General features: G+C 45.0%; 1 protein-coding gene across 1 annotated transcript; it reads right to left on the reverse strand.

The window, feature by feature from the left end:
* Window positions 1-5523: 5523 nt before the first annotated feature.
* SAMD8 (sterile alpha motif domain containing 8) lies at window positions 5524-55839 on the reverse strand. The gene is made up of 6 exons (XM_066600379.1): window positions 55797-55839; window positions 25813-26393; window positions 18216-18311; window positions 16793-16910; window positions 13124-13274; window positions 5524-11167 (listed from the first exon to the last, which is right to left on the reverse strand). The coding sequence occupies exons 2-6, from the start codon at window positions 26376-26378 to the stop codon at window positions 10863-10865; spliced, it is 1236 nt and encodes a 411-aa protein (XP_066456476.1). The 5' UTR covers window positions 26379-26393; window positions 55797-55839; the 3' UTR covers window positions 5524-10862.
* Window positions 55840-72089: the final 16250 nt, after the last annotated feature.

Here is a 72089-nt window from a genome sequence, read left to right on the forward strand (position 1 = left end):
AAGTAGGTGTATCTGTCTCTAAGTCAACAGTAAAGAGAAGACTCCATGAAAGTAAATACAAAGGGTTCACATCTAGATGCAAACCATTCATCAATTCCAAAAATAGACAGGCCAGAGTTAAATTTGCCGAAAAACACCTCAAGAAGCCAGCCCAGTTCTGGAAAAGTATTCTATGGACAGATGAGACAAAGATCAACCTGTACCAGAATGATGGGAAGAAAAAAGTTTGGAGAAGAAAGGGAACGGCAGATGATCCAAGGCACACCACATCCTCTGTAAAACATGGTGGAGGCAACGTGATGGCATGGGCATGCATGGCTTTCAATGGCACTGGGTCACTTGTGTTTATTGATGACATAACAGCAGACAAGAGTAGCCGGATGAATTCTGAAGTGTACCGGGATATACTTTCAGCCCAGATTCAGCCAAATGCTGCAAAGTTGATCGGACGGCGCTTCACAGTACAGATGGACAATGACCCCAAGCATACAGCCAAAGCTACCCAGGAGTTCATGAGTGCAAAAAAGTGGAACATTCTGCAATGGCCAAGTCAATCACCAGATCTTAACCCAATTGAGCATGCATTTCACTTGCTCAAATCCAGACTTCAGACGGAAAGACCCACAAACAAGCAAGACCTGAAGGCCTGGCAAAGCATTAAGAAGGAGGAAACCCAGCGTTTGGTGATGTCCATGGGTTCCAGACTTAAGGCAGTGATTGCCTCCAAAGGATTCGCAACAAAATATTGAAAAAAAAATATTTTGTTTGGGTTATGTTTATTTGTCCAATTACTTTTGAGCTCCTAAAATGTGGAGTGTTTGTAAAGAAATGTGTACAATTCCTACATTTTCTATCAGATATTTTTGTTCAACCCTTTAAATTAAACGTTACAATCTGAACTTGAATTCTGTTGTAGAGGCTTCATTTCAAATCCAATGCGGTGGCATGCAGAGCCCAACTCGCGAAAATTGTGTTACTGTCCAAATATTTCTGGCCCTAACTGTATGTTTAGTCCTAGTGCGCACCTGCAGTTACCATCCCTCAATAGTGTTTGGGATCCATTAACTCCTGGTGTTCCAATATTCACCATCTGTGGGGTATGTATATGAGCCTCGATATAGAGAGAAGTCTGTTATACCATATTGGTATTAACATTGATTGGTGGATGGAGTGGTGTTTTGTAGTATACGCCGGCCTTGTCAAATCATTGAAGTGTCAATAGAGGAAAGTATAGTGACCATAAGCTAGCACTTAACACAACAGTATACGTATTTCAATTTGTGGTGGTATAGAAGTGAAATATATCTAGTGAATCACAAACATCGACCCACACAAAATAAATCATTAACTTGATAAAAAAATACTCCATCTCCCCCTATGTCTTGTCTCTTATATTTCAATGAAATAGTAGGAGTACAATAATTAAAAACATTTTCACACGGAGAGACAACTCCACATCAGCCGTAGAGCTGACTAGTAAGGATCATATAGAGAGATTTGGGTTTTGATGCTATTCATTTAACAGTTTAGAGACTAGCCCTGTGTTGTCAGCAGGTACAGGGAGACATCATCGTTATAGTAGTGCCACTGGTATATCTATTGCGAGTATGAAAGACTGATAACCAAGTTACCAACTTACACGCAAAGATGATTGCTCAAAATTTGTTCAAAAGATAGAAAGACTGACAATTTGAGTGATCATTTTGCATAGGCTGCTAATGGGCACTAATGCCTATTAGCAGCTTATTACCTTCAATTGCATTTCAACGAGCCTCCCTGAGTTGTATGCGGAGAATAGCAGGTGGTCTGTTATCTGCATACAGCCCCTTTGTTCTGCTATGGGACTGTAGCTGAATACAATGTTATCAGCACTCCTGTACAGAATCACAGCGTGTGGTCCCTGTTATCCGCTCTCTGGCCAAACAATGGATTTTAAACTCCACTAAAAGTCATCGTTCAGACGAAACACAAACAATGGTAGCATTTACACGCAATGATTATCGCTGAAAAAACACCATTTGAGCGAATTTTGAGCAATAATTGTGTGTAAATGGGGATATAGAGTCTAAGAGTTTTTGGATTGCGAGGGATTGATGGGTATAGGTGTTGCTTTACTCATCTAAGTTGTATAGATCTCAGTAGTGTGAGCTGAATATTTTTGCTATATCTTTCTTTATGTAGCGTAAACAATAGTTTTTAATTTTGGTAGTGAAGGTTTTAAAATTTAGTTTTTTTCATTAAGGCTGCTAAACCTTTCCCACAATTGTCCGAGTATGCGTACTGTTTAGATCTTGCATAAAAAAGGTATATTTTCATTTTTAGATTGAGGAGTTCTCTTAGTTGAGTACGAAGATTAAATGGTTCTCTTTCTACTAGGGGTAAGTTATTTTATTTATTTATGCTGATATTCTAGAGTTTTTATTTGTTCTAAAAGGGTGGTCATCTCTTTTTTTCCTTCTAGAGCCAAGTTGAATTAAAAGTCCTCTAATAACTGCTTTATGGGCTGTCCACATAAGTGCAGGATGTGTTGTATGGATTTCATTTTCTCTAAAATATTTTTTAGGATGTTTTGTTTAATGCCTTTAATATCCTCCTTTCTTTTTAGAAGACTGTCATTTAACACAAGATATCCCAAAGGCATGAATTTAAAATCTGATCTTTTTTTTTATATCTATTAAGAATTAATGTACATTATAAACTGATGAATTGTTAAGAGATGAAATTATAAATGAACGGATTTTTTCTATAATGATTTTTTATGGTTATTAGTTTACTGAAATTTAATTCATTTTTATACCATGCAAATAATTTCTCTATATTTGTACTTGAAATTAGATGAGGTTTATGGATTTTGATACTAATAATTTTGCCCAAGGTGTTGGATCTTGCGGAGGGATCTAATTAATGGGCATGTAATACCATTTGTTATCTAGGGGTTAAATTCACATTTGTTCATTTAATTAACTAATTAAGTAAAAGGTTTTTAAGAAGGTTCAACAGGATATGATATAGAGGTGAACAAGGCTCTGACAAAAGCTGAAATGCGTTCTCCATTATCTCTGTGAATTGCACATTTATCGATAAAGCAGGAATTTGTAACCTACAAGCATTATCCGGACTATGAATTCTACTTGCACAAGTCATAATAGACCTCCCATCATAGTTTCAACCTCTGAAATAGAAATTGTTGCAAAAAAAATAAAATAAAAGCATTTTGTATTAACACAATTGAAGAACTAGTTTTGGCTTTCAGGTCTTGTTAGTGCTTTGTCTAATGCGAGGTGACTGGTGATCTTAGGCATTTTCTGTTGTGTATCCTCTTTTGGTTCAGAATCCAGTCTTCTCACTTTTTTCTCTTTATTTGGAGTGACTCGAGTACAGTTTTCTGGCTTTTGGGAGAACAGGTAAACTTAGAGTCTTCTGCGGTTGTCCTGTCTGGGATTTGAATATGCAAAAGTTCCAATTTGCTCAGGATCAATGGTTTAGCCCCATTTACACCGGACGAGTGTTGGGCAAACAATGCCAGACATTTGTCCCTGTGTCTCAGCGCTCCCGTGCTCCTGCATGGGAGCTAGCAGGGCAGGCTGGTTCACGGAGCGCCCAGCAGGGGGGCAGGGCAGTGCAGGAGATTTCTCTCCTCTCACTCCCCTGCCCCCCTCCATTCACATAACACAGCGGCCATTCACTACTGAACGACAGCTGTTTAAACTGCAGGATGAGCTTCATCGCTGATCTTTTATGCTGTGTTATGTGAATGGAGGGGGTGGAGGAGCGAAAGGAGAGAAATCTCCTGCACTGTACCGCCCCCCCTGCTGTCAGCTCCATGAACCAGCGTGCAGGAGCATGGGAGCGCGGAGACACAGGGACGAGTGTCAGTGCCTGATACTTGTCCTGTGTAAATGCGGCTTAAATCTTCTGGTGTTCTAATAGTCCAGGTTCTATTGTAGCTTGAAATAGCAAAACTAAGGCCGACTGTCCACGGGTGAGGTGTCATTGCAAGATCCGTGGCAATAAATTGCACGCGGAGTTCGCATAACACGCTTTCCATAGGAGAACTATGAAAAGCACAGCCTACTGCTCTTGAGCAGAGAATTATAGAGATTTTCTGCGCGCGTGATTAAAATCACGGGATGCCGCGATTTTCCGCAGTGAGCCTATCAATGATATAGGCTCGTCACAGAGACCTTGTAGTGCTCCCACCTCCTCCCCCCGTGGTGGAATATCGCTAGCGATATTCCATCCCAGCTGTGGACAAGTGGCCTCAAAGGGGAAAAACCACTTGTATGAGAGTTCTTTTTCTCTAAGGATTCTTGCAAGAGGTTGAAGTTGTCTCCATAAATCAAGCGTAAGCTTGTAGAAATCCGGAAAGATTTGTATGTCTTGCGTATCATATTCAATCTTCTTCGTGAGTCTTGCTTTGTGGAGGATCTCTTATTTTGAAACTCTGGAAGCAGCAGAGAATTACCCCCTGGTCTATCTGTACTCAGGGATCTCGGTCCAAATATGTGAGCTCTTTCCGATCAAAGCTGCATATTTTTGTCTCTTTTCACGAGGCTATTGAAGATCTGAGATAGAGTGATTGATATTTCTTTGCCTGGGATAGGCTCTGGAAACCCCCAGATGCGTAGGTTTTTTTTGATGATACAGTTCCTTATGTTCCTCTATTAGGATTTCTTTCTTTTCAGAATGGTTAATTATTTTATCACTGGAATCTTCAAGAGTGTGAACTCTGGTGAAACTTCTTTAACATCCTTTCTGAGCTCCCAGATCTCTAACTGTATGGGTAAATTCCTTAAAAAGGTCTTTAATACAGTTGGTAGAGCTCTGATACATTCTTCTAGGTATGGGTCACTGGTTATTTGTGAGTCATCTCCTAGGTTAATTTCTGGATCTGGGGATTAGGTAGTAGGCATTTTATTTTCCTCCTCAAAAGGAATTTATCTAGATTTATCAGCATGTAAATATTCGATAGATTGTTTTTTGGTTGTTTTTTCCTGGGGTCTCTCTAGTGTCTTTAAATCTCGGCTGCTCTCTGCATTTGAAAGTTTGGAAGGTTTTCCCATTTTCTGTTATTGATGTAACTACGCTGGGGGAGTATAGAATTTTTGAGTGATCCCATTCTAGTTGGGTTTATAAATTGGATAGATAATCTCAGCCTGAGGTGGGCCTGGTGCGATTATCTGTTTGAATTGGGGTGACAATGCGAAGGTTTATGGAGTTGAGCTTCTTTTAACGTCAAAATAGCTTTCTTGTTGATTTATAACGATTGTGGCGTTCAGTTACAGGAGCTGGGGTACATCAACAATGTCTGCAGCTCAGGTTCTGCTTATTTATTTTTGCCATTTAGCTATGATAACGTTTATTAGGATCAATTTTACCCCACACCTTCAGATGGGACGCTAATGTAGCAATAAAGTAATCCAACCTAATACAGTTCTTGGCCAAACAATCCCATTAGACTATTAGCAACAACATCTGGTAAAACATTTCAAGCAGAATACAAAGAGTAGACAGAAGCATGAAGTCAGTCTCAGGTTTAATACAGAAATGTAAACAATACACACGTCTCATGGTAGCTTTTGGGTTATGGAGTATAGTGTGCTGTAGGCAGTAATAAGGTGTGAAATGAATAAGAACCTAACGAAATACTGTCAAAATAGGTCAATGCTAATCAAATGTAAACAATTCAAACATTTTCTACTAATCAATAAATCAAGAGACGCACTTTGGGCACATGCCGGTACATAAATGCCACATACATATCTGAGTAACTAAATTGGGGGTCATCATTTAGGAAAGATTTTTCCTGGCAATGTGTACGCATTAGGGTGGCCCTCATTTTTCAACTTTCTAAAAAGTTCAGCTCTATCTTGTTCCATTCAACAACAAAAAAAAAAATCTGTGCAAAATTTTAGCTCAATCAGACAACTGTGAAATAATCCTCATAGACCATGAAGTTTTGACATTTTTTCGCTTGGAAATTCATATTTTCAGATAAAAAAATATTTTTTAGTTATTTTATTTATAATCATGTGTAAGCACTAATAATGGAAACAAATGCGAGTTTTCTTTAATTTAATTAGCATTGCTATTGCTAGAGGCCTATTTACACCAGCCGATAATCACTTAAAAAAAAAAAAAAGCTAATTGTTTTAGCGATAATCTTTGCTTCTAAAGGCGTCTTTTGAGCGATAATCGTTGTGTGTGAATGCTCGCCCACCATGTATATTTCGTTAAGCCGTTGCTCATCGTTGTCTTTCAGCGTGCTGAAAGACGACGATGAGCAGCCTTATCAGGGATTCACAACGGGATACAGCTGATACTATTGTTTAAGCTGTATCCTGCCCCTAATAACAGGCTCGATATAAAGAACAGAGCGGTCCAGCTCTGTTTTCCATACCTGGCACGGAGCGCTCGGCTATATAACAGCTGGGCTCTCTGTGCAAAAAACATCTGGATGCATAAGACAAACAGGGACACCCCGCTTGTCTTCTGCATCCTCCGCTCCCAGCGCTCGGCTGTATAACAGTCGGGCGCTGAAGCGGGGGAACAGCTGTATGTGGAAGACAAGCAGGGACACCCGGCTTGTCTTCTGCATCCTTTGCTCCAAGCACTCGACTGTATAACAGCCGGGAGCTTGGAGCGGAGAACAGCTGGACGCAGATATCAAGCGGGGACACCACGCTTGTCTTCTGCATCCTCCACTGGCAGTGCAAGGTGATCGCTCATCTTGAGCGATCATCTTGCGCTGTAAATGACAACGTTGATCTTCAAAAGTTGCTTGAGCGACATCTTTTGAGCGATTATCGTTGTGTCTAAATCAGCCTTAAATGTGCGCCCATCGTGCGCTTTTTGGGCACTGCTAGCTGATCGCTCAGTTCAGTCCAACCTAAAAATCGTTTGTCAGCCTTATCAGCAGGTCTCCATGGAGAGTGCTGATAGCATTATTTCCCCATGCGGAACAAAGGATCTGAGCACAGATAAGAGCCCTTCCAGCTATTAACTGCATTCAGCTAGGGCTTCATTTGCTCACTTAATTGCTCTTAAGTAGCTACTTAATAGTTTATGCAAAATGATCGCTCAAAGCTGTCACTCAAATTGTGATTTGAGCGATTTTTTAGCGATCATCGGCTGGTGTAAATGGACCTTAAGCCGGCGCTACAATTGATTTAACAAACTTATGTTAAGCGATTTGCACATTGCACAATAACGTTGCATGCAGAACTTTTCCTGTGTTAAAAGTAACGTCGCTATTAACAGCAGTGTTACTTTTAACATGGTTCCCTATGTATAACACTGCAAATTTGGCCTGAGAGTTATGTATAAGGAACATTATCAGGCTTAATGACTGAGGTGGGAGGGGCGGTGCTGTCCAGCATTTTGTTTTACAGATCATTGCCAGAGACCATTAAAATTACCCAATTACTACAAAATCCTTTCAGGAAAAAATAAATGTTTACTGTTTTTTTGAATGGTTTCTATTAAACAGTTATGGCATGTTATGTGAATATGCTGTAGAAATAAAAAAAAAATAAAAAATACTCACCCCCCCCGCGGCGCAGCTGCAGGCTGTCGCTCCCTCCTCAATGCCAACAGAGCATTGCTTTCTGGATGTCTGGCGTCATCCAACGAAAACCGGCGCTGCGTTAACCAATCACAACCATTCAATTCATAAAATGTGTCCTGACCACATAACACCCGCTGATACAGCATGAGGCCGGCTCCCACCGTCGGCGAGGCGGCTCCCCACTTTGGCCGAGTTAGCGGCGTTCCTACCCGGTCGACAGATCCTAACCCTAACCGTAAAATTAACCCTCACCCTAACTGGCAGCTTTTTCTCCGGAATGGCAAAGTAGGACACCTGTATGTGGTGTCCTGTTGCCATAATAACACGCCGACAGCTAGGTGAAGATGCGTCTCTGCAAGCCAATCCGGAGCAGTCAGCGTTCACTGCAGCTCCAGCCGGCCAGCCCATGTCTCTATCCATAACTCTGGTGGAGACAAGATACACCAGTACCTAATGCTACTGCGCACTTCTGTGTCTAATGAAATTAAATGCACTGTGGAGCATCAAGACCAAGCAGAACATGGGAGGGAAGAAAGCGGACAAGCTTTGCATCTCTGCTCTTGCTGCCCTCTTTACAACATGGATGCATCTCCCAGTTCACTGCAGCACATTCTGTATATGACATCAGCTTATCAGCTACTGCACAGCCGGCAACTACTTCTGAGCAAGGAGCCAAGATGAGGACTGAGGGATGTGAGAATACAGTATTCTATGCTATACTGTAGTGTTCTTAAACATATCTCTCAAACTATTATGAAACCAAAACTCCAAGACCATTTTTTGAGCAATTTGATTGGTTGTGTCAAAGAAATTTCACTGTATTTGTAAGATAAAACAGATCAACTTTTATGGATTCACATTAAACTAAAATTACTTATGCAAACAAAACTAAATCTCTTAGAGAGGTTTGACATCTGCACAGAGATTCTGCTTTCCTGCTCCTTTCGGGGAGCAGGAAAGGGGAATCCCCATGGCCAAACGGTTTCGTTGACTTTAATGTAGTTCGCCTGCTTTCCGCTCAGAATTCAAAATTTTTTCTTCCAGTTTTTCAGCTGCATCTGTGACGGACCCTCCGTCCGGACATGCCAATGTAGATGTGAAACTGACCTTATTCCAATATCAAACGGTATTCAAGCAGAAATATAATACAACCGTTCCTAAACTGTTAATATGTCATTTACTACGTATGAACTTTACTGTTATTTCACAGTTTATGGCCTTATAAAGGCAAGTAATCTGTCTGTGCGATTGCTGATGGACAGTAATTTGCAAAAATTAAATTAGAAATACAGGTCATATTCACATGAAATAGATATTTTAAGCTGAGGAGGGCCTGAAATCTCCAACAAAATCCACAATTTTGGGGCTTTCAAAAATTGTGTGTATAAGAGGTTTGAACAAGAATGGGGTAATTCATCAAGATTCATGCCAGTTTTTTGGAATAAAAAAGGTGCTAATTTTGGAGTAAGTCACATTCTTCAGCTAAACCTTTTTTTGCTACATTTCAAAAATGGCAAAAAAGTCACGAATGTTTGTGCAAAACTGGCGTGTGCCAAAGTCTGCAACTTTAATTCGAGTGCACATGCCTAAATAAATTCCCTCAATGTTTTTATTTTTCAATTCCTTGTAGTTTTCTGCACAGGCAAAGTGTTAGGTTGGCTTAACACGAGCGTATGCGTATTTGCGCGTAGCATTTCTGTAGAATGAACTACGCTGTTTTGCGCATGCATCTCCATATTTTACTGTACTTTTGGCAGTCGCAAGGTATGTTCATTTGCACATGGCAAACACAGATGCGCCAATTGAAAGGGCCAAGTAGTCTTAATGAGTTCCAGATGTGTTTTTTCCTGGACAATCATGCAGTGTTTGTCACACATCCTTACATATTGTGCGTGCATTTCCACACACCCCATTGACTTTTATTGGGACCTTTGGTGTGCTAATACACAGAACAATAGAACATGTTCCATTTATTTTTTTTCACAACTAATGCGTACGATGTGCGCAAATAGGTCAATGTAAAGTGGCCTAACCTACAGATTTAGCTGCAGATTTTACAAAAATGTCTGACAAATATTTAAGCTCTTGAGTTTCAGAAGTCTACACACACACGCTGGGAATTTCCCCACCAGGGGGAAAAGTATGTGGATTTCAGGGCATGCGGCAGATTTGAAGATGCCTTGTACTTCACACGTGCTGACTATTGGTACAGATGCTGCAGACAGGAAACCTGCAGCTAGTCTGCAGCGTGTGACCGAAGATCGTGTGAGGGGGCAGACGTAGAGCGTGGCAGTATTCTGCATCAGTATTATAATCCATCATTGGTATTCAGTACAAGCAGCCGACACATTCGTCCACCTTATATTCTTCTGCGTTTGTTCATCTGCTAATGTTGGCTAACAAGTACTAATGTAAAATAACGACCAATCCACTGCAGTGTGACCAGGGCCAAAGAGAGAAGGATGTGACCAGCTCCAATGACTCCTGTTGCATCTCTAATTGATTGCATGCAACATACGTGAAATTGCAGTGAACATACAGCAGTCATGTTAGTGAAAGCACTAAAACAAATTCTTAACCCCCTGCATATTTTTACCCAGCAGTCTGCTTTCGGAGTGCTCAATATTGAAAGGTTGTTTTCAAGCCAAGTGGCATTTATGGAAGATTATTTTAACAGCAGCCAAACTTCATAACTCCTAAAGAAAGGAGGGATCACCCCAAACTACTCCCCTCCCCCACCAACAACAGTTACAGGGAGTTACTCCCCCTTTCCCCCGCAACAGTATTGACTAGAAAACAGAAGTAGAAAACAGAAGTAAAAAGTGCTAATTGCATCTGTTGTACCAGCCTTCCAGAATGAGTGGGCTCTTCTACCATATTACATATATAGCACGTTGATGATATACCTTATGGAAGGTTTGCAGAAGAATATAAATACCTAATAGAGAGTCAGAGTGCTTATGGGTAAGACTTCCATGCATGTTGCTTATTTAAGTATGCCAAAGTCATGTTTACGTCAGGCCTCACACTGGTGTATGCGACCTAGTACGCTTTCAGAATGGTCTGACGAGAGAAGGATGTCTTTATGCTTCTACATTTCGTCCATGAAGAAATATTCACCTTTCATAAGGTCAAGTTCTGCAGCCAGTATAAGAGCTTCATGCTTCCACGTACCCATGTGATCCCAGACGAGGCAACAAAGGAATAAGAACGCTGCAGCTTCATACTAAAGGTCATTTTGGTGGGTGTAATGTGTTTCCTTTTGAATCCCTGGTAGTTTTCTGAACGGAATACATTAACTAAACAAGTTCTTTAGAAACACGGGCCTAGAGAAAGGCCAGCAGTACTCGTTGGGGACAGGTCCTTTTACATTGCATTCAAAGAAGGAGAACATGGGAAACCAGATTCGAGCCCGTCGGCTCTGTTGGTATGCACGTGTGTTGGCCAAAGTGTGGTAGTACAGGAAGAGTCTTGTGGTGATGTAAAATGCAATGAAGACATCAATGGAATAATGTTCATGGGCAGCCAAAATGAAGAAAATGCCAAACAGGTTGAGAACCCAAGAAAGAGTGTGGAGGAAGTTCCAGCTCCGAGGAGTGTCTGAAAAACAGAAGAGCCTTGGTAATTATCTGCACATAAACGTCTGTTCCTCTCATGTTCCCCTTTCATGTACTGCGTGGCCAGTTATCCAAAACTGTATAAGGGAAAAAAAAAACACCCTTTTAATGTCCCGCTGCTTCAGCATTACTGCTCTGGTCCCGAAAAGGGAGCTCCTGCAGTGATGACGTCATGATCACCATCCACTTGACTGCTACAGCCAATCACCGACTTTGGTGGTCATGCACCGTTCATGCACACAAGATTGCAGAATACAGCAAAAGGCTGCAGCAGTCACATGGCAGCATGTGACCAATGTAGGAGCTTCTGAAACCAGAGCAGCAGGATGTTTAAAGGGGTATTGCGGAGGCTGGCACAATTTTCTTTAACGATTCCACTTATTGCTAATATTCAAAACATCCATCTGAGCCATCAAACTGAACTTCAGTACATTTTTTGATGACCTCCGCTACTTTCCAACTTCAGATTTCCACATTGTTATTTAAAATGGCCATCAGGGAGTGCAAAAACTTCATCTCCCACAGTGCTCCACTGCCAGTTACTGACGAGTGGGCATTCATGACTATAGAAACTCTGTCATCATTACAAAATCTGAACGCGCTGCGCATCCTGACTGGTAAAACAGCGCAGTGTACAAGCCGTAGCCACTGGATACCAATGGAGAACTAAAAGAGGGGCGTAGGTAAATAAATATCTCTCCAGCTTTGTAAAACAAGTAATAATATTACATTGCAAATTTACATATTATTGCCACATGCAGCATGTAACTTTCACTTTGATTCACCAGAATGCCTCTTTGATTCACCAGAATGCCTCTTTGAAAGCAAAGTAATGTTTTTTTATCTCTTTTATACAGATATCTGCTTGAAAATCCCTTTAAGCTTTTCGCGCGCTACACCAGCTCGCCCTTCGCACCTCTTTTCGCGCGCTACACCAGCTCACCCTTCGCACCTCTTTTCGCGCGCTACACCAGCTCGCCCTTCGCACCTCTTTTCGCGCGCTACACCAGCTCGCCCTTCGCACCTCTTTTCGCGCGCTACACCAGCTCGCCCTTCGCACCTCTTCTCGCCGCTACACTAGCTCGTCCATCACACCTCTTCTCGCTGCTACACTAGTTTGTCCTTCCCACCTCTTCCCACTACTACACTAGTTTGTCCTTCAAACATCTTCCCACTATTACACTAGTCTGTTGTAACTGACCAGCATTCAATAACGGATGGCAGTCCTCCACAGACCACAATGTAAAGCACTTACCAAATACTGCAGGGTGTAGGGCAGCCAGGATGCAGCTTTTTGTGGCTGGTAGGGTGCACAGAAAAGAGGCCCCCACTTACGTTCTGGGATTTTTTTTCATCAAATGAAAAAAAACTTTATTCTATCAGTGTAAAACTAAAGAAGGCTGTGGATGTTAAAAGGCCGGTTGCCATTGCGGTAACCTAAATCACAGGACCGTGAAAAAAGCCACAAAGATCATCAATTCCAGTGAGGATCCTGCAATTACCCATCAGCCGTGGCCTGTGCATAGGTTGCATCGCTTGTTTCCAGTTAGCGCATGCTTCACTTAGATAGTATTCCATGTATTAATGAACACTACATTTCCTAATCTACAAGAAGTTGATTTTTTTTTTTCATCACGGATAGGAGCCAGCCAAAGGACTCATTTTCCTATCCACCTGTCTACATCGCCCTAACAGGCCTCGGATGCGGCTCGCCAGCTAAGGCCGTTCCTGGCAGCAAAGTCCCCAGTATTATCAAATAAATGTGCATAAGCGTTGTGTCTCAAATCAGACCAATCTGAAAGCGTGTTTCTATGTTCCTCGCTGCCTATTCCTGTTTTCTAAAGGCTCACTACAGTAGAAGCACCTTCTTCTGCCTGCGTCTGCCTCTCTAGAGACCCAGGAGTAACACGCAGGTTCACATAGTTTAAGTTAAACTTACATTCCGTGACAAAAAAGTTCAGCATGGTGAGGACTACAGTATGTCCACTGAACATGTAGTCTCCACACGTGTGCACTCCAGTTAGTGTCATGCCAAATCCACTCCAGATTGCGAAGGCGCGCTGAAGCTTTGCCCACATATTATCATAAAGCTGAAATTAAAAATCACAATATTACAACACATAATATGGGACATTTACCAACAGGACCGCAGCTGCCATGAATTGGCAGAAGAGGAGACAATTGTGCAAAATATTAATATACTACAATATAGTTAGAGAAACTCCACAGGCATGTTGGACAGTTTTCTGTTGTTTACACCTTCTAGTGGACGGTGTACATGGACACCAATAATTTGCACCAAAATACATTGAGTCTCTAATTTCTGAAATAAGTAAAGAAAGTGTCTAAATCACACAAAAAAATTGCTGCACGAAACATTTCATTAAATCACCACCAAACAATATACCTGGACTTAAATATATACAAATAAACTGTGGAAATAAAAAATGTAACCCATGCAACTGTTGAACACCTGTCACCCGGGATATCGAGGATAAAAGGGTTTTGTCATTAAAAAAAAAAAAAATTATCTAAAAACTTACCTTTTCCTTCCCTGTCTGTCTCCTTATCACATCTTCTCCTGGTTGAGCTTCTCCAGTGCCCCAGGCTAGCTCACTGCAGGCTGGGACCAGCTTGTTATGAGAGCTGCTTATCTCAAATTCCTTCCAGCTGGGTCAGTGAAGGTCACATCCCTGTGCTGTAGCTTCACTGCCTAGGAAGGAATTGTAATCTATTTCAGAGATAGCTCTCTTGAACAATCTCTAAAGAAGATAGGCAGTCCCCCTGCTGGCCTGTGAGCTGTGACCTAATGTTCATTGGTTGGCAGGCAGAAGGCGGCAGAAGACTGCCAACCAGATGTACATAACCTCACAGGAAGGAGAGGAATCAGGCAGCTGAATCCCAGATTGCAGGAGGCAGGAGAAGATAGGGAAGGTGAAGATTGGGTAAGTTGACTGATAAGGGAGGAATAGAGAAGTATAGAATTTTTCTTTTTTAGTGACAGAACCCCTTTAATGTGGAATGTTACATATAATTAAAGAGTAGCTGCACTATTTTAATGTACACAGTGAGAGATTCCAAGATTTCTGCAGTTGGTTCATCAGCCTATTCTGTACACTTTTCATACAAAACCCCTCTTCAGCTATGCACTCGGGCGAGACGGATTTCTCAGTCTCATTTCCAACCGGCTATATAGCAGAAAAGGGGTTTTGTATAGTCTCTCATTGAGTACATTAAAAAAAAAAGTGTAGCTACTCTTTAATCAATACTGTTACACATACTCACTAAGCCAATGCTCGGTAACCGGAGGATGTTGGAGTCTTTCCTGTGGGCACTTGACTTTGCAAGTTTCAATAATTATGTTTTAAAGAAGAAATAATGAATGCGAATAACAGGTAGCAGCATAGAGTGAAGCAGTCAGACCCAGAGACTATATACTCAGGCAGGGGCGTGTGGGGTCCGCAGTTGCTAGATGGCATCTAGTTGAGATAGTCAATGTAATTCATGAAATGTGCAGTCTTCAGATGGAGTCCTGTCGGAGGCCCGAGATGTAGAAGGTGCGTGCACAAGGTTTCCAGTAATGATGAAGTTATAAGACCTTTCTTCTTTCTAAATGTAACTATACAAGGTCAGCCTGGCTATCTAGTAGCCATTGTGTATTGGGTGGACTGATAATTTTAGTTTTCACTGTAATCCTCCTGCACTACCAGTATTTAGCGGACAACTACTAGGGTTGCCATTGTGCGTTCAGGCAAAACAGTTATCGTTCAAAAGTGAACAATATCGTTCGGTTTAAATGCAGCCAACAACTGAACATGATTCATTTGCTTCTCATTCATTGTTCAGCTTCAGCCAGAATGAAAATCCTTACTGTTCCGTTCATTTCTTGTTGCATCGCAACAGCAATCATTCAGCGCTTCACATACTGAACGAGTCAACAATGAATTTGCCCGTCTAAACCTTCTGCGCTGGGGAGGAGGTCAATTTATTTTACAAAGCATACTGCGGCTGTACATTCTTTACGACAATTTATTTCAGATTTCTTTTGAGATCTGCAAACATTTCTATGTGGAGAAAGCTGAAGGGTTGGGAGACGTTTTTAACCTCCCTAACAGAGGGCTCTATATTGGCACACAACGGATACTTAGATTTTACTGGGGCGCAAAGGTAACAAAAGAACCTGTTCATCAGCCGCCGTCTCCAGCTGTATAGTTTTATGGGTGCGTTCCCACGTAACAATACTGGTGTGCAGTCGAGAGTCCGTCCACCTGAGGCTACCAATAGCCGCATGATCTTATGGGCAAGATAGGATTCCCATTGGCAAAGGCGACAGTGTGGAACCGCAGCTGTAAGCCGCTGCCTGTTACGTGGGAACGCACCCTTAACACATTTATGGGGTAATGAAATAGTCTAAAGAAATCTCTCTTTGCTAGCAGGAACTTGACAGACACACCATAGCCTTATTCAGAGGAAAAACGGTGAAACGAAATAGTTTTGTTGTGATTAAATTGGGTTACGAAGCGGACTAGAAAGTCCATCTAGTAACCAGGTTTCGCTTTGTGCTCTTCATTCACGCTTCAGCCATCTTCATGCACTCGATGCTGACAGGATCGGCTTCATCTCACCCTGTACTGTCCGCCCTCTATCAGTCTATGAAAGAAAGGCATATAAAGCAGCCAACAAGAGCAGGGTAGCTTCCTGCCAGCAGAGAGAACTGCGGAGTCCTCACTACCATGACGTAGGGGGCTGCTGTGACAATGAAAAGAGAGAAGGGGAGTACGGGATACACTCTTCACCACTACTCTGACCTAAAATGATGGTCATAGTCCACAACTGATGGCCATTTCTTCTTCTTTCACCATCAAGGACGTATATAGCGCTTCATGGCTTCCAACACTCACCTCAGCTGAAACATGGAGCTTGTCAGGCCCCCAGAGAGGCTCAGGACCCTCATGTGTCTGGGAGAAGCGTAAGAGGTTTGACTTCTTGGTCTCGAAGGAAGGCTCCGGAGGGATGCTGCAATGACATCTCCCCCCTACTGCGCCCAGTGACCCCCACAGAGGGATACAGAGAGTTTTGCATCATGCAATCACCCCACTATCAATCCGGGAGGACATGTGCCCTCCGCTATATACTGTGTAACACCTAGATCCTGGAAACTCTTCTTCTATCTGGGTCAGGAGATTGTGGACATCTGTATATGCACATAAATTTTTTACTTTTAAAAAGGTGCCATGTGTCCCAAGATTTTGCTGAGATCAGACTGTATTACAAATATGCACTTTCATGTATTTATATACAAGCGTTATGAAGTGCCAGAGATCCTTAGAAAGATTAGATGGACGAATAATATTCATTTTATCATTTAGGTTTTGGTGTTTTTCAAAAGTGTAAAGATTGCCCTGGCAGCAAAAGGGTTAAATGTGAGCGGGCCCTACATGTAGTCATTGGCTCCTAGATCTATGAATTGTCATGACTAGGTCAGTATAGACAGGATATACAGTAAGTGATGTGGCCGGGGTCAGGGGGGGGGGGGGGGGGTCTTCTCCAACGGTCACATTCAGAGAGATCTGAATAAGTAACGGGATAAGTTAGAAGACGTCTTTACCTTTCCTGAACACTGCAGGTGTTCACCTGGAACAGACAGAGATGTGACAAACATGGTAACACATCGCAGAAGAAAGACCGTTCCCATCAAGCTACAGAGGCGACGCAAGAGGATAGATCTGGAAGGAGAGGAAGACAAGTTATTAGTAAGAATAAAGTGCAGTTCTGAGGTACAAGAATGCGTCAGTACTCCAACACTGCCGTCAGGGTCCTATGTCATGTACGCCGATTAATCCTTTTTCATCCCCAATGCTCTGTGCAGAAATGGGAATTTGCTCTTAGTTAATTAGGTTTCCACGAGTTCTCCGTGACGACATCTACAGTGCAAGGAACAGTCAGTGTGTAACAGCATCCCTCCCCGCTGAGACCCCCCATTGATCTCCAGAACAGGGGTCCCATGTCCCACTCTGCCTGACACTGTGCGGTCACTCCAACCCCTCCCCGCCTGCAGTGGCAGCAGAACGAATCGAGTGTTGGCCACATACGAACAGTCAGCACTCCATTCATTTCAATGGGACTGACAAAGATATCTAAGCGCTAGGCTATCTCTGGCAGTCACACTGAAAATGAACAGAGGCAGTGCGACTGTGGGACCAGCGCTCCCTCCAGTCTCCTGTTCACTGAGACAAGTGCAAGAAGCCTACAGTGAACTGGAAGGCAAAACGGAAAGGTTTCATTTTTAGAAATCCACCAAAATAATACTGATCTCTGCTGTGAAGAATCCGGTTCTGTGGCTTGTCCCCTTCAGAGTCTGCATTCCGCACTTTCCTTCCAGCTTCCAAATCAAATGACCAGCACTCTGACAACCCTCTGTGTCCCGCAATTAATTGGGAAACTAATCACAGTGCAACTTTCTGCTCTTTACTGCACCGTGATTGGTTACTATGGGATTGGTTACAATTGTCAGTAATCTGCCCACTCAACGGCAAGACACAGCGTTGTCAAAATGCTGGTCATGTGACTGGGTGGCTGGAAGAAAATAGCAGAATGGAAAGCCTGGAGAGGACAAGCTACAGAACTGCAATCTTCGTAGAACCCTTCACACCAAGTCACTGACGAAATTGTACTGTACCACTGAAATCTCTGGAACAGCAAAGAATAAATATTAACTCCGTACACGCTGCTCCAATCTAGGAAGTGCTACAGCCCATTTAATTGGACAATCAACACTTCAGCCATATTGAGATAGTGGTACGCTAGGGCACAACTCACTTCAGACAGCGCAAGGACATCTCGTTCGTGAAAATGGGCATGAACAGGGCATGCAGCAATTTCTTTCACATGGACGGACCATGGCTGGGTTATGCTACCTTATACTGTCTGTGGACCACATGCACATCGCACAGCCCAAGTATATGGCTGTCTGAATGGCAGTTTACATATAATGAGACAAAGTCAAATTAAAAGTTAGCTCCTTCTATTACCGGTGTTTGTGGAGAAGTAATACAAGCAGCCAGATATAACAAAGAACCACTCCACACATCTCAGTCATTGCGAAGGCCCAAGGTATTCGAGGGACACTGCACAGAAAGAGAGAGGAAACATTAACTACATTAATGCAACAAGTGGCGCTCCATGTGACCAATTACTTGGAATTGCCTGTAATTGAAAAGACTTTTAGATATGAAATTACACAGGATAATATAGTAACATAATAATATGCAAGGACAAAAAAAAGCCATGTTCCTTGGGTTCAGCCTGTTACCCTTCAATGTTGATCCAGAAGAGGGCAAAGAAAAAACTCAATGAGGCAGAAGACCACTGCCTTCATTTTAGGAAAAAAAAATCCTTTCCAACTTCAATCTGGCAATCAGAATAATGCTTGGATCACTGACCCTTCTAAAGTAATCAGTGATATAACATGTATTATTACACGTCCAGACCCTTCTTGAACTCTTATCAAGTCCCCATCACCACGTCCTCAGGATAGAATTCCAGTCTCACTGCTCTTGCTTTAAGGAACCCCCTTTTATGCCAACCTTTTATGCAGTACAGAATTAAAACACTTTGATAAATTCCAGGTACACAACATCCAGTGACTTTTCCCGGTCCAGTCTAGAACTTACCTCCTCATAGAAGCTGATCAGGTTAGTGTGACAGGAGCGATCTCTGATGTGGAGTTCTACATGTTTCCATGTTTACTTTTTGACCCTTTTTTGAAAATTGGCACCAAATTGGCTATGTGCCAATCCAGTGTAACAGACCCCGTCACTATAAAGTCCTTAAATAAAAGAACCAATAGTCTATCACATTATTTACTTGCCTTAGAACCTGGGGGTGTGTACTATTGGGACCTGGCAAATTGACTTATCTATTTTAAGTCTTTTTAAAGACAGCTCTGCACTTCTTCCCGGGCTAGAGTGGTGACATTTAATCCCTTCAGTGGCAGGTTTATTATTACCATGTCGTACCTCACAGGGCAGGTTTTTTAAATGAGTCAACAATGCAATTAAAACCCCAGAAAATTTAAGATGACAGCTCAGTGCTCTGCACATTTCAGTACTAGAGCTGTCCACAAAAATCTTCCGGGGTTTAATTGCATGGTCAGTGCAGCAAGCCCCGGAGATTTTTCGGGCGTGCCACTAAAGGGGTTAATGGAGAGTTTACTTTATCACTCTGCATTTCATTTTCCTCTAGGGATAAACTGGAGGAAAAAAAACAACAACTATTTAATAGATTTGCTTTCTCATCATCTCCTTTTACAATTCTTTCCTCATTACTTTTTAAACAACCATGAATTAAAAGAATTACAGACTGATGCAGATGGAGCAAGGAGCCTACCTGCATAGGGCCTACATACAGGATATGGCAGCTGCAGAGAGTGGACATTAAATAGTTCTGTGCCACTTATATTCCTGTACAATATATATGACTCATAAGTACAATAGATTTGTTTTTCCACTCAACTGTAATTCAGGTTTTTTGCAATGTGTACATGTAAAAGAGCTCTAACATCCTACACATTGGTAAGATAGAACAGGATTGTCGTTATCACACCTTATGAATTCAGGCCTTAAGGAGGTTTTACATAAATATATTAATGGTGCACTTATGAATCCATAATACAGGGTGCAGCCATTCAGCTGCATCAGCAAATGACAGACATCTCAGGGTCACGGATCCATGTCAATTTATAATACACATGCAGCTTGGCACCATGTGCACCCAGTCTAAAGCCATGATCACACGTTCAGGATCCGTCATAGACAAATCCAATGTGCATTTTTCAAAGAATCCGCAGTAGAAATCAGCAGGTCAGCCTTACAGCATAGGATGCCCATTCTAATTTTACAATGGGCGAACTACGTAGCAGATCCGATCAATGCATTGAGCAGTGGCTGCCAGCGGTCACGACGGGACAGTGGGTCACCTACTGTACTTTCAGCCCACTAGCTTAACTCATAGCACTAACAGCATGTGACAGATTCCCTTTAACTTCTAGTGTGTGCATTATGGGCCACATGGGTTACAAGGAGCTCATACATTAGTTATTTAGGTATAAAAAAAACAAATAATTTTACTCTCTTTTGCATTCAGTATGAGATTAAAATAAATGAAAAAAAAAAAAGTTTTGCACTTTTCTAATATACTTCCGGCCTTGTCTCCTCCATTTTTGAAGTCAACCTGTCACCAGATACATGCTGCCCAAACCACGGACGGCGGGAACCCAGGATAGATGCGCCCATTTAGCCCATGTACATTTTATTCTGAAGCGTTGTGTTTTAGAAAAAAATACCCTTAGAAATTTGACTCAGAACACAGAGTCAGAGAGGCGGCCTCAGCGGGTAACTGCCCCACTCTCCCCGCCAGCAGCATCCATCGCCACAGCCGCTGTCGCCGCCAGCAGCATCCATCGCCACAGCCGCCGCCAGCAGCATCCTTCGCCACAGCCGCTGTCGCCGCCAGCAGCATCCATCGCCACACCCGCTCTCCCCACGAGCAGCATCCATCGCGACTGCCGCTGCTTGTGTACAGGTAAGTTGCTGTCAGTCTTTCTGAAACGAAGCATCACTCTAGAATAAAATGCACATGGTCTGAATGGGAGTATCTGTCCCGGGTTCACGCCATCCGTGGTTTGGGCAGCATGAACCATGTGACAGGTTGCCTTTAAGTTGTATTTACCGTCAGTGAAGGAGAACATGCTTACTTTAACAGACCACTGCAGCCTGTCGCACTCTCCAATGTATCCAGTCTAGGTAATTGACTCCATTTTCTGTATGTACAAAAGTTGACACATTTTGCTGAAGACAAAAGTTAAATTCCAGAACTTTGTTTTGACCATTTAAAATGGATATTCCGGAGACGGGGTGACATTTTCCCTGATGTTTCTATTTGTTGTCATTATTCCAATCATCAGACTGATCTCCAGTCCCATTTTTGCTGACCTACGTCAACGCTGCACTCCAGCCAGCTTCAAATTTCCACATTGCTAATGGCCACCAAGGATTACACAAACTACGTTTCCCACAATGCCCCACTGACAGTTACTGATGAGTGCACATTTACAACTGTACAAACTGTATTCTCATTACAGTATCTGAATGCCCTGAGCATGCCTGATGGGTAAAACAGCGAAGCGTACAAGCCATAACCAGTGGATGCCACTGGAGAACTAAGCGGGTGGCGCAGGGAAAGGAATATCTCTGCAGCTTTGTATAACATTACATTGCAAAATTACATGCTGCTATTGCCACATGAATCATATAACTGTCACTTTGAAATCGCTGGAATACCCCCTTAACATTTAGTCATGAGACCGAAATCTCAGAAGTCACTCCAGGTTCACTTTCTGTTGTAGTGCAGGTAGGGCTGGGCAATTAAATAATTTGTTCTTTCATTACACCTCGATTCAGTATTTTACCTGAATTAAAGTGGATTTTCGCCTTGCCCCCAGGGCTATACAGGCGGAGGTAAAGAGAAATGGTACAGCAGAAATAGGAATGAAAAAGGACAGGAGGCACAAAATGGGAAATGACAAAATCTATAAGTAAACCATTGTTGAACACATTAATTGTCATAGAAAAGAGTTTGACAGATGTTAAAAATTTATAACAGAAGAAAAAGTTTCACAAATGTTGAAAAAAGAAGAATGTTTAAGAACAAACTTTATATAAATAAAAACGGTATCGTGAACTGATAAATAAACATGAAAAAGACTGCATGCTGGTCATGGAACATGAGTGATACATAAAATGAACATATTAAACCTGGCAGGATGGGAATAAACAATATAATAGGACCAGTGATACAAATAAATGTATAAAAAGCAGTGCATAAGAACAAACAATCAAGAAATATATAGGCAAGTATATACATAATTGCAGAGCTGATTATACACACGAGCAGGCGCATCCAGAGGGGTCATGTCTGATGCCCGAAGGACCCACAGACTGATAAAACAGGTAAATGGATGACCAATTAGGATCATTATAGAATCCTTGAACAAACAGAATTGACAATATATTTTAGACCTAACGGAGTCGTTACCTCTGTGAAGTCAGCACCCCATCTTTCAAAAAAGTTAATTTTTTGGATTTAAAGTTCTGGATGCACCCCAAAGAGTTCTAGAGTTCCCAATTAATTTTAAAAATAGTTCTAGCGAATTAAGCAAAAAAAAAAAATCAACAAATGTATCTCTGCGGTGCTAACTTCCAAAAAGAATATTACTAAATCAGCGGGGAAGATTGTAAATATTGGTTCTAGAGCTTCGAGCATTAAGAGTTTTCTTCAGAACTCTTGAGGTGCTACCCAGAACTCTTATAAAATCGCAGAATTTCCCCCAAAATTATTTACACATAACTGAAATTTTTGGATCAAGCATATAAAAATCAGCGAGAACATTGTAAATATTGGTTCTAGAGCTTCGAGCATTAAGAGCTTTTTTCATAACTCTTGAGGTGCTACCCAGAACTCGCGGGATTTCCCCAAAAATTATTTACACATAATTACACTTTATAATAAAATTAGTTATTATTAGAGATGAGCGAACGTACTCGGTAAAGCACTACTCGTCCGAGTAATGTGCTTTATCCGAGTACCTCCCCGCTCGTCCTGAAAGATTCGGGGAGCGCCGCTGCTGACAGGTGAGTTGCGGCGGGGAGCAGGGGAGAGCGGGCGGGAGAGAAGGAGAGAGAGATCTCCCCTCCGTTCCTCCCGTCTCCGCGGCGCTCCCCGAATCTTTCAGGACGAGCGGGGAGGTACTCGGATAAAGCACATTACTCGGACGAGTAGTGCTTTACCGAGTACGTTCGCTCATCTCTAGTTATTATATGTAAATAATTTTGGGGGAAATTCTGCAATTTTATAAGAGTTCTGGGTAGCACCTCAAGAGTTCTGAAGAAAACTCTTAATGCTCGAAGCTCTAGAACCAATATTTACAATCTTCTCGCTGATTTAGTAATATCATTTTTGGAAGTTAGCACCGCAGAGATACATTTGTTGATTTTTTTGCTTAATTCGCTAGAACTGTTTTTAAAATTAATTGGGAACTCTAAAACTCTTTGGGGTGCATCCAGAACTAATGAAAAAATTAACTTTTTTGAAAGATGGGTTGCTGACTTCACAGAGGTCTGTTAGTGCCCATTAGGGATCTTTAAATGAGGCGAGTGCGGATGCTGGTGACTGCGGAGGACTGACAGTGGAATTATTAAAAGAGGGCTGTCACCCGACTTTGGGCAAACAATAGAATACACAGATGACCACTGATATGTAGAGTAGGATACATTTTCCAGTTTGACTCTCCTCGTCCGGCTGTTTCCCTGCACATCAGAGATGAGCCTTCTCCCCGGCCAGTAAGTACTTTGCTCGTCTCCACACACTAGAGCAGTCATGCATTCAAGTGTTTCTGCGCATGCACTGAGTGAGCGGGCGCATGCCTGGTGACTCTGTCCCAGCTGGACTGACTGCAGCGTCAGTATGTATATTAGGTAATTTAAGGATTCAATAATCTCGCTTTAAAAATCGGTCTATGGGTCCTTTCTGGTACTAAACCACAGCCTCTGATGGGAGTCACCCCCTCTCTGGAAGTTGTATAGCACCTACTAATGCGTATAATTCAGCTCTGCATTTACATATATACTCGCCTATATAATTTTTGAATGTTTTTAGTTACTTATTTTTATACATCCATCTGTAGGTGCATCACTGGTCCTATTATATTATTTTAGTACTATCCCATCAGGTTTAATATTTGTCCTATTCATTTATATGCATTTGGGCTCCTCCCCACGGACGGATTTCCGCCGCGAAATCCGCTGCGTTGCCCGCAGCTATTAGGTTCTATTGAACCTAATAGCTCAGTGCTCACGGTGCAGAATTCCATCGCGGAATTCCGCACCGTGAAATCACCCGACCTCACCCGCGGCATGCTCTATTTGCTGTGGGTGTACGCGCGGACGGCTTCCATTGCAGTCAATGGAAGCAGTTCGTCACGCTATCCTCCGCTGTAGCACAGCGGAAGATAGCGTGAAACCGCTTCCCCGCCTGCGGCCGACGCGTCATGTGACGCGATGGGCATGTCATGTGATGTGGCCGGCGTGTCACATGACACTGCAGCGCGTCACGCCGAAGCGTCATGCTGGAGCGAGGACGCCGGATCCGCAGGTAAGTTTGGGGGTCTCTGGGGGGCGCCATGACGGGCTCTGCTGCAGAATTCCGTGGCGGAGCCCATCATGGCTGTGTGCAGCCGGCCTTACCCATGTTTCATGAACTGCATGCCATCTTTTTCATTTCCATTTGCGATATTGTTTTTATTTCTATATACACTCATTGTTGAAAAACAGCTCCTCCCCTAGACGTTGTCAGAATCAATTGAAACTTTTTCTGTGCTATTGTAACGTTGACAAAAGGGATTACAGTATTAGAGCAAGAAGGATAATTTACTGTGGAAAGTGGACCCCTTGAAGGGAGGCTCTGAGAGCCTCTTATTGGCCATGGGGGTGGGAGGGGGGGGTGGACCACTTTTAGGGCCTGAGGTGACAAGACCGTTTATCTAACCACATCACAACTCTCATTATTTGCATATCTGCCCGAGATGGAACTGCGTGCCGAGTTTCGCAGCAAAACACTAACTTCTTCTAGGGGGCCGTATTGTTTTTGATAGAGTGTAGGTTTATCCTAAACTTTCATTTTTTCACCGTTTGCGAAACTTTTTTGTTCTATTATTCATTTTTAACATATGTGAGACTATGACTATTAATTTGTGTTTACCAATGGTTGACTCACTGATCGTCATTTTGCCCTTTCCCTTTTTTTTAATCTCTTTTCCTTTTTTATTCCTATTGCTGTTGTTTATGCACCATTTCTGTTACCCTCCAGCCTGTACCCTACTTTGACTGATGAAGACAGCTTGCGCCTTGTAACACATTTCATTACTGGCAAGTTATAAATAAAAATCATCTAAATATACTAATTTGCGTCAATTTTCAGTGTGTACTCGGTGTGCTGTCCGTTCCTTAAAAAAAAGTGCAAGAATTCGGCTTGAGTTTTTTTTTTTTTGTTGCAAAAGTCAAAAATAAATGCCACACAGGAAAAAAAATAAAATAAAAAAATAAGACACATGGACCGAACACCGACAAAATATGGAGGCCACTGACGACTGAAAAAAACATCCATTTTTCTTGCAGACATAACATGTACCTTTTAACGCAAGTGTGCATTCGGCCCAACTTGTATTTTATTCATTTAACCCTTCATTCTGTGCTTCGAGGTCCAGCGGGCGGTGCCATCAGTAACTGACAGCCTTTTCAATGTGGACAGCCATACAAACTTAGCTATCAATCACCAACAGCTCCGCTCAATGGACCTCTAAGCCCCAAACGAACAGAGTTACCAAAATACAAGTTATAATGAAACATTCCCAAATAAAGCACAGGTTAAACTGCTCAGCTCCTCCTGCTCTATAATCTGCTGCTTGCAACTCAGGCACCATATTCAAACTGACCAGATGATGAAACAATGGCGTCTCTTGTGACCTTGCAATGCTTTCACATACAAAACATTTGCCTTGAAGTATTTACGCACCTGTCTAAGAAGATGTCTGGCAGAGGTGGGTAGGTCTGCATGTCAGGAACTCTCTCATGGACGATAACCATGACAAAGGAAGTAAAGCCAAAAACTATAAACACATAAACACAGCTGATAGCGGTCTTCCAGTACTCAGGGTCCAGTCTCTTTTGAGGGTGTTTGTGTTTTCCGTTAGAGTACTGATGGGGTTCTATGCTAGACTCTGTTCCATGGGCGTCCAAGTCTTTTGTAAGATCTCCATTACATAACCAGTCAGGAGCTGGTGATGAAGTAACACTGAGGGCAGCTGGCTCGATGCTTAATCCCAACTCTTCCAAGACACTAACATGCTGTTTCTGGAGTTTGCGGATAGAAAGCATAAGGCGTTTGATATCTCCTAGCACTTTAATCTCCAGTGGTGGAGAGCGCAAGTCATATTCCGTTAATGCTAATAGTGCTGTTCCATCTAAACGATGTTTGTTACACAAAATATCTACATAGTCACAGAAGCCTTCTTCTCTTAACCACTTGGCCACATGTTTCGTAGTCCAACGTCGAATGCATAATTGACTGGTGCTGGCCATTGTTTTAGTGGAGACCTGTGTTGAAAGACATAAGTTATTCAGCTTGGATTGTATACAGTAAATGTCTATTTACTCCAATTTCAACTGGATTTTAAATGTAATATTTTTAAACTCAAAGAGGTCCTCATCATCTCTTATGAGACAAACATCTTAAAAATGCCAAACATGTATTGACCACTACTTTGCTGCAAGTACACATATCATCTACAAATGGAGAATCAAAAATAAAGATTATACATTTCAACTATATCATATTCTATTCATTCTAAATAACGTTTTGCTTTGTATATGGGGTTCTTACCTTGAGGAGGAGAACCCTTCTTTTCCTTTTTAGCATTTTGGGTTTTCTGTTTTTTGTTCGGCCTAGCTTAGATGTATGAGGTTTTTTCTGCAGGACAAGTTGCAGTTTTTGTAGGTGCCATGTTTTGGTACTTAAACATTAGCATTTAATTAATATTTTTCATTTAGGCAAAAAAGTGTTAAAAAACTGAGTTTTAAAAGTAGAATTCAAATGATACTATTATACAAAATGACAAAAGAAAAGCATCTCATTCATCCCTCTTTGGGGAACAACCCTTACAACTAATTTATAAACCGCGGTTACTATTACTCGGGATTTGAGTCTATGATTATATGGACTATCGGGGATAGCTCTACAGCAGTAGGTGGTGGATCTGATATTTGAATGTAGACAGGATTTCAAAATATATTGATATAGTGGGATCATGGCATTAGATAGAATTGATCCATAAGGATGGAATTCGTGGTTCAGCTATTGGACGTCTGACAGCTTGGTTGTTATACAAAGATAAGTGTAATAAATCTTAAAGGGGTTGTCCAGCGAAACAAAGTGGGGTTATACACTTCTGTATGGCCATATTAATGCACTTTGTAATGTACATTGTGCATTAATTATGAGCCATACAGAAGTTATTCACTTACCTGTTCCGTTGCTGGCGTCCCCGTCTCCATGGTGCCGTCTAATCTTCAGCGTCTAATCGCCCGATTAGACGCGCTTGCGCAGTCCGGTCTTCTCCCTTCTGAATGGGGCCGCTCGTGCCAGAGAGCGGCTCCTCGTAGCTCCGCCCCGTCACGTGTGCCGATTCCAGCCAATCAGGAGGCTGGAATCGGCAATGGACCGCACAGAAGACCTGCGGTCCACCAAGGGTGAAGATCCCGGCGGCCATCTTCACAAGGTAAGTAAGAAGTCACCGGAGCGCGGGGATTCGGGTAAGTACTACCGTTTTTTTTTTATCCCTGCATCGGGTTTGCCTCGCGCTGAACGGGGGGGCTATTGAAAAAAAAAAACCTGTTTCGGCGCGGGACAACCCCTTTAATTCCCTTTCTACATAGGGCTAGGGATATCTTGTCTATGTTTATTAGATCTCTATATAGGGGAGGAACAGGGATGTAGGCTTATTTTGGGTAAGGAATTTCTTATGGGCTTGTTATGTAGCTTGGTCCTCATGTTAGTGTGTTTTACAGTACCCCTCCTCCACAGTTACTTTCGATGATTGTTAACGTGTTTGAGAAAAGATGTCCATGCTTTCTTTTTGGACGGATTGATCTGGTTATAACTAGAGATGATCGAGCGTACTCGCTAAGGCAAACTACTCAAGCGAGTACCTGCCCGCTCGTCCCAAAAGATTCGGGTACCGGCGGGGATCTCTCTCTCACACTCTCCCCCCTGCTCACTCCCGCAACTCACCGCTCTTTCCCACCGGCACCCGAATCTTTAGAGACGAGCGGGCAGGTACTTGCATCAGGCACTACTCGCTCGAGTAGTTTGCCTTAGTGAGTACACTCGCTCATCTCTAGTTATAACTTATTTTATATCAGCTCAGAGTTCTTTAATCAATTTCAACTGAATTCAATTGAAGAAGAGGTGAAATCTGCTCTTCAACTAAATCAGTGACCAAATGGTGCAGATTTGTTGTAGATTTTTTATGATGCAAATTCCCCACAAGTAAACACTCTTAGAGCGGGTCGGTGGCCGTGTAATTACTCCACTCCTGATGGCACAGTAGCAGCTGCCACGCGATCAGCATAACAAGTATATTTATGATGGAGCGAATGCCTAATGCTTATCAAAAGCGTAATTGATATACATCATGAAGTGGCTAAAAACATCGGAATGTAAGGAATATACCACCTCAATTTTTTTCACTAAGACAAGATGCTGACAACAGAATTTTTACTAATGTTTTATTTTCAGATTGTAGATTTTTTTTCAGATTTCTATCTGCACTTTTAACAGCATTCAGATATGTTATACAGCACCCACATGGACGTAGGAAATTGCAGACTGAAGAGGACTCATTGACTTCAACGGTAGAGAGCATACAGGGTATGCACTATGATCAGAGCTTATGTCACCATCCAAGGAGGGGAGAATGTGAGTTGTGACCAGGACCTAGTCACAACGGTAGATCCAGTGTTATCTGAAGTCAGAGTTCTAGAAGAGGTGCTAGCACTCATTGTAATACCACTAGAGATGAGCGAGCACCAAAATGCTCGGGTGCTCGTTACTTGAGACGAACTTTTCGCGATGCTCGAGGGTTCGTTTCGAGTAACGAACCCCATTGAAGTCAATTCGCCCGAGCATTTTTGTATATCGCCGATGCTCGCTAAGGTTTTCGTTTGTGAAAATCTGGGCAATTCAAGAAAGTGATGGGAACGACACAGCAACGGATAGGGCAGGCGAGGGGCTACATGTTGGGCTGCATCTCAAGTTCCCAGGTCCCACTATTAAGCCACAATAGCGGCAAGAGTGGGCCCCCCCCCGCCAACAATTTTTACTTCTGAAAAGCCCTCATTAGCAATGCATACCTTAGCTAAGCACCACATTACCTCCAACAAAGCACAATCACTGCCTGCATGACACTCCACTGCCACTTCTCCTGGGTTACATGCTGACCAAAGCCCCCCCCCCCCACGACCCAGTGTCCACAGCGCACACCAAACTGTCCCTGCCCAGCCTTCAGCTGCCCTCATGCCACGCCACCCTCATGTCTATTTATAAGTGCGTCTGCCAGAGGAACCGCAGGCACACACTGCAGAGGGTTGGCACGGCTAGGCAGCGACCCTCTTTAAAAGGGGCGGGGCGATAGTCCACAATGCTGTACATAAGCAATGAGAAATCCAATCCTGTGCCACCTCCATCTGGAGCTGCACACGTGGGCATAGCAATGGGGAACCTTTGTGCCACACACTATTCATTCTGTCAAGGTGTCTGCATGCCCCAGTCAGACCGCGTTTTTTTATAAATAGTTACAGGCAGGTACAACTCCGCAATGGGAATTCCGTGTGCACCCACAGCATGGGTGGCTCCCTGGAACCCACCGGCTGTACATAAATGTATCCCATTGCAGTGCCCTGGACAGCAGAGCTAACGTCAGATTAAATGCAGGTGGGCTTCGGCCCACACTGCATGCCCCAGTCAGACTGGGGTTCTTTAGAAGTGGACACATGCAGTTACAACTCCCTGTGGACCCACAGCATGGGTGGGTGCCAGGAAGCCACCGGCGGTACATAAATATATCCCATTGCATTGCCCATCACAGCTGAGGTAATAATGTCATGTTTAATGCAGGTGGGCTTCGGCCCACACTGCATGCCCCAGTCAGACTGGGGTTCTTTAGAAGTGGACACACGCAGTTACAACTCCCTGTGGACCCACAGCATGGGTGGGTGCCAGGAAGCCACCGGTGGTACATAAATATATCCCATTGCAGTGCCCAACACAGCTGATGTAATGTCAGCTGTAATGCAGGTGGGCTAAAAATTAATTGGATTACACTGTAGGCGAGGGCCCCCAAAAATTGGTGTACCAACAGTACTAATGTACCTCAGAAAAATTGCCCATGCCCAACCAAGAGGGCAGGTGAAACCCATTAATCGCTTTGGTTAATGTGGCTTAATTGGTAACTAGGCCTGGAGGCAGCCCAGTAAAAATAAAAATTGCTTTAATGAGCATTGAAACGTATAAAAATTATTTAGAAAAATTATATGACTGAGCCTTGTGGGCCTAAGAAAAATTGCCCGTTCGGTGTGATTATGTGAGGTTTCAGGAGGAGGAGCAGGAGGAGGAATATTGTACACAGATTGATGAAGCAAAAAGGTCCCCGTTTTGGATGGTGATAGAGAACGATGCTTCCATCCGCGGGTGCAGCCTACGTATTGTTTAGGTATCGCTGCTGTCCGCTGGTGGAGAAGAGAAGTCTGGGGAAATCCAGGCTTTGTTCATCTTGATGAGTGTAAGCCTGTCGGCACTGTCGATTGACAGGTGGGTACGCTTATCCGTGATGATTCCCCCAGCCACACTAAACACACTCTCTGACAAGACGCTAGCCGCAGGACAAGCAAGCACCTCCAGGGCATACAGCGCGAGTTCAGGCCACGTGTCCAGCTTCGACACCCAGTAGTTGAAGGGGGCAGAGGCGTCACCGAGGACGTTCGTGCGATCGGCTACGTACTCCCTCACCATCCTTTTACAGTGCTCCCGCCAACTCAGCCTTGACTGGGGAGCGGTGACACAGTCTTGCTGGGGAGCCAAAAAGCTGGCAAACGCCTCGGATAATGTTCCCCTGCCTGCGCTGTACATGCTGCCTGATCTCTGTGCCTCCCCTGCTACCTCGGCCGCGGAGATGCGCCTTCGGCCACTAGCGCTGTCGGATGGGAAGTTTACCATCAGTTTGTCCACCAGTGCCCTGTGGTATAGCATCATTCTCGAACCCCTTTCCTCTTCGGGAATGAGAGTGGAAAGGCTCTCCTTATACCGTGGGTCGAGCATTGTGTACACCCAGTAATCCGTAGTGGCCAGAATGCGTGTAACGCGAGGGTCACGAGAAAGGCATCCTAACATGAAGTCAGCCATGTGTGCCAGGGTACCTGTACGCAACACATGGCTGTCCTCACTCGGAAGATCACTTTCAGGATCCTCCTCCTCTGGCCATACACGCTGAAAGGATGACAGGCAAGCTGCATCTGTACCCTCAGCAGTGGGCCGGGCCAAGCCTCCTCCTCCTCCTGGCAAGCAGCATCTGTACCCTCAGCACTGGGCCAAGCTGTCTCTTCCCCCTCCTCCTCATGCTCCTCCCCCTCCTCCTCCTCAACGCGCTGAGATATAGACATGAGGGTGCTCTGACTATCCAGCGACATACTGTCTTCCCCCGCCTCCGTTTCCGATTGCAAAGCGTCTGCCTTTATGCTTTGCAGGGAACTTCTCAAGAGGCATAGCAGAGGAATGGTGACGCTAATGATTGCAGCATCCCCGCTCAGCATCTGGGTAGACTCCTCAAAGTTTCCAAGGACCTGGCAGATGGCTGCCAACCAGGCCCACTCTTCTGTAAATAATTGAGGAGGCTGACTCCCACTACGCCGCCCATGTTGGAGTTGGTATTCCGCAATAGCTGTACGCTGCTCATAGAGCCTGGCCAACATGTGGAGCGTAGAGTTCCACTGTGTGGGCACGTCGCACAGCAATCGGTGCACTGGCAGATGAAACCGATGTTGCAGGGTCTCAGGGTGGCAGCGTCCGTCTTGCAGTTGCGGAAATGTGCGCAGAGCTGGCGCACCTTTCCGAGCAGGTATGACAAGTGTGGGTAGCTTTTCAGAAAGTGCTTAGCCACCAAATTAAAGACATGGGCCAGGCATGGCCCGTGCGTGAGGCTGCCGAGCTGCAGAGCCGCCACCAGGTTACGGCCGTTGTCACACACGACCATGCCCGGTTGGAGGCTCAGCGGCGCAAGCCAGCGGTCGGTCTGCTCTGTCAGACCCTGCAGCAGTTCGTGGGCCATCTGACTCTTCTCTCCTAAGCTGAGTAGTTTCAGCACGGCCTGCTGACGCTTGCCCACCGCTGTGCTGCCATGCCGCGCGACACCGACTGCTGGCGACGTGCTGCTGCTGACACATCTTGATTGCGAGACAGAGGTTGCGTAGGAGAGGAGGGTGGTTTAGTGGAGGAAGCATACACCGCCGCAGATACCACCACCGAGCTGGGGCACGCAATTCGGGGGGTGGGTAGGACGTGAGCGGTCCCAGGCTCTGACTCTGTCCCAGCCTCCACTAAATTCACCCAATGTGCCGTCAGGGAGATATAGTGGCCCTGCCCGCCTGTGCTTGTCCACGTGTCTGTTGTTAAGTGGACCTTGGCAGTAACCGCGTTGGTGAGGGTGCGTACAATGTTGCGGGAGACGTGGTCGTGTAGGGCTGGGACGGCACATCGGGAAAAGTAGTGGCGACTGGGAACCGAGTAGCGCGGGGCCGCCGCCGCCATCATGCTTTTGAAAGCCTCCGTTTCCACAAGTCTATACGGCAGCATCTCCAGGCTGATTAATTTGGCAATGTGCACGTTTAACGCTTTAGCGTGCGGGCGCGTGGCGGCGTACTTGCGCTCGCGCTCAAACAGTGGCGCTAGCGACGTCTGGACGCTGCGCTGAGAGACATTGCTGGATGGGGCCGAGGACAGAGGAGGTGAGGGTGTGGGTGCAGGCCAGGAGACGGTAGTGCCTGTGTCCTCAGAGGGGGGTTGGATCTCAGTGGCAGGTTGGGGCACAGGGGGAGAGGCTGTGGTGCAAACCGGAGGCGGTGAACGGCCTTCGTCCCACCTTGTGGGGTGCTTGGCCATCATATGCCTGCGCATGCTGGTGCCTCCCCAGCTGATCTTGGCGCGACAAAGGTTGCACACCACTGTTCGTCGGTCGTCAGGCGTCTCTGTGAAAAACTGCCACACCGTAGAGCACCTTGACCTCTGCAGGGTGGCATGGCGTGAGGGGGCGCTTTGGGAAACAGTTGGTGGATTATTCGGTCTGGCCCTGCCTCTACCCCTGGCCACCGCACTGGCTCGGCCTGTGCCCACACCCTGACTTGGGCCTCCGCGTCCTCGCCCGCGTCCTCTAGGCCTACCCCTACCCCTCAGCATGCTGTATTACCAGTAGTGCAGAAACAGAACGCTGTAATTAAATGTGCCGCTTATTGGCCTGTGGTTGGAGGCTGACTTCGCTTACGGAACGCCAGGAAATAATTTTGCGCAAGCCTGCTGTAACACTTAGCTGGCTGCGTATGAATTTGGAGAACTACTACACCCAGCACAGACCCAGAACACTGAGGACACTCACAGGCAGCCCAAATAGATTTTTTCCCACAATTTTTTTTTGCAAAGGCCCACTGCCTATATTCAATCAACAATATGTCTTCTGCCCCTGCCTAAGCACTTCTGGCCCTGAGGTATGTCACAGAACTGCAGAGTGTTGCACTGTGAACTGCAATACAGCGGTGATTTCAGAGCCCAGACAGAGCCAGGAAATAATTTTGCAGGCCCACTGCCTATATTCAATCAATAATATGTCTTCTGTCCCTGCCTAAGCGCTTCTGGCCCTGGAGTATTACTGCAGGACGCAATGCTCTGCACGGCCGATATACCAAAAAAAAAAATAAAAATGTGCAACACTGCAAAAAGCAGCCTCCACAGTACTGCACACGGTTAGATGTGGCCCTAAGAAGGACCGTTGGGGTTCTTGAAGCCTAAAATACCCCTAACGCTCTCCCTATAGCAGCTCCAACAAGATAGCACTGTCCCTGATCTCTGTCAGAATGCATCTGTGGCGAGCCACGGGAGGGGCCGATTTTTATACTCGGGTGACACCTGATCTCGCCAGCCACTCACTGCAGGGGGGTGGTATAGGGCTTGAACGTCGCAGGGGGAAGTTGTAATGCCTTCCCTGTCTTTCAATTGGCCAGAAAAGCGCGCTAACGTCTCAGAGATGAAAGTGAAAGTAACCCGAACATCGCGTGGTACTCGTTACGAGTATCAAGCTCGGTCGAGTACGTTCGCTCATCTCTAAATACCACCTGTGATGACAATGAGAAGACTGTTGGGAAGTGATCTCTATAGAACATGATTTGTCAGTCAACTCAGAGGCTCAGTGGCCACTGTGAAATCTACAAGATTTCAGGGTTTTTTCCCCCCTCTCCTTTCTTCAACATTGTAGCATGAAAAACACATAACATGTCATTTACTGGGATGGCACGCCATGAGAGCCCATTGTAGAGCTCACAGGCTGGCTACCTCAGGGTAAAGAAATGCAGTAGGGAACAGTGATAGCAAGAGAACAGTGACGAATTCTAAAGGTAATCATGTTGAAAATATTTTAGCATTTGGGCAGTTTTTATTAAAAAATTTTTAACCCTTAACCCCTTCGGGACCAAGCCTGTTTGTGCCTTAATGACCAGGCCAAATTTTGGAAATGTGACATGTGTCACTTTAACATAGAATGACTGTAAATATTTTGCATACCCAAGTACCTCTGTCATTGTTTTTTTTCGGCACGTATTGTACTTCATTTAGGTGGTAAAAATAGACCAATAGAATGAAGAGTATATTTATTAAAAACTCCAAAATTGGGAAATCTTTTCACATTTTCAACTGCAATATATCAAATATGTGCAAACATACTGTACAAGTTGATAAGATATATATTTCCATCTGTTTACTTTATTCTGGAAGCACATTGGAGAAACGTTAGTGTTTTTTTACCTTTTTGGAGGCCTACAAATTTAACATTATTAAGGAACGTTTTATTTTCCTGCACCAAGCCAAGATTACAAAGGCTAATATGTATCAGAATGATAGATACCCCCACAAATGACCCCTTTTTAGAAATACACATCTTAATGTATTCACTGAGTATTTTGACCCAGTTTCTTTTCAGGAGGTAATGCAATTTAGAAGAGAAAAAATAAAATTTCATATTTTTGCAAACGTCATTTTCTAGACAGCTTTTTTTTTCCTGTAGTGCACATGAAAATGAGGATTTGCCTCCATTATGCCACATTTATGGCGTTTTTTCAGTTAGAGTGGAATGATTGAATGACTGTATGAGAAGTTGAATGAGAATGAGATAGTGGGCTGTTCAGTAAAGCGGCGTGCATTAGATCCTGCTTTACCAGAACACTGACCAGCGTGAAACTTGGCCAGTGCATGATTAGGAGCTAGTGGGCTTTTTAGAGTCAGCATTTATCAGACCCGGCTTCACTAGAGCAGTCACTAGTGTGATCTGGCCCTAGATAATTGTACACGGTGCAGGATATCGTATGTAGCACTGTGTTCACTCCATCTCAACCTTATGCCTATTATATCGTATTAAACTATATCCAATACTTTATTGGATTACATACTAGACTTCACGTTTGATAGTATATTAATCAGCCTTATATAGTCCCAGATCAATAGGCGATTTTTCATTCTCAATACATTCTTCCACTCGTCATCAAGAGTGTCATAAGCTATCTACAAACACCCCATGTATTAAATCTATGTACTTGTGATAACATTTGACTTGAAGATCATGGCAGTACAGAGATCATCGTCATCTATCTCAGTGTAGATCCCTATGAGATCCTGATGAATCAGTGCCATTTTACGGCTGAGGAAACGCGTTGATCCACGAACTTTGAATCTGATCCACAGATACAATCGAATAGAGAGGTCCATACAGTTTTGGACCTGGTCTATTCATTTGTTTAAAGTACTAGCCACTTAAATACTATAGTACGATCAATCATTAAACAACTTTGATTGATCCACTGACACTATATCCATCTAAAAATAACCACAGTTATGGTGATATTAGCCTTGCTCTAACCAAGGCATTAAATCAGTATCTAGCCTTTTTATAAAATACTCCCTTTGGCTATATGTATTATCTTGTTAAGGTAATAGCAAATCAAGCATGTATCATGTACCTACTTTTTAGCGATAGGGCATTAAGAGACACTTGGCCCAGAAGCATTTAATGAGAAAGTGTGATACGTTTATTCTTCTGATTTATTAAAAGAAGAACAATATCTAATGAAACAATATAATTATCGTCTTCTCACTTACCTCGTATGGCCAAATGAGACCTTGCATTAGATTTGATGCTTGATGCAATTTTGTCTGGTCCCTAAGAAGTGGTTATATATTCAAATACTACTTAGCACTTTGAAGCAGCAGGGGGAGTAGTACCTTTGTATCTGTCTTGTCTGTACATTGTGTTATATGTTTGGGTAGCGCCCACTTTTTATCAGAGTAATATTAAAAGTTACGTTTTAGCATTTAACTAGTATCCACTCACTACAGTCCTTCACAGTGAATAATACTTAGTATTAAGGACTTTCTGTCTCAGTGAATTCAATTTTGAAAACTAGACCCCTTAACAAATTCATCTAGGGATGTACTGTGTATTTGGACACCACAGTTTCTGATTTAAATCTAAGCAAAGCAGAAGGAAAAAATTACGAGTTTCATTATTTTAGCAATTGTGCCATTTTAAAAACATGTTTTTTTTGTACAGCACACATATGAATGAAGACTTTCACCACAAAATGAATACCCCTGTTTGTCCTGTGTTCCGGAACATACCCATTGTAGCCCCAATTTACTGGACCCATGGCTAGGCCTGTAATTGAGGGAACACCCACTGGATTTCAGGGCACAACTGAATAAATTCCAGGCCCAACTGCTCACTTGTGCAGAAAAAAAAAATTTGACTACCTAAGGCTGGGTTCACACAGGGCTGATTTGTTGCGGTTTTGCCGCAGAAGAACTGCTTCTGCAGCAAAACCGCTTCAAAAGGTTAATTTGGGCTTGCGGATTTTCATGCGGAAAAATCCACAAGCGTTTTTTTCCGCAGCGCTTTTTTACTTTTTGCCGCGGTTTTGACTGCGTCCATAGAGGTCTATGGACAAAAAAAAGCGCTGCGGAGAAGACCGTAGAATGAACATGCTGCATCTTTGAAAACCGCGCCGCAGTTGCATTTCCGCACTGCGGCTGTGCGGAAAAAATCCGTCCTGTGAGAACAGCTTTTTGGCAAATCTCATTTGTGCTGCATTGCACTGCAAACGCAGCGGTTTTGCCGCGGTGCGGATATGCACCGGCAATCGTCGGCAAAACCGCTGCAAATCAGCCCTGTGTGAACCCAGCCTAAAAAGAATCCCCTCCCCCTTTTGGCATCTTACATAAAAGTAATAATGTAAACTGTGTGGCGTGTCTGAAAACAGGAGTAATTACGGAGGCCCGGTTGGGATGGGGGGGGGGTACTTGGGATGGGGGGACACTTTTTGGGGGGGGTACTTCTTGACCTGAGAGGCAGAGATGGGGTGTGAATAGTAGGCGTTTAACAAACTGCTCCTGGAACTGCAGGAAGGCCACAGTAAATTACAGGCATCAGTATGAATAATGCCGTACTCACACCGCCATATGTGGAATCCGCTTGCGGAAACCCACAGCAGATCCCAACTGTGAGCCCGACAGTGGTCCTGCGTATGGCTGCGCAATGTACTGAGCATAACTGTACTACTTTGTTTGTATTTCTTGCATTGTGACTTAGCTAAGTCACATACTCAGGTATCTGCAACCCGCACACAATATAAGTAAGAAGTTTTATCTCCCCTCACTGATCGCATAACGGCTATCACGAAACCAGGGACAGCTCACTGCGGTCCTCAATCACTGCTCCAGGCTCGCAGCTAGCTTTAGTAGTCATGAGATTTTAAATTTCCCAGGCCTTACCCAGCTTCTGCTCTTGAGCCTACCATTTTGCCGTTGGGCATACACGCCGAAGCTGGGGAAATGTCCGCGGATAAAGATCCCGTTAGGGGACATTGCCGGAGGTCTTAGGTAAGTAATTTCACCTTCCCTAACAGATTAGACCTATGACAGGAGATGAAACAAACTTTTTTTTCTCTTACTTTTATATGATTGCCGTTATCCATCACGTGACCAGAGAAAAGGTAACCTCCTTTCTCTGTAAAATCTCCAGGCTCTTGGCTAAGTAGTCAAAAGCAGGGAGATTTTAAATTGCCCCTGGCGCGCAGAAGCCAGGGTAAGGTCGGCGGATAAATCCGGGGGCCTTAGGTATGTGAGCGCCCGCAAGTTTAATCCACATGTTGAGCATGCTTTTATGGCCTTATGGATTAAATCCCAGCCAGCCAGGACGTAAAGAGGCATATGGCTGGTCATTATGGGGTTAATATTTTAAACCCAGTCAAAGTTTACCTTGTTTACAAAGTTAAAAAGATAATACTGAATTCCTTTTTTGGAAAGTTTGATAGTGTTTAACAGATTAGCATTAATTGTGAAAACCTGTCTCTAAAAATTACTAAAGTATTTTAGCTGCTGTAATGTAGGTGCCAAGTATTTAAAAACAGGTTATTGTGGATACAATAATAATAGGTTTTATTGCGGAAGATAATAGTTTTTGGGAAGCAAGCAATACTACCATCTTTAGTTATCATTTGATAGAAGCGTACAAGAAATAACGAAAATGCAAGATACACCTTAAACCTTAATGGTCAGAAGACTAATTAAAATGCAAGAACAATGAAATTTGACTAATTGTAATGTTTGCCACAATCAATCTGTCATTAATGGCTGCCTTAAAAGAATAGCGGTTTGGACAGCACACACTTGTATTTTGAATGCACATAAAAATTTGCCTGTCCAAATGTTCACATAAGACTAAGGCAACGTTAACGTTTCGGGCTCAAGTGCCCTTTATCAAGCATATAGGCAAACTTAGAGTATTGTGTGTTAATGGCAACCAAGTTCAGCCTGGCTATGGGGTAACATCCAAAAGTGCAATAATCAGACAAAATCCTGTGATCTAGTATGAAATGGGGACCTCATCCTGGGAGCAGCTTCAGAGAAGAGGTTCATTGTTCAGTTTGTCAAGGTCTTCTTTAAATTGGGATGCCCAGAACTGGACACAGTATTCCAGATTGAGGTCTGACTAAGGTCTCCTGTCCACGGGCGATATATTGTTGCTTTATCAGCGGTGATAATCCACACGCGGGTTAATGCAATGAACACTTTCCTTAGGATAAGTAAGGAAAGTGCAGCCCAATGTACACGAGTGGAATAATCACAGCCATTTTCCACTCAGGTAAAAATCACGGCATGCCATGCTGAATACGCAACATTAATGATAGGTTCACTGTGGCAAATCGCGGTGACTTTAGCGTTCTCCCGCGGCGGAAAAATGCTATGCCCGTGGACAGGCGGCCTTAGGAGGCATGTTACCTCATGTGTTCTAGACGCTATGCTTCACTTAATACATCCCAGAAGTGTGTTTATCTTTTTTTTCCCTGCTGAATCACACTGCCAACTCATGTTCAGTCTGTGATCCACTAGTATATCCAAGTCTTTTTACATGTGCTGTTACTTAGCTTAATTCCCCCCATTCTGTATGTGCTTTTTTCATTTTTCTTGCCCAGATGTAGGACTTTGCATTTCTCCTTGTTAAATACCATTCTGTTAGTCACCGCCCACTGTTCAAGCTTTGCTAGATCTTTTTGAATACTATCTCTCTCTCTTCCCTAGTGTTAGCTATCCCTCCTAGTTTTGTGTCTCCAAAATAGTAGTAGTCAGCAGCACAGCCTGTTCACCATCCGTGGGGAAGCACTGTAAGTGGTACAAGTTCCAGTAACAGTTTTAGACTTATAAACCATCAATGGTCCAATAAAGAAATGACTGGAGCAGTACTCAGGGACTCATAAGGTCTTCATTGTAGTAAAAATTGCCTTAATTTCCTCAAACATAAAACATGCTGCAACATTTGACCATCCTTAATCTTTGTCTAAGTCCTAGCATTGTGCCATCGGCAAATTTGATCAGTTTCCTCATTGATTCCCTCCTCCAGATCATTTATAAAAAGGTTGACCACTACTCTGCCTAGGACAAAACCTTGTGGTACCCCACTTGATACATTTTTCCACTTGGATGTACAGCCATTTATGACCATTCTTTGAGTATGATCACTCAGCCAAGTTGTGAATCTATCTAAAAGTTGCCTTGTCAATCCTATATTCGGTCAATTTTTAAATTAGTACGAGATACTTTGTCAAATGCTTTCCTAAAGTCAAGGTATACTATATTCACCGCATTTCCCTGATCAACCCAGTTGGTTATGTCATAGAAGGAAATTAGATTTGTCTGGCAGGACTTGTTTGTTACAAACCCATGCTGGCTCTGGGTAATTACTTCATTCTCAAACAAGTACTTGAATACATGCTGTTTAAGAATCTGTTTACAGATCTTTCCCGGTAAAGAAGTCAGGCTCACAGGCCTGTAGTTCCCTGGGTCCAACTTCTTCCTTTTTTAAAGATCGGAACAACATTTGCCTTTTTCCAATCTTCTGGGACTTTACAAAGATTACCTCTGCTGCTTCCTTTAGTATCCTAGGATGTAATTCATCTGGACCTGAAAACTTAAATTCATTTAAGTTAGCTAAGTGTTCCCTCACCATCTCTCTGCTTACAGATAGCCTGCATTATTCTATTCCCACAATAGCACAGGAAAGATCAGCTGATGTTACATTTACTTTGAGAGAAAACAGATAACAAAAATAGGGATTTAAAAGTTCTTCCTTATCAACATCATTTTTAAACAATTCACCATTTTCATCCTGTATACATCCTATAGTAGCTTTGCCTTTTCTTTTGCTTTTGACATAAAACACCCCACCCACAAAAATCTTTATTTATTGCTTTTGGCCTCTCTTGCAAGCCTCAATTCATTATTAGCTTTAGCTTTTCTGACACTTGCCCTACAGTTTCTGTAAACAGCATTATATTCTTCTGTAGATATTTCCCCCTCTTTCCATTTGATAGACATATTTTTCTTCCTTTTTACCATGTATGCAAATCCTGTGTTCACTCATCCTGGTCTCTTTAAATGCTTCCCATTCTTCCTTCTATTAGGGATTGTTAATGATTGTGCTTAGAGAATGTCATTTAGCTATATTTCCCAACCTACTTGAACATTTCTGTCCTTAGGAACATTCAGCCGCTGGATTCTTCCTACCCTCTTTCTAAGTTTAATCAAATCTGCCTTTCTGAAATCCAACCTTGAGGTCTGAATCTTCCTAGGCCTTTCTTCCCTTGCTGTTCACAATCCAAGCATAGCATGATCACTGCCTCCTAAGGTCCTAGCCACCCTTACTTCCTCAACCATTTCCTCCCTGTTGGTAAGAATTAGGTCCAAGATAGCAGATCCCTTGTTTTCTCTTCTACCTTTTGGAAGATAAAGTTGTCAGCAATAGTGGCTAAGAATTTGTTGGACACAATGAGAGATTCCCAACAAACGTATGGATAGTTAAAATCTCCCATCACTTACATATGCAAATGAGCAAAGAAGAGTCAGCTGGCCAAGAAGAGTCACGTGCTTCAGCACATACACACATTTAATACCTGAATGCAATTGCACAACTGTTTATGCTAAGGTCAGCTTCATGCGGGCGATAAAATCCCACGAGATTTGTGCATTTTGAGACACACAAATATCAAACCCATTCCTTTAATTGGTTTATACACAGGAGCAATGTTTTCCTGCATGGTACCAGAACGCTATATGGGGGTGAAGGATGGGGGGGGGGGGGGGGGGGGAAAGCATGTTCTGATTTTTTTAACGTGTAAATACGAAAATGTTTATAAATTATGGGCTGGGTGTAACTAAAAATAACATTATTTCGTAGGACAATCCCTTTCATCTCAAATGGAGATATTGTTCAGTATATCTGTCACGTATTTGCCATTTCAAGAATTCGTGAAACTACACTAGTTGACAGATAAGTAGGATTTACAGTAGAAATAACCAGCATAAACTTAAAGGGGTTGTCCCGCGCCGAAACGGTTTTTTTTTTTTTCAACAGCCCCCCCTCCCCATTCGGCGCGAGACAACCCCGATGCAGGGGTTAAACAAGAACACCGGACACCGCTTACCTGAATCCCCGCGCTCCGGTGACTTCTTACTTACCTGCTGAAGATGGCCGCCGGGATCTTCTCCCTCGGTGGACCGCAGGGCTTCTGTGCGGTCCATTGCCGATTCCAGCCTCCTGATTGGCTGGAATCGGCACGTGACGGGGCGGAGCTACACGGAGCCCCATTGAGAAAAGAAGAAGACCCGGACTGCGCAAGCGCGTCTAATTTGGCGATTAGACGCTGAAAATTAGACGGCTCCATGGAAACGAGGACGCTAGCAACGGAACAGGTAAGTGAAAAACTTCTGATAAGTTCTGTATGGCTCATAATTAATGCACAATGTACATTACAAAGTGCATTAATATGGCCATACAGAAGTGTATAGACCCACTTTGTTTCGCGGGACAACCCCTTTAATGTTCGTCCTTATGCCATTTACATACAAATAAAAAGATGGGATTTCTTTTTTGTCTGTTGCCACATAAGTTTAGGTCTCGTTCACATCCGCATAGGAGATTCAATCGCACATTTGCGTTAAGATTCAAGCACTGCCTGCTGGAATCTGGATAAACCCCATTCTAATCATGTTTGGATATGACACATGTCCGATATGGCACTTCCAGCTTTACCACTGATTGGATGGAGCTGAGCAATAGAAATGCTTAGCACCAACATGAACAAGCTCTAAGGTTAAAGGGATTGTCCAGTAACTGGACAAAATGCTCCCTATGCTAAAATAAGAGGAGCAGTACTTACCCGTTCCCTATTGCCCACTATGGTCCCAGTGTTTGTTGCTGTTTTTGTCGTCATCAGAAGTAAGGTGAAAGTTGCAGCCAATCAAAGACCACAGCATCATGCTACCGAACTGCCAGCATCATGGTGTCAGTATTTGACTGCAGCAGTCACCCGACATCCGGTGACATCTAAAACAACAAAAGCCAGGACCACAGTGGGGCTGCAGTGCTTGATCGCAGAGCAGGAAACAGGCAAGTACTGCTTTTCTTCTTTTTCTAGCATAGGGGACACCAAAGGGAGCATATTGTTCAGTAACCGGACAACCCCTTTAAAAGAAGAAAATACAAATAACTCAACATGTACTGTACAAACAATGTAATAAGATAGATACAATCTTCAGAAAAGAAATTGTTTACACTCCGTCTAACACAAACCTATATGACCCTAAAGCATTTATGATAAATTAAATAATATTTAACTGAAGTGTAGAACATACATGTATTTGGAAGTACCCGCATGCATATCTCCTCCAGCTTAGCTGGACCACAAATACTTACCTTCAGGGTCATCATTGCAGAGTTGTCACAGCCTTAAAGTTGTGGAACCAAAAAGTTTTTCAAAAATACCACAAGAAAGTTTGAAGATCAGTGACATTTCATGGAAGCCCAACGTTCATTACAGGTATTGGATACAACTTACTGGATTATATCTATCAAAAAAACCATTAACACAGCATAATGTTAGTGATAAGCCAGTGTCAAAGGGCTCCCAGCATTTACACACAGGGAAGGATCCCAAGTGCATTGTAGCAACGGATGAATCACTGGTGTAAGCAGAGACTGCTGTATTAGCTTTTGGGCTTGGGAGTCCTGCAGTGGGCGGTATTGTAGGGTATGACGGTGGATGACTCACAGTGACTTTCGCCTTTGGGCTGGAACTTTATGTCTTAAGCAACTGTGGTCATAGCACTGGCTGAAATGTGTGTACTGGGAATAGGAAGGGTGCAAACTCTGTGCAGGCTAGATAGGGGAACTAACAAATCAATTTGTTCATGTGATAATGCAATGGAATTACTGCACAAGCAGCACTTAATATGGTAAAGGTCAAGTTAAGAAATAAGGAGGCAGTAAGAAAACACCTGCTGGGCTGTTTACTTCCAACAATTAGCACAAAGTTCAGGGATTTAGGTATCTGCTGATTGATAGGCTATAGGCTGGGGGTCTGGCTTATATCAGCTTCAGTTACACGTCTCTATATATACACACCATCAGGTTGTACAGTGAGGGCAGAAAGAGCCTATGTTGTATCACCTAGCCATGGGATAGGCGATAAGAGTCTAATCTGTGTGGGCCTCACTGTTGAGACCGATCCAAAGAAGATCCCCCTCTCCACACGCATTCTGCACCCCTACACAGTGAGGAGAATATGGAATGGAACAGTTGTCGTACATGTTGCTCTATTCAGAGTGACCACCGGAGATTAGCGAGCACTTGTACTACCTCCATCAGCTCCATGAATGGAGTGGCACCAATGCCTTCAATCTTCTCCTCAATTGCAATACCTATTGCGCATTTTTTTTAAATTTTTCCCATACATTTTCTTTTTTTTTTGTGAAAAAAGGACATTTTTATTTACTCTTGACTTAATTAAACATTAACTTTTTTGTGATCCAAAAGGACATGAAGATGAAATCGCTGCATCATTGGTATGCTATACTGCACTACTTATGTAATACAGCATAGAATGCTTTTGACAGCATCTGTATTAAGGCCCATTTAGGCACAACGATTATCGCTCGAAATTCGCTCAAAAGCCGTCTTTTGAGTGATCATTGTGTCTAAATATGCCCATCTTGAACTGTTCGCTCGAACAATGGTATTTAGTTCTGCTTGAAAACAGTTGTTCAGTAGAACAGCTGATAAGCAGGACCACAAGCTATGTTCTGCCAGTGGAGAGCTGATTACAGCGGATAACATTGTTACAGCTGTTCTCAGTTCTCAGCCCCACTGGCAGAACAGCTGATAAGAAGGACCACACACTGTGTCTGCTGTCCACGGTGCCGACTTCTCCACAGGGAGCCCGTGGCTGAACAATGGAACTAATTACATAGCTTAGACCTCCTGCTGAGTTCTGTAAGAGCTCCCAGAAGCTCATTTGCATGCAAATGAAGCTAATAAAGTACTAATAGCAATTAGTGCCTATTAGTACTTTATGCAAAACGATCTCTGATCTTTCAGTATTTTGAAAGATATCTGTGTGTGTAAATAGGCCTTTAGACTGTCAGAGTCTAACAGGCTGGCATGCATGGCAAACCCAGAGGTCTTGAGCAGACCTATAATTGCCATGGTAGCTTATTCGTACCCTGCAAGGTTTTTGTCTTCTGGACACCCCCCTTAATCTCTAGGCAGAGTCCTGAGCTCTCATCTGTCGCAGCCATCATAAAATGCTAAATTTAATATCACAAAGGAAAAAAATTTCAAAAAAGTATTATACAGCAATCCTAACAAATTTTCATCAGAAATACAACAGCCCAAGCGTATATTCCCACGGACAACTACAAGTCTCTCAGGCTCATCCCACATTGAAAAGCACATGGACCCTTGATCCGCGTGGGGGACACCACACATTACATGTCCTAATCTCGTACGAGAATCAGACAAGAGCAGGACATGCTGCGACTCTTGTAGCCCAAACTATTGCTTCCATTTCCATCTGATTTCAGACTAATTTATTAGGCCCAAAAGATTGTTCCTATGAATATACTCCAAGGCAGTCTTCACACTTGGTGGAAATACTGTGGAATTTCTGCTTCTGGAATTGCTGAATTAGCTAAAATACAACAGTTAAAATCCGCAGCATTTATGCAAGCAAAATCCAAACCATTTGGCTGAATATAGACGGCCGGGTCAGATTCCGACTGCAAGATCCTCACAGCGGGATGCGACCCTGTCCCCTTTGCAGGGACTTCCGCCTTACCAGTCTGGCGTCTTCACTCTGCGCTGTGGATGTGCCGGCTGGCACAGCGCTGCACATACATCAGTGATGACACAGCCGTGCCTCGCACTGAAATAGGACATGCTGGGATTTCCTACCCGCGAGCGGAATGTCGCAGTTGATTTCCGCTCGTGGGCACCGAATTTTTCAACACCTGTCCTATTGGCTGTATTTGCTGCAGGATCCCGCAGTGCAAATATGCCCGTGTGCATTAGACCTTTAGGTGTGGATTTGGTCACTGGATATTTACTGCATAATTGTTGTGGGTTTTCCGTTGCAGAATGGCTGCAGCGATTACTCGCTGTGTGAAGGCACCCCAGAGATTTGTGTGATTAATGAATTACTCTCACAAAAACACATTTTTCCATGCTTGCCCCCTCACCTGATTACCTGTATTACAGCCACTTCCCTGCAATGCAGCCCCCTGTCTGATCATCAGCCACCATCTTGAGATTGAGCATTTTTACCTCAACTTTCAATCAATCCCATGATGCATCCACACAGCACTAGCTAGGGGTTATACTATTCCCCCCTGCTGGGGTGGTGAGGGGGTGGGAGTTTAATTATCATTACCTTGTTTATTTCTTTAAATAAGCTTTTATTTCTTTGTGTATCCCTCTCAAGGCAGTTTATGTGGTAGATCCATCACATAGGCCAAGAAATTGACTACAAACTTTATACATAAACTCAAGTATATCTGAGCTGGTCGGAACCGAGAACACATGACCATCTAAGGGCAACCTTTTGGAAAGAGAGAAAAGCCTAACCAAGACAACACTAGCTCACTTTTTATGGGAGATAGCAACATAATAAAGAAAAAAAAAATCACCAGAGTGGCTCTTTAATAATAAACTATTTAAAGGGGTATTCTAATCTCCAGAATCCCATTCCATTGTGTTCTAAACAGCAACATAAAAGCTCTCACTCATTACAGTCCTATTCCCATTTACGTCCTGGAGCGACGGGGTATGTATGCAGAGAGGTAGCGGGGCGACCTCTGCATACAGCGCGGGCGTCAGCTGTTTACTACAGCTGACACCCGTGGGCAATAGCCGCGATTGGCTGTTCGGTCGATCTCGGCTATTAACCCTTTAAATGCCCCGAACCCGCACGGCCCCCCCGCGGTGAGATAGGGAGAGCCGTGCAGGTGTCATGGCAGCCAGGGGCCTTTTTAAAGGCCCCAGGGCTGCCTTAGCAGACTGCCTATCAAATGGCAGTATGATGTAATGCTGTAGCATTACGTCATACTGCAGGAGCGATCCAAGCATCGCTGGACTTTAAAGTAAAGTAAAAAAAAAAAGTTATAAAAGTTTGAATCACCCCCCTTTTGCCACGTCAATTATTAAAAAATCTAAATCATAAAATAAAAATACATGTTTTGTATCACCGCGTCCGTAAAAGTCCGATCTATCAAAGTAGCGCATTATTTTTCACGCACGGTGAACGTCGTCCGGAAAAAACAAAGAACGCCAGAAATGCATTTTTTTCAGTCACTCTGTCTCCCAGAGAAAACGCAATAAAAAGCGATTTAAAAGTCGTTTGTTTTCCAAATTGGTACTATCGGAAACTACAGGACATCCCGCAAAAAATGAGCCATCGCTCAACTAAGTCGACGGAAAAATAAAAAAAAGTTATTGCGCGCAGAAGATGGCGGCAGAAAATTGAAAAAAATTAAAAGTCTTTGAAAAAAAAGCGTAGTACAGTAAAAAAAAAAAAAACTATACAAGTTTGGTATCGTAGTAATCGTACTGACCCGTAGAATAAAGTTATCATGTCGCTTTTGTTTTAGTTTGTGCGCCGTAAAAACAAGACGCACTGAAAGATGGCGGAATGTCGGGGTTTTTTTTCATTTTACTCCACTTACAATTTTTTTAAAGTTTTTCAGTACATTATAGGGTACTTTAAATAGCATAATTGAAAAATACAACTCATCCCGCAAAAAACAAGCCGTCATACAGTGACGTCGATGGATAAATAAAGAAGTTAAATGGGGGAGGAAAAAACGAAAATGGAAAAAAAAGGGCCACGTCATGAAGGGGTTAGTAATGCCTGCAGTTTGTATTGTGAAATGCACGTGGCAAGCAGCTCAACACTGAAGTGCAGACACCGGGCCTAGCGGTCCTCAGTGCTGGGGTTGCTTCACCCACCACAGTGGTGCTAGCCGAGCATGCACGGTCTGCACCCCATTCATTTCAGTGGGACTCAAGGAAATACCCTAGTGTGCCCCGCTTGGCTTGTGGTACGAGGACTTATAAAGCTTTTGTTTCTCTGTTATCAGCCCAAAGGCTGAAGCATATTTTATATATTGTCCTGTTACTACATATGTATCCAACAAATTAAATGTAACCATTATATACTAACTTTATCTTTTATTAACGTCTAATTTATAAACGTAGTTGACTAAAAGAGGTTTCTCTCTTTAACAAAAGTAAATACAGTCTACTTTTCTATCTAATCCTCCCCTATGTAATAAATCTTCCATATAGGAGCTGAGGAACACGGTGTAATTGGATACACAGAGACATCCCCCATTGGCCCCCTCACTCTCCCTCTGACTACCTGTAGCTTTATGTAGGTAACTTGCATAAGTGAAAGTAAACTATACTTCCATCTTTCTTTGTCTGATGTTAAAAGATAAGATGAGCCAAGAGATGTTAGCTTTGAATAAGCCTGCCTACTCAATATATAAAGCTCTGTATGTGATGTAATAAGGCAGTCAGAGATTTGAGAACACACAAGTTTCCTCTGACTAAACTGTGTCGACACAAATAAATCTTTTTTCACTTCCTATGTCCTGGGTATCGCATCAGGTGTGGCATCATACATCAGGCTATCTCGGCAGTACCATTGAAATTCAGTGAAGGTTAATAATGTATACTGCATAAAAGGTGTTTGTCTTTTTCTCTGCATACCTAAAGAAAAGCGGTCATCCCCTATGAACACCATGAAGTAACTTATGGTGGTCATAAAACAGGTTCCGATGAGTCTAGGGATTTATTTTTTATACCTGTTACCCGGTGAAGTCAAAGCTATCAGACTCGTCTCCATGCGGCCGCACACTGTTCTCTAGTGGAGTATTAGTAATTATTAGGAAATTATAGTACCAGTGTTTCTGGTGGTGAACACACACACACCTCTGCTAGCGCCACAACTTACTTTATTTGGCTCATAAATGGTTACAGCTTCCCTTTAAAAGAAAAAAAAAAAAGTCAAATGTGCCTTTTTATACAGTTGAGGCAAAGTGCAAGTGTACAAATACGTACAAGTACAAATAGTTCAGATTTTCCCAGTATACACACACATAAATCACAATGGAGGAGGCACTAATCTATATGAACTTCATGTAAAGCTAACCCATCACTAGGTCCATCTCAAACCTGCGGCAGGTGTAAACAACGTACTTTAAAAAGTCACCTGGAACAGTGCTTGGAGTATCAGGGGTGGACCTGTTAGCTTTTGCCCGCCAGGATTGGCTGGACTGAAAGAACTCTCTGTGTACGGGGCGAGACCTGTCAGTCCAGCGATCCAGGCAGAAGAACCCCTTGGTGATTTTCTGAAACGCCACAGCACTTCAGAATAAGACATGCATGATGACAATGACTGCGTGTGTCCCGGGGTCATACTGCATCAACCTGGTGACAAGTACTGTTTAAAAGAAATTATTTCAATCAAGGTTTTATGGTAAACATTAAGAATAATTATTTATCAGGTCATTATCTATCTACATTAAAAACAATCCTGAAATTTTGCAGTTTTTACTCTTAGGCCTCCCTCACACAGATGTTTTTGTACAACGTTTAGCGCTGCCTTTAATTGGCTCCGCTAATTAGAGCCAGCGCTCGATGCACCAATCACAGCCATTCATTGGTGCATCCAGCACTAACTGTGATTGGCTGAGGCTGCTGACACTCAGTGGATCCAGCCAATCAGAGCAATCTCTTGTTGGAGGTGGGGTCTTCAAACCCTATTACTAGCAAAAGATCCTCTGTCAGTGATGACAAAGGCCGGGAGCTCCAGACAGCGCCGGCAGGGACCTGGACAGCGCCGGCAGGGACCTGGACAGTGCCGGCAGGGACCTGGACAGCGCCGGCTAGGACCTGGACAGCGCCGGCTAGGTAAGTACTGATTTTTCTCTTGGCTGCGATTTCAGTTGTGCTGAAACTGCAGCCAAAACATTGTAAAAAATGCATGACAACACTGCTGAAATCGCAGTAAATGCAGCATTGAAAAACACTGCGTTTCTGCAAATGTCTGTGTGAGGCCTTAGATCACAGACTCACATAAACTGCTATGTAGAAATCACTTTTCATTACCATTACAAGTAGGATTACAATGAAAGCGAACATCTCTATTATGAAGCTGGATAATCCACTACTGATAATATGTGAGGGTCACAGGTTACCCCCCCCCCCCTCCTCACTGCACCACAACCTACAGATCATACTGAGAACACTCTCCCATAGAAGTCCACTCCTGCCCAGTCTGCTATAGCCATGGGGCTGCTTGAATGCTGTTAACAGAGTAGCAGTTCTAGCAAGACAGCTACCCCCATAATCACGTAAATAAAATAGAATTAAAAAATAAGTCTACCATAGTAGAATAAAAAAACAGAAAAAAAAATACGTGTTGGTCTAAATTAGCAGATAAATGAGGTCATAAATGCCCCATTTGCACAACTTATTTTCACATGTCCTATTTGGATATATGGGAGTCATGAGGGGAAACCTACTAAATACCTACTGTAGTAGCCACAGCGAAGAGCGCCTGTGTGCTACATCTTCTCTTCATTCCTTCTTCGATCTCTTTTTTGGGAAACCGTTCAGTATATGGCTACAAAGATCAGATGGAGGAAGAGATCCTGAGCAGAACACTGACCACTGGACTACTGATGAAGGCAACCTGGCTGCAACATTGGCCAAATTTAGGTGTTTTTTTTTTGTTTTTTTTTAACAGAAGTATAGAGGCATAAAAGACTGAAAAAACATGTCACCAAAATTAGAAAAATAAGTCCATCATGAAAATATACTATAAATAATATGCCTTTAAATAAAATTACTGAGTCTAGTTAGAAGATGGGGAATACTTTGCTGCTGTGTACGCCTCTACTGCCCACTAGTGGGAGGGCTCCTATTGCTAACTTATTTTTAGGAGAGGTTGACACTAGCCAATTAGCTAGAATACTCAGAATGCCGTTTCTGGTGCGATGGTCAGGTTTGCTAGAATCACACCTGAAGCCTGTGAATGGCTGAGTGGTCAAGTGCACAATGTGCCTGAAGGCTTTTTCCAGGTGTCAGGCAGCGGGCACTGGAGCGCCCGCTATAGACAGAGAGCCGCTGGAGTAGTTTTGCATTCATTTTCTCTTTATTTTACACTATTTTAAGCCTGAAATCGTTTTTTGTTTTTTTTTGCAGTCCCTGAAAACCCCTTTAAGTAATAACAGCTAGTTCAAAATTGGTAATCGTCATCTCTGTGATCATGTCGCTACAGGAAGATATGGAATATAATCTGTCACACAAGGTTACTACAAGCAAATATTTGTGAGAATGTTCTGCTCTGGCGTTCCAATGACTATGGAATTGTTCACAATGTTGAATAAACGACTACCAGAGGTCATTGGCCAGGAGCCCGGGGTGGAGCGGCCTTTGTACAGAGCTGATAAATCTGAAGCAAAAGGAACGGTCATCAGAAAATAAAAACTTGTTTAAAACAATAAGTTATGGTAAAAATGTTGAGACTTTTGGTGATTTTTCTCTGGCCACTAAAGGTTCCTTCACACCGGCCGGCCGAAAGTCCCCCGTATAATCAGTCAAATGATTACGGGCAAGTGTCCGCCCCCGACAGGGCACTGAGCAAGAAGTCGCTCAGTTATCACTAATCTTTCCTTCTGCTTGCTGAAAAGGAACAACTCCCGAGCGGCTTCCTGCTCCGTGTAAACGGGTGACACTCAATCTGTGCCCGACTCCTGTTTACGATGAATGGAGGCAAACAGCTGTAAGAGATCTCTGGCCTTTCGGCCTCCATTATCTGACAGACTATCACTCCAGTGTAAAAGTACACTGATAGTCACTGGGACATCTGTTGTCCCAAGTAAAGGAACCTTAAAGGGGTTGTGCAGTTGTACACTTCTAATGGTCTATATGTACAACAGACCATCAATAGTAGATCAGTGGAGACCTACTGCCCAAGGACCCCTTCTGATCAGCTGTTTGCCAGGTTACTGTATTCATGCACATAGCCGGTTTCTGGATGCTGACAGCTCCATTCCCACTACTGTGGCCATGTTTGGTATTACAGGTAAAGTCTGAACTGAGTGGGAGCTGTACCTGTAATACCAAGTCTGGTGTTGGGAAGTCAAGCTGTCTGCAGAAATCAGTTCTGTGCATGACCCGGACGGTGAACAGCCAATCAGAAGATTTACTATTGGTGGCCTGTCTTAAGCCTAGACCATTAATAGTTTACAACCGGACAACCCCCTTAAAAGTGGCTTTACACAGGAGGACTGTCACCTAAATAAGTCAGTAGGGTGAATAATTGTTCTGTGTAAGCACGGCCACCAACTGGGTGACAAGCAATAACGGCCCGGTTACACAGGGAGTTTGTCGGGTGTCGGCAGTTGCCCCAGCAATAATCGCTCCTGTGCTGTCACTCAGTGAATGGAGGCAGAAAAGGCCAGAGATTGTTCCAGCTGCCTCCATTCACAATAAGACAACAGTCATTCATAGATGAGTGATTGCGTGTTTACACTGACCAACATTTACTTGGTCTTCCAACAACCTTGGCAGGGGGTCTGCACCACAGCGAGCAGCCATCATTGCGCAGCAACAGTCATAAGCTACAACTGGCTGCAGCCATGTTTCCGGTATTTGCTAGCGGTCTCGTGTAAGCCCACCCACGGCCGGATTCACACAAACTTATTTGTGCAGCGTATTATGCATGAAAAATGTGCGCACAATACACAGCGAGTAGAACCCGGTAATATCAATGGGTATGTTACATAAGCGTATTCTGCGCGTTTTGTTACACAGCACGCCTCTATTACCCGCGCCCTTGTGCAGGGAAATCACACATACTGAACTACACCAATTACCCATTTCAAGGAGTCTCAGCGCGATTGTGTGTTTTTCGTGGTCGCAAATACATACGTAAACACGCCTGTGCGACACCGACACGAGGTTAGTAGGCCGCCACTTCCTGTTCTGTCAAGATCATCTCATTATGATAACAAGCAGGATTACAATGAAAGGTGACATGCGATGACACTGGAGGGGACCGTGACACCTTCCCTCCCCACAATACAGGCCATTGGATGAGATTCATGAAACTGTCCAAAACAACAACTCTCTGTTGCCCTTAGCAACCAATCGGAGAGCAATTTTCATTTTTCAAGCACATTATAAGAGATGAAACCTGTGCGGTGATTGGTCGCTATGTGCAACACTTTTCTCAAACATCTTTTGAAATCCTCCTGGTCGAGTCCCTCCCAGTATCTTGTCTAAGTCAGTAGGCTGCTGTAAAGCCGCTTTCTGTGGCCGTTATAGTGGTTCAGGTGGCCCCTGAGCCGTGTAAACCGGAGAAATCTGACAATTACCAGAGATTTCTGGTGCAAATTCCAGATGTAAACCCTGCCGCGCGGTGCTGGGACGGAGCCGGGGGCTTGTGAGGCCCCACTTACAGGCGTCTGACTGGTCTCTGTAGAATCGGGGCCCTGGATGTCCCAGGTGTGTCCCCGCATACGTCACCATTTGTCTGGAGATCCAAATACCCGATTAAACTTGCCCATGACAATCCTGACAGGCATGTAAATGACCCCCACGATGAGACGCCATTCAGTTGTCATGGCACATTTCTGTTTAAGACTTTTTTTTTTTTTTTCAAGTAGTACACCAAAAAAACTAAATAAATTTGGTTGTAACCGCGCCGACCCACAGAATAAAGTTATCATTTTACCACAGTCTGTTCACCATAAAAAACAAGGCCCGCTAAAGATGGCACAATTGTGGGTTTTTTCCCCATTTTACATGCTTAAAGGGGAGTCTGAGATAAAGATTTGTTTAATGTGAAAACAGGTTTCCCAGGAAAACATACTATGGAGCTCAAACCCTCTGACCGTGCCGCGCCGCGCCTCCTTGCCGACCGCACCGGCTGCTAGAGGCAACGACAGAGCTCAGCCATCAATAAGAACTGTACCCAGGCGGCCTGCAAACAATGGCATGGAGGAGCAAGGAGCTTCCAAGGGGAGAAGCTCGTTATTGGGTTTTTTCCCAGGGTGCACCTGTTTTCCTCAAAAACGTTTCTCTCGGACATCCTGCGACCCCTGACCCCACGATATATATTTAGGTCATAGAGGCACAAGGTTTGTATGGAGCCACTTCTGCTCCGTACACGGCGGCTGACGGCTGTCTTTGATGGCTGACAACCGCCCTCAACAGTGTAACTGTCATCTCTTTGAATGTCGCTCAGTGGTATTTAAATGTAGTGATCTGTGTCCAGGGGTCCCGAACGCCCCCGCAATGAGATCATGGGGAGCCATTCAGTTTCCATGGCAGTATGGGGCCTTCTGAAGAACCAATGGACAGTGCTTAAGGGGTTAAACTACGCAGCTGACTACTGTTGCTCAGGAAAATCTGTCTTCATGTGCCGACTGGCGTACTGTCACCACGCATCACACGTGTATTATTCATGCGTGTAACACGTGGTGCTGAGACCGCTTCATGTGCCGCGGGCGTACTGTCACCACGCATCACACGTGTATTATTCATGCGTGTAACACGTGGTGCTGAGACCGCTGGTTTCTGTCGGTTCCCGCACGTATACACAGCTGCGGTTCCCACATGTGTATAATACGCACGGATACGCTTCAGGGATGTAGCAGCCCACAGCTGTACTTGTCACATGCGCATCTATTGTGGTACGCGGTGATAATACGCCCGTGTGACCCCTGAAGGCGGAACGGCTCTTCGGTGGTCTGCGGCCCCCCCGGACCGGCTGGGATGCTCGCCAATCGCCACTTGTTCCACCGCCGCTGTGAGATCGCCCCCCGCAGCGCAAATTGCACCAACGAAACCGCAGCAGCCAACGGCTCGTGGCGATAGTGCCAACAAGCTCTCGTCACGTTTGTCAGCAGCAACCGGCGGCTTCGGCTGCAGTTTGGCCGGCTGTACACGAGCGTGACGGGCTCCGCTGCGGAATATTCCACGGCGAAGCCCGTCACGGCGCCCCCCAGAGACCCCATACTTACCAGCGGATCCGGTGTCTTCGCTCCCGCATGATGCTTCCCCGCCCACCGCGTCACATGACGCAGCCGGCCGTGTCATGTGACGCAGCGGCGGTAGGCGGGGAAGCGTTTTCACGCTATCTTCCGCTGTGCTACAGCGGGAGATAGCGTGAACGGTCGGCTTCCACTGACTGCAATGGAAGCCGTTGGCGCGTACACCCGCGGCAAATAGAGCATGCCGCGGGTGAGAACGGGTGCCCTGAGCTATTAGGTTCAATAGAACCTAATAGCTGCGGGCAACACAGCGGATTTTCACCGCGAATTACGCGGCGGAAATCCGTTCGTGGGAAGCAGGCCTTTGGCTGTGTGGAGCCTGAAGGGGCGCCATGGGACAGAACAATCCGCTACAGCGTTGTGCCACCCTCCAGCCGGGTATTCATCCCCAGGATTTGCGCTGCGAACGTTCTGAATTTGATGCAGAATCGACAACAGACTCCTGCAGTCAGACTGGTGCGGTTCAGGGACGGAGCTGCTGCGGAACCTCCTCAGACTGCTCTGAAGCCAAAACCAGGAGGATCCAACGGGGTGACGTCAGACAATCTCTGCCGTTATCTGCCACAAGAGCCGCCAGTGTGAACGCGGCCCGAGCTACAAGGCTGACTGGTAGGTGCTGGAGGGTCGCCCACCCGGAGAGGAGCTATCTGTCAATACAGTAAGGCGGCAGCCCGGACACTCACCTGCTCCTCCTGCAGGGTCCCTGCTCTCCGGCACCGGGGAGATGCTGAGTCCTAGTGGGCTAAAGGACCTGCGTGACGTCACCGTCATGTGACTCCGGGGTGGGCGGGGACAGCCGAGCAGAGTCATCGTGGAACTGCAGAGATTGTTGGTTTCGTGAACTTCTCACCGGCGGCTGCAGACAACTACACCGAAGGGACCGCAGCTGCAAAGTTCTGGGGGCTCTCCTCCTACAGATGTCAGCAGTACTGGGGGCACTAAAATGCGATGCTCTGCTTGGACTGAGGGCACTAGGATGGGATGCTCTGCTTGGACTGAGGGCACTAGGATGGGATGCTCTGCTTGGACTGAGGGCACTAGGATGGGATGCTCTGCTTGGACGGAGGTCACTAGGATGGGATGCTCTGCTTGGACTGGGTGCACTAGGGTGCGATGCTCTGCTTGGACTGGGTGCACTAGGGTGCGATGCTCTGCTTGGACTGGGTGCACTAGGGTACGATGCTCTGCTTGGACTGGGTGCACTAGGGTACGATGCTCTGCTTGGACTGGATGCACTAGTGCAGGGGTCCCCAACTCCAGTCCTCAGGGACCACCAACAGGTCATGTTTTCAGGATATTCTATGGTAAGAACACCTGAGGCAATGTCTGAGGCACCGACAATAATTACATCACCTGTGCAATACTGAGGAAATCCTGAAAACATCACCTGTGGGCGGTCCCTGAGGACTGGAGTTGGGGGAACACTGCACTAGGGTACGATGCTCTGCTTGGACTGGGAGCACTAGGGTACGATGCTCTGCTTGGACTGGGAGCACTAGGGTACGATGCTCTGCTTGGACTGGGAGCACTAGGGTACGATGCTCTGCTTGGACTGGGAGCACTAGGGTACGATGCTCTGCTTGGACTGGGAGCACTAGGGTACGATGCTCTGCTTGGACTGGGAGCACTAGGGTACGATGCTCTGCTTGGACTGGGTGCACTAGGGTGCGATGCTCTGCTTGGACTGGGAGCACTAGGGTACGATGCTCTGCTTGGACTGGGAGCACTAGGGTACGATGCTCTGCTTGGACTGGGAGCACTAGGGTACGATGCTCTGCTTGGACTGGGAGCACTAGGGTACGATGCTCTGCTTGGACTGGGAGCACTAGGGTACGATGCTCTGCTTGGACTGGGAGCACTAGGGTACGATGCTCTGCTTGGACTGGGAGCACTAGGGTACGATGCTCTGCTTGGACTGGGTGCACTAGGGTGCGATGCTCTGCTTGGACTGGGAGCACTAGGGTACGATGCTCTGCTTGGACTGGGAGCACTAGGGTACGATGCTCTGCTTGGACTGGGAGCACTAGGGTACGATGCTCTGCTTGGACTGGGAGCACTAGGGTACGATGCTCTGCTTGGACTGGGAGCACTAGGGTACGATGCTCTGCTTGGACTGGGAGCACTAGGGTACGATGCTCTGCTTGGACTGGGAGCACTAGGGTACGATGCTCTGCTTGGACTGGGAGCACTAGGGTACGATGCTCTGCTTGGACTGGGAGCACTAGGGTACGATGCTCTGCTTGGACTGGGAGCACTAGGGTACGATGCTCTGCTTGGACTGGGAGCACTAGGGTACGATGCTCTGCTTGGACTGGGAGCACTAGGGTACGATGCTCTGCTTGGACTGGGAGCACTAGGGTACGATGCTCTGCTTGGACTGGGAGCACTAGAGTACGATGCTCTGCTTGGACTGGGAGCACTAGAGTACGATGCTCTGCTTGGACTTGGAGCACTAGAGTACGATGCTCTGCTTGGACTTGGAGCACTAGGGTACGATGCTCTGCTTGGACTGGGAGCACTAGGGTACGATGCTCTGCTTGGACTGGGAGCACTAGGGTACGATGCTCTGCTTGGACTGGGTGCACTAGGGTGCGATGCTCTGCTTGGACTGGGAGCACTAGGGTGCGATGCTCACTGGTGCACTAGGGTACGATGCTCTGCTTGGACTGGGAGCACTAGGGCGTGATGCTCTGCTTGGACTGGGAGCACTAGGGTGCGATGCTCTGCTTGGACTGGGAGCATTAGGGTGCGATGCTCTGCTTGGACTGGGAGCACTAGGGTGCGATGCTTTGCTTGGACTGGGTGCACTAGGGTGCGATGCTTTGCTTGGACTGGGTGCACTAGGGTGCGATGCTCTGCTTGGACTGGGTGCACTAGGGTGCGATGCTCTGCTTGGACTGGGTGCACTAGGGTGCGATGCTCTGCTTGGACTGGGTGCACTAGGGTGCGATGCTCTGCTTGGACTGGGTGCACTAGGGTGCGATGCTCTGCTTGGACTGGGTGCACTAGGGTGCGATGCTCTGCTTGGACTGGGTGCACTAGGGTGCGATGCTCTGCTTGGACTGGGTGCACTAGGGTGCGATGCTCTGCTTGGATGCAGGGCACTAGGGTGCGATGCTCTGCTTGGACTGGGTGCACTAGGGTGCGATGCTCTGCTTGGATGCAGGGCACTAGTATGCAATGCTCTGCAGGAACTGATGGGTTCTGGGCAGGAGCGTAACTATAGGGCCCAGGAGCCTTATGTGTCCCATAATGCCTCTCTTCTCCATATAGGGAGCCCAGTACTATGAATAAAGCATTATAGTTGGGGGCCCTGTTACAGGTTTTGCATTGGGGCCCAGGAGCTCCAAGTTACGCCTCTGGTTCTGGGTACATTAGGATGCGATGCTGTGCTTGGACTGGGGACTTCTGGGTGCACTAGGATGTAAAGCTCTGGAGAGACCGGGTGCACTAAGATGTAATGCTCTGCTGGGACTGGGTGCAATGCTCTGCAGGAACTGCGGGCCACTGGGCACTAGGATTCAATGGAATGGGGACCTCTCGATGCACTAGGATGCAATTCCCTGCAGGGACTGGGACCTCTGGGTGCACTAGGATGCAATGCTTTGCAGGGAATGGATGCACTAGGATGTAATGCTCAGCTTAGATCGGGGACCTCTGGGTGCACTATGATGCAGTGCTCTGCAGGGACTGGGGACCTTTTGGTACGCTAGGATGCAATGCTCTGTTTGGAGTGGGTGCGCTAGGATGCAATGCTCTGTTTGGAGTGGGTACGCTAGGATACAATGTTCTGTTTGGACTGGGTACGCTAGGATGCAATGTTCTCTTTGGACTGGGTACGCTAGGATGCAATGTTCTGTTTGGACTGGGTACGCTAGGATGCAACGCTCTGTTTGGACTGGGTGCACTTGGATGCGATGCTCTGCTTGGACTAGGTGCACTAGGATGCAATGCTCTGCTTGGACTGGGTGCGCTAGGATGCAATGCTCTGCTTGGACTGGGTGCGCTAGGATGCAATGCTCTGCTTGGACTGGGTACACTAGGATGCAACGCTCTGTTTGGACTGGGTGCACTAGGATGCAATTCTCTGCAGGGACTGGGGATCTCTGGGTGTGCTAGGATGTAATGCTCTGCTTGGACTTGGGACAGTAGGATGCACAGGATTTATGTATTTAGCACAATTTTTCTTTCTCCGCTACAGATGCGGCAGGCGGTCTCTGGATACGGCCGACTGCACACGACCGGATTTGCATTGCGGAATCTGGAGCAGTTGCCCTCCTCCAGATCCCGGAGCAAATACCTTCCATAGCATGCTATGGAAAAGCACGTTTTCCTGCACACGAGCAGCATGCTCTATTTTTGCACTGATGACTTCCATTGAAGTCAATAGACGCTGTCCGACCCGTGGCCCTGCCGCAATTGACATTGCTGAAAGGTTGCGGACTCCAATAGCCTAGCGATGACGCAGGAAAAGCAGGGGTTTAAAAAAAATCTGTACCACACGTCTTGACGGCGAGCTGTGTGGACTATCCGCAGTACAGAAGAGAAGTAATAACAGGTACACGCAGACGCCGGCCGGGCACAGGGTTGGATTCCGCAGCGGCCTCCCGCGTTTTCTCGGTTATTTCATTTGGGGACACAAAACTGCGGGTGTAGGCTATTGCCACTAGGAGGGTTCTCCTCCTTCAATGCAGGCTCTACCCAGCCCTTTGACATTGTGCTACTTCGATTTAAACTAGTGTCAGTAGGAGGCAAGCACAGGTCAGGTTCTCCAGGTCCATTCCACCTTACGTCTGTGGTTAGATAGCTTTGCTACTTATCTTTTCTTCTTTTTCTTTCTTTCCTTTTTTTTGGTCAGGCAACGGGGAGGGTTGGGTGCTCAAGGAGATCAAGACAGAGGCGGTTCCCAGATGGCCTTGGCACACGCATGGGGTCAGTATTGTTGCAGAAATCCCACTTTGCTTTCTACTTTGACAAGATCTTCTGTTGCAAGACCCTATCCTCCACCCAAAGTTACAGTCGCTGAGTTCAGCCATGCCAGCTGTTGAAGCCTCCGTTCGGAGAGCCTGTGGTTTTTATGACCAGTTCAGTCAGACCATGTTCAAACTGAAAAAAAAATGTCTTCATCTTGGATATACCACTGAGCCTGGAAAGACCTTTTTCGGACCCAGGAGCTTCAAGTCTACCCCAGGAATTTTCCTCTCCCTCAGATCCTGTACTTCCTCCAGACCTTCTTGGATGTGGGATTACCTCTCAGCTCTCTGAAGGGCCAGGTCCATTATCCTTATCCAGCCTTATCCATTCTCTTGCCTTTAACCTCTGAGCCCCATGTCAAAACTTTTCTCCAGTGCAATACACATACGGCGCCTGCATATAGAATTTCTACCTCGCCTTGGGTCCTCAATTTGGTGATGGATTCTCCACAATCTGCCACTTTGAGACTCTCAGAGACATCTTTTTGAGGCTCATTTCTTGGTGGCTGGCCTTCTTGGCTGCAGTAACCTTGGAAGATGCAGGTCTTGGCCATAAGGTGTTGCAGGCAGTGGTGGCTCAGCATTCCGCCTGAAGTTCTCCCCTGCTCTGTCACCCACCCATTTTTTTCCTGAAGTTACTATGCAGTATTTCAGTTGTCGCAGGTTGTTGGAATTGTTCTGTTCTTTGGTGTTCTGACATTAGTTTCTATTTTCTACTGCCTGTGTACAAACTGATTAGCGCTGTGTTACGGCTGGTAGGAGACAGATGACCAGAGGGGGGTCCCTACAATCAGCCCACTCTCGTATCCCTACCTACTTGCCCCCCTGGGCTAAGCCCCAGGGCGACAACTGGGCGGCGGTTCCTGCTCTGACCTAGTGACAGGAACCCCAAGGGAGAGGGACAGGAGACGAATGGTCAAACAAGTCGGGTCAAAACCTACCGAGAGCAAAACCACAAAGGGTAACAGAGAGTAGTCAGGGAAAACCGAGTCAAACCAGGGAGGCACATGCGCAGTACAAAAGGAGCAAGACAGGAGCGGAGTCAAAGGCATAAATGGGTCAAAGAACAGACGAGAACAGTATATACGGGTGCTAGCAGAGCTAAGTCTAACCAAACACTGGCAACCTCTGCTAGCACTCAGCAGCCTGATATGGGAAGTCCCCGCCCAGACAGGGCGGGGAAATGTGACATGCCGATAGGGGAGGCAATAAGACCCTCTCTCCCCGGGACCGTGTACTATACAGAGAGCCGTGCGGCCAGCCGGAGGGAGCAAGTCCCCGAGCATGGCGGGGCACACGTCACCGACGGGAGTGGGCAACCACCAACACAGGGGAACCCCGACCGGAGCAGCCTGCACTGACACCCGCGGCGTCAGAAGGATAAGAGCGTGACTGCCAGCGGTAACCCAATACCTAACATGCTGTGTTAGTGGGCTGGGCCTAGCCCGGTGTCGGTGGGCTAGGTACGGCTTGGTATCAATGGCCTAGGTACAGCCTGTGTAGGAGGAGCAGACGTTTCTCCTCTTAGGTTATGTCTGTATGGAATAGCTTTCCTGCGGAATGTCCACAGTAGATCCGTAAACGGAATTCACCTCTCGTTTGAAGAGGTGGAATTTGCACCGAAAATCAGGTGCTATAATTGACATGCTGTGGATCTACAATCCAATCTGCAGATCAATTTCCATAGCTGATTTTTTTTCGCAGCTTGTAGACAATATTTTTCAAGCATCATCCACTTTCTTGTGACTGTGAACGCTACATAGTTTCTGTGTGGAGGGTCTGCACAACCTAGCCTTAGTGTCATGCCTACTATTGGCTGCAGCCTATATCCATGCTCTGCCTCCTTTTTTTATCTTCAGTTCAGATTTTTTTTAACCCCTTAAGGGTGACTACCCACTACAGTTTTTTTTCACTGCGAAATTCGCAGCATTTTCTTTTCTTCAGGAGTCTATGGGACTTGTAATGTTAAAATTGTGATCGCGCAAAATCACAATTTACCGCGATTGCGATTTTGCGCGATCGCGATTTTAACATTACAAGTCCTATAGACCCCTGCAGAAAAAAAAAACGCTGCGAATTTTGCAGTGAAAAAAAACTGTAGTGGGTAGTCGCCCTAATACCGTATTTTTCCGACCTTAAGTCACAATTCCAGAGCAATAACTTTTTCATTTCTCTGTAGACATGGTTGCTTAATAGCTTGTTCTTCTGTGGGACAACTTGCAGTTTACAATGGCATGATTGTGAAATACGTGTAGCTTATTCCTTAGTTTTCATTATTTTGGGGGAAAGTATTTTTTACTCACTGTTTAGCACCTGCTAAAAACAACCACTTAACTCTATGGGTCGTTAAAAAAATGCCAATTCCAAGGAAGTTTGTTTTTTATATCTAGCACTTTTGCACATTCAGCCATAAAATATAATCTGTGAATATAACTGTATGAGGGCTTGTTTTTGGGATACAAATTTGATTCATTTTCAAATGATTTTTGTAGTTGGAAAGGCAAAAAACACTTTGCAGTTCTACTTAAAGTGATTGCTACCACTGTGGTGACATTTGAATTTTGTCAGAATGCTCAACGGACAGTTAGAACCTCCAGCCATTGTGCATTTATCACCTTTTTTGTGGGTAGTGATAAATGTTCTTAGAGGGAAAATCCATTTAATTTTGTTACGAAATCCATATGCCAACGTCTACAAGGAGCTACAAATGGTTTAAGGTTATTGGAAGAGGTTTTATTGTACAGAATGGGTCACACGGGTGTTGACCCATTGGAGATGGGTGGAGAAAAATGGAAACATTGTGGAGGTGCTTCCGACCCAAAGATGACACCAACAACTACAAAGAGCAGTGAAAGAAGGGAGAAAATGCTATCATGAAGGAGAGGCTCAAGACTAGCACAAGGAGATCCTCTATGAGCCCAGGAGACTGCTTTGCTCCATTGTAAAGGCCCATTTACAAAAAAAATGCGATGATCGTGTACTTTTCGTGCACTGCTAGCTGATCGCTAAATTCAGGCCAACCTAAAAATCGTCATGTGGTCTTATCAGGAGTTCTCCACGGGTAGCGCTGAAAGCATTGTTTCCTGTCTGAGAACACAGGAACTGAAAGAAGATAAGAGCCCTCCGGCTATTAACTGCATTCAGCTAAAGGCTTCATTTGCATGCTATGCAAAATGATTGCTCAAAGCTGTCACTCAAACTGTCATTTGAGCGATCATCACTACGTGTAAATGGGCCTTAATACAGTGATCTGTTATTGAATTCTCTTTCCCAATAGAGAACATGTGCTTGTTTAAAGTTTTTTCCCTCCTGTATTTCACAGAAATAACTTGTATTGAAGCTTAACTGAGAGGGCTTAAATAAAAAGTTATATGCATAAAGGAGGAGGAAGCGTTCTAGAGGAGTATGGCGCGATATGTAGCTTTTAATCTGAAGGCACTTAAAGGGGTTGTCCCGCGGCGAAATGCATTTTTTTTTTCAACCTACCCCCGCATTCTGCCCCGTTAAAATCAATACCGTTTGTAATTTAAAAAAAAAAAAAAAATCGCTTACCTCCTTCCCAGTTCGCGCAGCATCTTCTTTTCTTCTTTTAAAGATGGCCGCCGGTCCTTTCCCAGGGATGCACTGCGGTTTTCTCCCATGGTGCACCGCGGGTCTTCTCCGATGGTGCACCATGGGCTCTGTGCGTTCCATTGCCGTTTCCAGCCTCCTGATTGGCTGGAATCGGCACACAAGATGGGGCGGAGCTACGCGATGATGCGTAGAAGGGGGCGAAGCCAGAACGCCGCTCGTGCCCGGACCGACCAGAAGGGAGAAGACCCTTCTGCGCAAGCGCGTCTAAAAATGCCAGAAGACACCGAAATTAGACGGGAAAAAAAAAATTCCGCCATCTTTGAGTGTGTTTTGTTTCTACTGTATTTTTTTCTGTTGCCATTTTCTGACATGTATAACTTTTTTTTTTTTCTGTCCACATTGTTGTGTAAGAGCTTGTTTTGTGCTGGATGTCCTGTAGTTTCTGTCCGTATCATTTTGGATTACGTACGACTTTTTGATCGCTTTTTATTACATTTTTGTTCTTGGAGAGGGGGTGACCAAAAAAGCGCAATTCTGGCGGGTTTTTTAACGACGATGTTCACCATGCGGGGTAAATAATGCATTACTTTGATAGATTGTACGCAGCAATATTAAATATCTATTATATTTTTTATAAATTAGATTCTTTTATTATAAATATGGCAAGGGATTGCTTTCTTGTTTTTTTTTTTTTATTCCTTTTTATTATTTTTTTTAATAATTAGTAAAACTTTTAAACTTAATTTTACTTTTCTTTCTTTTTTTTTTAGTCCCTAGAGGGGACAGGAACTTACATTGCTTTGATCGCTCCTGTTGTATAATGCTGAAATAACCTCAGTGAAGCACTGACGGAGAAAAAGACAATGTGGGGTCGACGCTACTTTAAAGATCTTATTTTAAGCAAATAGAAAAATGACAAAAGTCACTTACTTAGTGAGGGGTACCCAGGATAAGAGACCCCTCAAAAACGTGGCAGGCCGGTCAATGTGGATGGTGAAGATGAACTTTTGGCAGGCAGATTCCAAGGAGGTCCCCATCAAGTGAAAAATACAATCTTCATCTTTGTTTCTTTTTTTCAGATAATTTATTGCCAAACAAATCAAAAACCAAACAAACAAATTTCAGTGCAACTGGAAAAAAACAGGGCTGCCAGGTGCTGCAACTAGAGATGAGCGAGCACCAAAATGCTCGGGTGCTCGTTACTCAAGACGAACTCTTCGCGATGCTCGAGGGTTCGTTTCGAGTAACGAACCCCATTGAAGTCAATGGGCGACCCGAGCATTTTTGTATATCACCGATGCTCGCTAAGGTTTTCATTTGTGAAAATCTGGGAAATTCAAGAAAGTGATAGGAGCGACACAGCAACGGATAGGGCAGGCGAGGGGCTACATGTTGGGCTGCATCTCAAGTTCCCAGGTCCCACTATTAAGCCACAATAGCGGCAAGAGTGGGCCCTCCCCCCCCCTCCCAACAATTTTTACTTCTGAAAAACCCTCATTAGCAAGGCATACCTTAGCTAAGCACCACATTACCTCCAACAAAGCACAATCACTGCCTGCATGACACTCCGCTGCCACTTCTCCTGGGTTACATGCTGCCCAACCCCCCCTCCCCCCCCCCCCCCCCCCCCCGCACGACCCAGTGTCCACAGCGCACACCAAAGTGTCCCTGCGCAGCCTTCAGCTGCCCTCATGCCACACGCTGGCCTCATAGCCACACCACCCTCATGTCTATTTATAAGTGCGTCTGCCATGAGGAGGAACCGGAGGCACACACTGCAGAGGGTTGGCAGGGCCAGGCAGCGACCCTCTTTAAAAGGGGCGGGGCGATAGCCCACAATGCTGTACAGAAGCAATGAGAAATTCAATCCTGTGCCACTTCCATCAGGAGCTGCACACGTGGGCATAGCAATGGGGAACCCATGTGCCACACACTATTCATTCTGTCAAGGTGTCTGCATGCCCCAGTCAGACCGGGGTTTTTTATAAATAGTCACAGGCTGGTACAACTCCGCAATGGGAATTCCGTGTGCACCCACAGCATGGGTGGCTCCCTGGAACCCACCGGCTGTACATAAATGTATCCCATTGCAGTGCCCTGGACAGCAGAGCTAACGTCAGATTAAATGCAGGTGGGCTTCGGCCCACACTGCATGCCCCAGTCACACTGGGGTTTTTTATAAGTAGACACAGGCAGGTACAACTCCCTATTGTGAAGTCCCTGTAGACCCACAGCATGGGTGGCTCCCTGGAACCCACTGGCGATACATAAATGTATCCCATTGCAGTGCCCAGCACAGCTGAGGTAATGTCAGGTTTAATGCAGGTGGGCTTCGTCCCACACTGCATGCCTCAGTCAGACTGGGGTTCTTTATAAGTGGACACATGCAGTTACAACTCCGTGTGGACCGACAGCATGGGTGGGTCCCAGGAAGCCACCGGCGGTACATAAATATATATCCGATTGCATTGCCCATCACAGCTGGGGTAACGTCCGATTAAATGCAGGTGGTCTTTGGTCCACACTGCATGCCCCAGTCTGACCGGGGTTTTTAATACATAGACACTGGCAGGTACAAATCCCTAGCGGTACATAAATGTATCCCATTGCAGTGCCCTGCTCAGCAGAGCTAACGTCACATACAATACAGGTGTGCTTTGGCCCACAGTGCATGCCCCAGTCAGACTGGTAATATGTACCTTAACAGTAACCGCGTTGGTGGGAATGTGGTGGCGACTGCGGACCTAGTAGCGCGGTTTTATTTAGTTGGTTTTCGGAATGTGGCCAGGATTAAGTGGGTCGTGGCGGGGGGATGGTGGGGCGGCTCTCTTGTGTCGGTAAAGGTGAAATTCTTGGACTACCACCAGACGGACGAATGCAAAGGTATTTGCCAAGAATGTTTTCATTGTTGGAGGAGGAGGAGGATGTTTTTGAGGCACTACGTGTCCTCTCCACGTGTCCGTGGTTATATACACCTGAACAGTAACCGCGTTGGTGGGAAATGGCCTCGCCACCATTAGTTCCATTTTAGTAGTAGTAGCAGTCAAGACAGGCCACAGTAACATTCCCGTTGCAGCAGTTTAGGGAGATAACAGTCTCTTTCACATTTCAGTAGTTGCAGTATAGGCAAGGCCCCAGTTACATTTATGTAGCAAAAGTGTAGGCCAACCCCACACACCTTGCTGTAGCATGAGTGCAGGCGAAGCCCATAAAAATTACTAGGATTACACTGTAGGCGAGGGCCCAAAAAAATTGGTGTACCAACAGTACTAATGTACCTCAGGAAAATTGCCCATGCCCAACCAAGAGGGCAGGTGAAACCCATTAATCACTTTGCGTAATGTGGCTTAATTTTTAACTAGGCCTGTAGGCAGCCCAGTTAAAATAAAAATTGGTTCAGGTGCAAGTTTGTAGTGAGACGTAGGTGCGTATGACTGAGCTAGTGGAATTCACAGCGCAGAAGCAGTCAAGTGGCCAAAGGGCAGTGGTACGCCTTAAGTATTTTGCTTCAATTTGTTTAAATGGTGAGCTGAAACACCAGACAGATACTGTATGCAGTGTATATCATGTATACTGTTTTCCTCTGGCGCTATGACGGCGGTGATGTAACGGGCACAGCAGAGCCAGGAAACAATTTTGCGCAAGCCTGCTGTAACGCTTAGCTGCGTATTAATTAGGACTACTACCCCCAGCAGACACGCAGTACACTGAAGACGGTCACAGGCAGCCCAAATATAGTATTTTTCCCCAATTTTTTTTGAAAAAGCCCACTGCCTATATAGACAGTATATCGCTTTCACCTTTCCCACTGTCCCTGCCTCACCAGTACTGCCCCTATACTCTGTACAATGACTGCAGACTGAGGACACAATGCTCTGCACGCCCGATATACAAAAAAAAAAAAAGTGCAACACTGCTAAAAGCAGCCTCAACAGTACTGCACACGGTTAGATGTGGCCCTAAGAAGGACCGTTGGGGTTCTTGAAGACTAAAATAACACCTAACACTGTCCCTATAGCAGCATCAGCAGCACTTTCCCTGATCTATGTCAGAATGCATCTGTGGCGAGCCGCGGGCGGGGCAGACTTTAATACTCGGGTGTCACCTGATCTCCCCAGCCACTCACTGCAGGGGGGTGGTATAGGGCTGGAACGTCACAGGAGGAAGTTGTAATGCCTTCCATGTCTTTCTATTGGCCAGAAAAGCACGCAAATGTCTCAGAGATGAAATGAAAGTAACTTGAACATCGCGTGGTGCTCATCACGAGTAATGAGCATCTCGAACACCCTAATACTCGAACGAGCATCAAGCTCGGACGAGTACGCTCGCTCATCTCTAGCTGCAACGCATTTCGGCACGCTAAGGTGCCTTTCTCAAGAATAAAGGGCATTCATCTATGTTTCATATTTATAAATAGCTGATATACCCGGCTCCGCACGAATTAATTTGGTAGAGGTGTTTTACCTGTTGTTCGCATGGAAACGGACTTTCATTAAGTCGTGGATAGTTCAGTCGAACCGAGGAATAAAATATGTAAACATATAGAGGAGTGTTTAGATTCTCCTCAGACTGCATTTACCGATGTTACTTTGCAGAATGTGCCTCCCCACCCACTCTCCTCTCTTTTTGCACTTAAAGGTAACACCCCCTTTATTCAAATTTAACCCCAGACTGGAGGTAACAGCCTTTTCTTAGCCTTAAAGGCATGCTCCATCCCTGCTTCCTTATGTACTTTACAGCCTTTCAGTATATGCACCTAAAGGTCAGATAGATTGTTCTCATATACACATAGAGGTGAGGCAGAATCTTCTCAGTATATACACATAAAGGTGAGGTAGAATCTCCTCAGTATATACATATAGTGGTGAGTAGAGATGAGCGAACGTACTCGTCCGAGCTTGATATTCGTGCGAATATTAGGGTGTTCGGGATGCTCGTTACTCTTAACGAGCACCACGCGGTGTTCCGGTTACTTTCAGTTTCCTCTCTGAGACGTTAGCGCGCTTTTCTGGCCAATTGAAAGACAGGGAAGGCATTACAACTTCCCCCTGTGACGTTCAAGCCCTATACCACCCCCCTGCTGTGAGTGGCTGGGGCGATCAGATGTCACCGGAGTATAAAAGTCGGCCCCTCCCGCGGCTCGCCTCAGATGTCTTGTGAGTTAGCTGAGGGAAAGTGCTGCTGGTGCCGGAGCTGCTGTAGGGAGAGTGTTAGGAGTGAGTGTAGGCTTCAAGAACCCCAACGGTCCTTCTCAGGGCCACATCTATCCGTGTGCAGTACTGTGGAGGGTGCTGTTAGCAGTGTTGCACAATTTTTTTTTTTTTCAAAATCGGCAGTCTGCAGACCATTGCGCCTTGCAGTAATACTACAGGGACAGAAGTGGTGCTTAGGTAGGGAGAGTGTGAGGAGTGAGTGTAGGCTTCAAGAACCCCAACGGTCCTTCTTAGGGCCACATCTATCCGTGTGCAGTACTGTGCAGGCTGCTGTTAGCAGTGTTGCATATTTTTTTCTTTTCAAAATCGGCTGTCTGCAGAGCATTGCGCCTTGCAGTAATACTACAGGGAGAGAATTGTGTAGGCAGGGCCAGAAGACATATATTATTGATTGAATATAGTCAGTGGGCCCTCCGTTTCCCAAAAAGGGAAACATTCTATTTGTCCTGCAGGCTTGCGCCAATTTATTTGCTGCCTGTGAAAAGTAACTGCTCTGCTGCACTTCATATAACTGCATTTCTGTGCAACACATATCTTATCTGATTTGAATATAGTCAGTGGGCCCTCCGTTTCCCAAAAAGGGAAACATTCAATTTGTCCTGCAGGCTTGCGCCAATTTATTTGCTGCCTGTGAAAAGTCTCAGCTCTGCTGCACTTCATATAACTGCATTTCTGTGCAACACATATCTTATCTGATTGAATATAGTCAGTGGGCCCTCCGTTTCCCTAAAAGGGAAACATTTTATTTGCCCTGCAGGCTTGCGCCAATTTATTTGCTGCCTGTGAAAAGTCTCCGCTGTGCTGCACTTCATATAACTGCATTTCTGTGCAACACATATCTTATCTGATTGAATATAGTCAGTGGGCCCTCCGTTTCCCAAAAAGGGAAACATTCTATTTGTCCTGCAGGCTTGCGCCAATTTATTTGCTGCCTGTGAAAAGTCTCCGCTCTGCTGCACTTCATATAACTGCATTTCTGTGCAACACATATCTTATCTGATTGAATATAGTCAGTGGGCCCTCCGTTTCCCAAAAAGGGAAACATTCTATTTGTCCTGCAGGCTTGCGCCAATTTATTTGCTGCTGTGAAAAGTAACTGCTCTGCTGCACTTCATATAACTGCATTTCTGTGCAACACATATCTTATCTGATTGAATATAGTCAGTGGGCCCTCCGTTTCTCAAAAAGGGAAACATTCTATTTGTCCTGCAGGCTTGCGCCAATTTATTTGCTGCCTGTGAAAAGTAACCGCTCTGCTGCACTTCATATAACTGCATTTCTGTGCAACACATATCTTATCTGATTGAATATAGTCAGTGGGCCCTCCGTTTCCCAAAAAGGGAAACATTCAATTTGTCCTGCAGGCTTGCGCCAATTTATTTCCTGCCTGGGAAAAGTAACCGCTGTGCAACACATATCTTATCTGATTGAATATAGTCAGTGGGCCTTCCGTTTCCCAAAAAGGGAAACATTCTATTTGTCCTGCAGGCTTGCGCCAATTTATTTGCTGCCTGTGAAAAGTCTCCGCTCTGCTGCACTTCATATAACTGCATTTCTGTGCAACACATATCTTATCTGATTGAATATAGTCAGTGGGCCCTCCGTTTCCCAAAAAGGGAAACATTCTATTTGTCCTGCAGGCTTGCGCCAATTTATTTGCTGCCTGTGAAAAGTAACCGCTCTACTGCACTTCATATAACTGCATTTCTGTGCAACACATATCTTATCTGATTGAATATAGTCAGTGGGCCCTCCGTTTCCCAAAAAGGGAAACATTCTATTTGTCCTGCAGGCTTGCGCCAATTTATTTGCTGCCTGTGAAAAGTAACCGCTCTACTGCACTTCATATAACTGCATTTCTGTGCAACACATATCTTATCTGATTGAATATAGTCAGTGGGCCCTCCGTTTCCCAAAAAGGGAAAAATTGTATTTGTCCTGCAGGCTTGCGCCAATTTATTTCCTGCCTGGGAAAAGTAACCGCTGTGCTGCACTTCATATAACTGCATTTCTGTGCAACACATATCTTATCTGATTGAATATAGTCAGTGGGCCCTCCGTTTCCCAAAAAGGGAAACATTCTATTTGTCCTGCAGGCTTGCGCCAATTTATTTGCTGCCTGTGAAAAGTAACCGCTCTACTGCACTTCATATAACTGCATTTCTGTGCAACACATATCTTATCTGATTGAATATAGTCAGTGGGCCCTCCGTTTCCCAAAAAGGGAAACATTCTATTTGTCCTGCAGGCTTGCGCCAATTTATTTCCTGCCTGGGAAATCACTGGTAATACAGCATGCTGAGGGGTAGGGGTAAGCCTAGAGGACGTGGACGTGGACGTGGCCGAGAACGCGTAGGCCCAAGTGAGGGTGTGGGCACAGGGCGAGCTCCTGATCAAGGTGTATCGCAGCCGACTGCTGCGCGATTAGGAGAGAGGCACGTTTCTGGCGTCCCCACATTCATCGCCCAATTAATGGGTCCACGCGGGAGACCTTTATTAGAAAATGAGCAGTGTGAGCAGGTCCTGTCGTGGATGGCAGAAAGTGCTTCGAGCAAGCTATCATCCACCCACAGTTCTGCACCGTCCAGTGCTGCAAATCCAAATCCTCTGGCTGCTACTCCTCCTTCCTCCCAGCCTCCTCACTCCACTACAATGACACATGCTCAGGAGCGGGCAGACTCCCAGGAACTGTTCTCGTGCCCCTGCTCAGATTGGGCAGCAGTGGTTCCTCTCCCACCAGAGGAGTTTATCGTCACTGATGCCCAACCATTGTAAAGTTCCCGGGGTACGGGGGATGAGGCTGGGGACTTCCGGCAACTGTCTCAAGACCTTTCAGTGGGTGAGGAGGACGATGACGATGAGACACAGTTGTCTTGCAGTGAGGTAGTAGTAAGGGCAGTAAGTCCGAGGGAGGAGCGCACAGAGGATTCGGAGGAAGAGCAGCAGGACGATGAGGTGACTGACCCCACCTGGTGTGCAACGCCTACACAGGACAGGTCTTCAGAGGGGGAGGCACGGGCAGCAGCAGGGCAGGTTGCAAGAGGCAGTGCGGTGTCCAGGGGTAGAGGCAGGGCCAGACCAAATAATCCACCAACTGTTTCCCAAAGCACACCTTCGCGCCATGCCACCCTGCAGAGGCCGAGGTGCTCTAAGGTCTGGCAGTTTTTCACAGAGACGCCTGACGACCGACGAACAGTGGTGTGCAACCTTTGTCGCA

The sequence above is a fragment of the Eleutherodactylus coqui genome, chromosome 4 (assembly GCF_035609145.1).
Source record: "Eleutherodactylus coqui strain aEleCoq1 chromosome 4, aEleCoq1.hap1, whole genome shotgun sequence".
Classification (NCBI taxonomy): domain Eukaryota; kingdom Metazoa; phylum Chordata; class Amphibia; order Anura; family Eleutherodactylidae; genus Eleutherodactylus; species Eleutherodactylus coqui.

Excerpts from the sequence above, each read along its gene's own strand:
- SAMD8 (XM_066600379.1), bottom strand. The coding sequence starts at position 26,378 with ATGGCCAGCACCAGTCAATTATGCATTCGACGTTGGACTACGAAACAT. Across the intron at positions 16,911-18,215 it reads TTACTTCTCCACAAACACCG|ATCTATCCTCTTGCGTCGCC; the intron begins GTAATAGAAGGA and ends CTCTCCTTCCAG. Across the intron at positions 11,168-13,123 it reads GAACTTTTTTGTCACGGAAT|ACACTCCTCGGAGCTGGAAC; the intron begins GTAAGTTTAACT and ends TCTGTTTTTCAG.